Here is a 72,089-nt window from a genome sequence, read left to right on the forward strand (position 1 = left end):
GGGAAGACAATGGTCAAAGGGTACAGATATCTAGTTATAAGAGTAACAAGTTCTAGGGATCTAGTGTACATCATGGTGAGTATAGCAAATAATACTGTATTACATACTTGAAGACTGCTAAGAGAACAGATCTTAAATGTTCTCATCACAAAGAAAGAAATGATAATTATACAACAGGATGGAGGTGTTAGCTAATGCTGTGAGGGTAATCATTTTGAAATACCATTGATCCTCAAACAACAGAGGGATTAGGGCACTGACCCCCATGCCATAAAAAATATGCTTATAATTTTACAATCGGCTCTCGCCGCCTGTGATTTTGCATCCATGGATTCAATCAGTCTTGGATTGTGTAGTACTGTAGTATGCACTTATCGAAGAAAAGCTACATATAATTGGACCTGCGCAGTTCAAACTAGTGTTGTTCAAGCGTTCACTGTATATAAATGTAGCAAATCAACATATGGTTCACAATGAGTTTTGCCAATTATAGTTCAATAAAGCTGGGGGGGAAAAAAAAACTTTCCACACACTAATTTTCTGGATTAAGCCTCTAAAGGAGTTTACCCCTATTACTTCAACTGAGTCACAACTTATCCCATAACTAAGCCATGTGAAATAGCCATTTATCATGCTTAAAAGTTCTGTGAGTCATGAATTTAGATAAGGCACAGCAGTGATAGTTTGTCTTTCATCCATGATATCTGGAGCTTCAACTACATGACATGAAAATTATGTGCTGGGATCAGATGAATTCTTGTGCCCTCACAGGTCTGCTGGTTGATGATGGCCATAAGCTGAGAGTCTTAGGTACTCTACACATGGACTTTGCCATACAGTGTCTCCATGTTGTCTAGTCTGGGCTACTTCCTAGCATGATGACTGGGTTTCAAAGGTAGATGTCCCAAGAGAGAAAAGGATAACCAAGTGAAAATTGCATTGCCTTTGTTAAGCTAGCCTGAAATCACGCAGTTTAACTGTATTATCTTCATTGAACAGTCACAAGTCCTTCTCAGTTTCCAGGAGAGTGGAGATAGGCCCCATCTCTTAAAGGGGACTATCAATTTTCTCTCAGATGAGCCAGAAATATTGCTGTGACCTTTTTCAGAAAATATAATCTGCCACATTCTGCCCTCTAGGCACAACAATGAATTTTTTCCTACATGCACAATATTTTCACCTCTCCTCTCCAAAGTCACATCACATTAGGATATTTCAAGCATAGACTGGAGGTCGAGAATCTCAGCATATAGATTGGGACCACATATGAATAAGGCTCATTAAGTATAGTTTCTCTCCATGTGAAGACTTATGAACTAAAGGACAAGTTATCTGACCTCATATATCCAATATTTAATGGTGGATCAGATATAGAATATCCACTACAGTTGCTCTATAAATTGAAAAAAGTGTGAAATACATACGAGTTACTAGTTCATAACAGTTCTGAAATATAGCTAAATATATGTTGGCAGTTTCTTCTTTTTTTTTTTTTTTTTTTTGCGGTACGCGGGCCTCTCACCTCTGTGGCCTCTCCAGCTGCGGAGCACAGCCTCCAGACGCGCAAGCCCAGAGGCCATGGCCCAGGGGCCCAGTCGCTCTGCAGCACGCGGGATCCTCCCAGACCGGGGCACGAACCTGCGTCCCCTGCATCGGCAGGCGGACTCTCAACCACTGCGCCACCAGGGAAGCCCTGTTGGCAGTTTCTTGACCAATAAGTCCTCCTGTCTGCAAATGACTCACAGTAGCTCTTGGCTGCATCCTTTGGACTCCTGTCTATCACCTGAGTCACTTTCTTTTCCATAAGAAAGTAAGTCAGTTTTGCAACTAAGTTGTTTTCCCAGCTTGTTACTTGTCTTTTGAAGTTTCCGGGCTCAAATGCCTGTTTCAGTGCACTTGAAGATTTTTCTTAATTTGGAAACATTTAAGAGACCAAGAAGGAGAAACATTTTGTTTTCAAACCTATCATTTCTTGGCTCCTTTATATCTAGCAGATCTTTAACTTATCGAATCCCTCTCATACTATCCAGTAAGTAGCAAGAAGCAGCCAGACAGCAGTTTCAACCTTCTGACTGTTCTTGTTGGTTAGATCATTAGGTTCACTTGACTCATTTTCTATTTTCCATGTTACCACAGTCAACAGTATTGTTAAACTTTTAACCACCACATGCAAGGAACACTTTTATATAATTTCCAAGAATATTTTCTTCACTTTTATTTAAGTCCTCACTGACAGTTTCCTCCTCCAGGGTTATCATGATTCATTTAATGATCTCTTCAGGACCATGTTCTCAAAGCCCTGGACATTTTTAGTTTTTGGTTATGGCACTGTCCACTCTCACCACCAATATCTATTTCAGTTTCTCTGACTGTGTAACACATTACCATATCACCTGAAACTTAGTAGTATTAAATAACTTTTTTCGGTTTCAGTGACTCTATGAATCAGGAATTAACACAAGAAACAGCAGGAATGGCTTTTTGGCTCATGATATATGAGCTTCAGAAAGAATTGAAACCTGGGGGCTAAATTCAACTGTCATCTTATTTGCTTATATATGGTAGTAGATGCTGAGTGTAAGCTAGTCATCTCAGTTCCTCTCTAGTGGAACTCTGTATAGACTAGGTTGGCTTCCTTATAGAATGGTGACTGGGTTCCAAGAATAAGATTCCAGAAATAAAGTGCCTACCAGGTAGAAGCCATACTCCTTTTCCTGACCTAGCCTCAAAGTCACATAATGCCATTTTCATTGCATTCTACTAATCAAGGAAGTCCCAAAGTCTTGTTCTTTTTCAAATGAAAGGGAAATAAATTCCACTACTTCTTGGGGAGTGGAGATGTTTGGGACCAGAAATATATCTGTGGTTGTTCTTTGGAAGAGACAATCTGCCACGGGATGAGATAACACAGTACAACATTTAAAAACGATCTGTTATCATTTACAAATAGTTTGTGGACATAAACATTTTACTGGTATATTGCAATAAATTGAATAAAAATAGAGATATAACTGGAAATTTTATCTAAAACCATGATATGAGTTTTAGCTCTGCCAAAACAGCTTAAATTCTCAATGAATGATGTTAAATAATCTTTGTATTATGTTTTAACTCATAACTGTATAGAGTACAATAGTGCCTTTTTATACATGTGTAGTTAATAAGATGCTATTTCAAATAAAAAGGATTCTTCTGCTAAAATATCTGACAACCACTGTTATATCAGAGAAAAAGGGTTCAAATAATTGTATGTACAAAAATAAAACTTTCAGTTTGACTCAATATATTTTGTGTTAACCACTGTCAAGAAAATGGCTTAGCAGTAATGTTAAAGGGCTAGGAAATTTAACATTCTAAGCATATGTCAAAATAGGAAAGAGAATATGTTGTTATGCTTGGAAGGTATATTTTGAAATAAAACTTTGTTATCATAATAAAATACATAAATTATTATGGCTTTAGGGATAATTATAAGGGACCAACATACAAAGAAAGACCTCAGGAAATTATCTTATGAATTTAAGGGTTCATCCTGAAGACAAATGGAATGGATGAGAAGGAGTCACAAGCATTGGTGACAGAAGACGCTCTAGAATCATAGCTTCAGAAGTCCCCAGTATTATATTATCATATCAGACATTAGAAAAATAATGCCAACAGTGTAGGAGCACTGTTTTCCAGAAGAACAACAGGTACAATTTCTATTCTTTGCCTCCCAACATATGGGGAAACAGTGAAAAGTTTATTGGTCATTAGAGTAAAAGTAATTCTTTGATAGCAGATAATTTTTAAAAGAACTAGGCATAAGGGGAGAATTTTAATAAATCAGACTTTAAAAATTCAGAATTTGTACTAACTCGATATTGTTAACTTGGCCTTTGCATTTAACCATTTGTAAAAAATATTTTATTGAGTAACTAAGGAACATAAATGTAATTATTAAAATTAAGCTTCTCTATTAACTAATTCATGACTACATGAAACAATTTCTTGTTCTGTATTCTAGGCATTCATCTGGTACTTGGGATATAACTGTGAATAATACAGCAATGATCTATGCCTTGGAATGACTGGATTGGAATGAACACTCAAGTGAAACACGGAAAGAATTTTAACACCCATTACTTTGCCCATAAGTAATCACTATAGCAAATACAACAAACATATATCCATGCTTACTATTGCATAATTTGAAACATTTGACTCTTAAATAAAGTCTCCTAACACATGTTAAACTCCCACAAAAACACATTCTCAATGTGATGTGAACTATTTTTTTTTACTACATCTTCTCAAGAAATTGCTTTCATATCCGACAGAAGAGCAAAGTAAAAAGATGTTTTTCTACAGTAGGGTTTATTAGCCTAGGCTTTATCCACATTTTGGACTTGATAATTCTCTGTGTGGATAGCTGCCCTGTATTGTAGGATATTTAGTGGTATCTATAGCCTCTACCCATGAATAACATCACCTCCAAATTGTGACAACCAAAAATGATTCCAGACATTGCCAAATTTCCCTGGATGGTAAAGTCACTCCCAGTTGAGAACTACTGTCTATAGTAAATAAAGGTACTTTAAAGAAAAATATGTGTTCCTTTCTGTGTTTACTGAAGTCAGACTTAGAAATTCAAGAAGACATATATTCTTCCATCAAATGCCCCATTCATTAAAGTTAACTAAGGCAGTTATATGTTTTATGAATATATAATTAACTGAGTTCATATTGCATTGTGCAGCATTAGACTGTGAGCATAATATAAGCAATATTAATCTAGATTAATATTCAGATTCATTGGAATGATTTTCTGTAGTTATAAGACAGATTGACAGAATTGAAACAAATATTTTATAATTAAATATATTATCATCAAAACCCTATAGATAACAACAACAAAAAAATGAGATGATAAAATTGGTTGGCTCAAATTTTACTTCTCTGTTTAAAAATTCCATAGTGCTTAAGTAAGAGATGGGTAACCTAAGAAGAGGGAAAATGAAAGAGGAAGATCTTGAGTGCCTACTGTAAGTCAAATCCTACACTGTAATTCAGGTACATTTTATCCTCAGAACAAATCATCTTTCAGTTAGATTATTTTTGGTGAATTTCATTTTATTTTTTATACAGCAGGTTCTTATTAGTTATCTATTTTATACATATCCCAATCTCCCAATTCATCCCACACCATCATCCCCCCACACACACACACACTTTCCCCCCTTGGTGTCCATACGTTTGTTCTCCACATCTGTGTCTCTATTTCTGCCTTGCAAAGGGGTTCACCTGTACCATTTTTCTAGATTCCACATATATGCATTAATATACGATACTTGTTTTTCTCTTTCTGACTTACTTCACTCTGTATGACAGTCTCTAGGTCAATCCATGTCTCCACAAATGACCCAATTTCATTCTTTTTTATGACTAATATTCCACTGTATAAATGTACCACATCTTCTTTATCCATTCATTTGTCAATGGGCATTTAGGTTGCTTACACGACCTGGCTATTGTAAATAGTGCTGCAGTGAATATTGGGGTGCATGTGTCTTTTTGAATTATGGTTTTCTCTGGGTATATGTCCAGTAGTGGGATTGTGGGTCATATGGTAATCCTATTTTTAGTTTTTTAAGGAACCTCCATACTGTTCTCCATAGTGGCTGTATCAATTTACATTCCCACCAACGGTGCAGGAGGGTTCCCTTTTCTCCACATCCTCTCCAGCATTTGCTGTTTGTAGATTTTCTGATGATTTCAGTTAGATTTTTATATATACATTATAAAATAAAGAAAATGAGGGTTGTGGATTTTCAGTAACTTTTTCATGAGCACATATAAGAAACTGGCAATTTATTATTTAAATCCAAATCTCTGTTGCCCTTCCACCATACTACATTGTTTCCTTTCTTTCTAACTAAAGAAAGTGGGAAAATAACCAAATGCAACTATCCTGGGACCCAAGAGGGTCAGATACAGAAGATGTGGCATAGTCTACCGTTTGTCCCCATTGTTCATTTTCTCCTTCTTTATTACTAGAATTCTTTGACTTTTAACCAGGCATATGGCTTCCCCACAAAAGACTATACTTCTCATATTTTATTGGAGCCAGGTGTTATCACATAACTCAGTTCAGAGCCAAAGGCATTTGTGAAAGTGATATGGGCAAATTTAAAGTACACTCTGAAAGACAAAGTTGTTTATTTTATTATTCCTTTGTTGGCTTGAAATGACTGGAAGAATATTGGAAGCCATGACTTAAGGAGAGTATTATTTCCCATTAGCCATGCGCTGCCTATGTTTGTAGACTGCTAATGTGAGAGTGAAATATATAATTTACTGTACATTGAGTTTTTTTGTTACAGCAGCTTAGCCAGTTTTAACTTGAATAAATAGAGGGGGGCATTTATGAAGAAGAAATGTAATGCAGAGGTTTTATGAACAAACATTAAATACAAAGTTTAATTCATTAATCCCAACATTAGCAGATCTGCATATTATATCTATTTTTCTCATGGCACACCCTTATTATTTTGAATTTCATTCCTATTTCAAAAATAAATGGCAATACCTTACTTTACATAATTCAAAAATAGTATGAAAGACTTTCACTAGTCTCTATGATGGAGTACTTGGTACCAGACTTATCTTTTCTCTTAACACACCTACAAAACTTGGAAAAATAGATGAGAAAATACTTTTCAAGAACTGAACAACATAGTACAGGACTGTGGTCATTGAGGTAAGTCATCAAATAATTCTACAATTGCCTTTTCTTTCTTCTTGGGATGAATCTTCCTATAAAGCAGGGAGGCAGAAACTAAGCAAAGAGTGGGTCTTCAGAGAGGAGAGAGGAGAGAGAAACACAGAGAGAGACACACACACACAGAGGGAGAGAGACAGAGAGATGGATCAGAATTGCAAGCTACTTAAAAGGCTAATATGTGTGGACCAAGTTAACTAAGAAGTGAGACCTGGGCATAAGGCTTCCCCAAAAGTCTGTTTGGTTGTCCACTGTATATCTTGGCACATGCAAAGGCCAAGATGTCAGAGAGGGCTTCATAGAATCTGTGAGGGTAAGAGATGAACATTGACAAAGTCTTGCAGTGATGGAATATGTTAAATTCAATCCCAGACAGAGTTGAGAGCCTCACTGAGTACCTTATGCATTCAACTGAAACTACATATAGACAATGGATTAGAGTTAAGAACAATGCTCTAGAATAAAGTATATCCTCTAGGTCTAAATTAAAAACTGAAATAGACTTGTCAAACAAAGAATAAAAGTAAGTCTAAAGGGCCAGAGGTAGCTAATTTAACTGTCAGAAAAGATAATCAATACTGTTTAAAGGAAAAAATATAATCCACACTTCCTATGCTTATTCCTAGTATATATCAATATAAGATATGAAAAGAAAAAAAGGGAAATGGAAAAGAATGACCCACAGTCAAGAAAAAAGGAGGCAACAGAAACTGATCCCAAGAGGAACCAGATACTCTAACAAATAGGGTTCTATAGTAGTCTTTGTAAATATTTCTCAAAGATATTAAAGACAATATGATCATCATGTATGAACAAAGAATATCTGCAAAGACCAAATGGAACTTTCAAAAGAAAACTAACATCTCAGAAATGAAAAATGTACTGGGTGGGCTTAATGAGTTTATAGATAGTATAAAAATTGTATGTTAATTGAAGATATAAATTATTCAAGCAAAAATTCAAATAAACAAAAAGTAATTTAAAAGAAGTGAAAGAACATTAATATCATGTTAGACCAATTTAATATGGTCTAACATGCACATACTTGGAGTTTAAGACTGAAAAGAGAGAGAAAGATTATAAAGTACTTGACAAAATGATTAATTTATTATCAAGTTTTAAGAAAAAGCATAAACTCAAAGATTTTAAGAAGATCAGAGAATCAGAAGCAAAATAATACAAAGAAAACCACACTATGCATTCCATAGTTGAAATGCTGAAAATAAAAAATAAAGAGCACCATGAAAATATACATACAGGACAAAAAAAATATGTCTAGTCTGATTTCTCATCAGAAACAATGGAGGATAGAATACAATGGAACAACATCACTGAAGTGCTAAAAAATAAAATAATAATAATTAATGATGATGTTATCCTATAATACTTAAAAATATAAAACAATAATTGAAAGGAAGTAAAATAAAAATATTTGCAAATGAAAAATAAGACAATTTGTAGATAGCAGACTTACAAGTCAAGAATTGTTTAAGTGGGTTAAACTAATCTGTGGTATAAAAAAGTTATCTTTGAGGAAGAGAGTGCAGTCAATAACTGGGAAGACCTACAGAGGGCTTCTGAGGTGCTATTAATATTCTACTTCTTAATCTGGGTGATGTTCACTTTCTGATGATTCACTGAGACATTTATAATGTTTGCAATTTTTTGTATGTATATTATATGCCAATCTAAAAGTTATTTCTATAAATTGTTTAAGGAAGTTATTTAAGCTGAAAGACAATGATGTCAGATGAATATTAGATCTATAGTCTCAAGAGGAGAACACCAGATGTAGTAAATATTGGGTAAATATAAAATCTAATGCATTTTTTATTTTTATCTCTTAACATCTTAAAATATATGATAGGTAAAAAGAAAAATTTAACCATTTATTGTGGGTTTTTAATCTAGGTAGATTCAATATGTGTATAATAACAGCACAAAGTTCAGGGGGATGAAACCATATTATTGCAAGGTTCTTAGATTCTAAGTGATATAATAAAACATTGAATGGAAGTAGAATATGATGGTTAAGGATGTGTATTGTAATTCTTAAAGTGACTAAAAAAGTAATGCAAAAGCAGTATAGCAGAAAAGGCAATATAAGAATTAAAATGGGAGTAGAAAAAAATTAATCCCCCAAAGGCTGGAAATAAGGAACAGGAGGTAAAACCAACGAAACAAAAAGAAAGCATTTAGCAAAATGATTGATATACTCAATGTCAGTAACTGCATTAAATGTAAATGAAACAAATCAGTTAAAATACAGTAATTCTCTGACTCAATAAAATAAAAAACCAAACCCTAATAACTGTCTCCTAGTAGCATACTTTAAATAAAGAAACACATACAAGTATAAAGTAAGGGAATGGAAATAGAAATACCAGGTGATCATCAAGAATAAGAGTGTACTGTATAGCACAGGGAACTCTACTCAATATTCTGTAACAACCTATATGGGAAAGGAATCTGAAAAAGAATGAATATATGTATATGTATAACTGAATCACTTTGCTGTATACCTGAAACTAACACAACATTGTAAATGAACTATACACCAATATAAAATAAAAATTAAACTAAAAAAAATAAAAAAAGAGTTCCTGAATGACTATATTAAGAACAGGCAAAATATCTTTGAGGACAAGGAGTATATCAGAGTTAAAGATTAGTATTTTATAATGATAGAAAGGTAATTCATCAGAGAGACATAGCAGTTGTAAATACATATGTACCTAATAACAGAGTTAAAAATATATTAAGCAAAAATTAACAGAAATAATGGGTGAAGTAGAAAATTCAATAATCTTGTTTGGAACCTTCTAATATTATTCTCTCATAAGATGATAGACAAACCAGAAAATAACTTGTAAGAATGTGGAAAATCTGAACAACACTATCAAATATCAAGATTATGTTACTATAGAATTCCATAATCTTACTTTTCTTTCAAATGAACATAGACTCTTCATCAGGTTAGTACATTAGTTTACCCATACAATAAGTCTCAACAAGTATCAAATAATTGAAATCATACAGAATATTACTCTAATGTTTGACAAATTTTGGCACCAAAATAAATACTGATAGTAAGAGATACAATAGCCGAAAAAATAAAATAAAGATCCATAAATTCTATACCAAATGTATGAAGGAGATGGAGGGGAAGCTCCTTATTACACTATTATGCCAATTTGTATTACATTGAAGATAGAAAATTATCAGTGGATACTAAAACTAGTGTAAGAGACTTTCATGAAGAACAGGATATTAAGACCGTGGAGTCTCAAACTATATCCCCCCCATGTTACCTACTAATTATAAGGAGAAAAAAAAATAAGTTTATGTGAAAAGTCCTAGCATATACTACTTTATGCAAAATGATCATTTAATGCTACCAATATTGGGATAATCTCACCAATGTATACTTACTTACATGATGCACTAAGAAATTTTGTAACATTCCTGCCAAAAATGTAACACCTCAAATCTAACCATGAAGAAACATCAGACAAAGCCAAACTGAAGGACAATTCCACAAAAAAACTGGTTATAGTCTTTGTAAGACTCATGGAACATAGTCTTTAAAATACATGAAAGAAAAACGTTCCAAATTAAAGGAGAAAAAAGACAAATAATCACTAAACATAATATTTTGTCCTAGAGTGAATTTGGGGCAAGAATTTTAAAAATGTAAAAATGTTTTTGTCACAGTTGATAATTGATAGCTCATCTGAATTAGTATTAATAGATACCAGAAATCTATAAATGTTACATTTTAATATTTTAACATGGTTATATATGAAAATCTGCTTGTGAAATGTGCATGAGGTTTTTAGTGGCTAAGAAAAATAATACTTTTAATGCTCAAGTAGTTCATAATTGATTTCTGTATGTTAAAATTATAACAAAATAAAGTGTTACAAAATAGTATAGGGATCATGAAATATGTTACTGAATTACTTTCAGCCCTTAAGTTAAAGATTTATACTTATATATCCAGAACATACTTGATCTTAGTGAAGTCTACAAACAAATGAAAATACATTAACATTCATTTCTACTGACTTAAAGTGTTAACAATTTATTTTTTTTGGTATTTTTTGAATCAGGTCAAGTTATATGTGTCAATCTTTCTCTTATTTGAATCTCTATGTTAACAATCCAGAAACAGTATGTTTTTAAAGCCAGAAGAATCTAATCTATCATATTTAAAGTTTTTCATTTAATTGCTTAGAGCACTTAAAATTAATTAATTTCATTTTTAATTCAGTGGTATAGGTCTTCTATTTTTAGATTCTTCTATATTTTTCCCCTATGTTTTACTAGCTGTCTGGCTTTGGATTGCTCCTTGTCCTCTCACTGTGTCAGTTTCATTGGTACAGTAATAGTTTCAGTATTATATGTATATTGTGATTAGCCAGAACATAATCAAGCACATAATAAGTCATTGCCAATTGTTATTAAACTGAGGCAGTACATTTGGTTTCCCAGAGACTAAAGCCATACTGCCTAAGTTCAAGGCCAGCTTTGTTACTTCTTACTGAGTAACTTAATTTTTCTTTCCAGTAGTTTCCCTACCTGTAAAATGCAAATAGTAATAATATCAACTTCCTGGGTTTACTATGTAAATAAAATCAATTAATGTTTATAAAATACTTAGAGCATTACACGGAAAATAGTATGCAGTTCTTGCATTAAATAATAATTATTATCATTATTATTATCCTTATTATTATTATTAATCTATCACAGTCTAATATATGTTACTTTTGTATTTCTTTCCTTACCTTTGGCTACCTCAGCTAGCTGTATTAAGTACCTCATCAGAACCCATATTACTTTAGAGTAATCTCTCTAAGTGTAGTCCTTTTAAATTCACATAAAACACAAGTAAAGTCCCTTGATGCTATTGAAATCTGTATTGCTACGGTTTCACAACCCAAGAAAAAGAACGACTTCATTTGATCTCTTTACTAGAGACAGTTTCTTACTTTAAACAACTCTTTACAACTGCTAATACATTAATTTGCTGAAAAGCTCCTGTACTGAATTTATATTGGGTGTAAATTTCACCCAATGTATTTACTTTCATTTCAATAACTGTCTCAATAATAAAGCAGCATTATTTTAATGTCTATGAAGGATATACAAACGAAGTCTGAAAGAAAATTGACAAATTTAATATGTACTATTGTAGACAGCTTTCAGAGATGGCCCTCAGTGATCCCCATTTCTTGACATTCACCAACTTGGGTAATCCCCTCTCCTTGAGAGTTACTTCTAACCAATAGACTACCAGTGTGGTTATAAGCCATAACTTCTATGATTAGGTTAAGAAAGACCACGAGTTTTATCTCCTGATGACAGACTCACTTTATTGCCTTCTTGGCTTGCATACTTTAATGATAAGTTGCCATGTTGGAGAGGCCCACCTGGCAGAGAACTGAGGATAGAATCAGTCCAACAAACGTCTAGAAACTGATTTCTGCTAAAAATCCTGTCCAGTTAAGCACTGAAATGACTTTGGCCCAGCAGACACTTTGCAGACTATGAGATACCCTGAAGTAGAGAACCCAGTTGTCCAGAAATACAATATTACACATGCATGGTAAGACACTAAATTTGGGGGCAATTCATTATGCAGAAGTAGAAAATGACTAGTGTTTTAACCATAAAGCAACTGAAGAGCCATGGTAGGCTGCATTTGACTATTTTAGGATAAAATATCTTTCAAAGATTAATTAATATGTATGTTTGTTTTTGCTAGGAGAAATGATTTCTCAAAAAGAGATATCCTTAATACAATACAGCAACTCCTAGGTAATTTTAAATCAGTTTGACTTCTATGTCATTAGATAATCTCCTCTCAGAGAGTCCAAAGTAAAAGAACAAAAATTTAGTTTTATACTGACATTTTTATACTCCATATAAGAAAAATCTTAGCTGAAGAACTCAATTAGTTTTTAATCGTAATCTGTATTTTTCAAGACTATAAATAGAGTTTTCTAAATGTATAAGCTAACACCTAAAATAAGTAACTTGGTCTTTCTAAAGAATTAAAAGCCCTTTGAAGCTGGATCAGTTTTGAACCTGAAACTGCCTTTGGAAGTTGCTGGACCACTGAGTACTAGTGTATTTGTACTTTTTGGGCAATCAAAATTATAGTGTATTACTAGATAAATCCTGGTTATATAACTATATAACATTGCTTTTAATGTCATTTCACATTAACCAGATCTATACTGAGTATTAACAAAATTATTCCAAAAAGTGAAGTATGAAAATGTAGAGCCCACATTGGGTATATATTATTCCTAATTTCCTAAATTGTTCTTACACATTTTTCACTCTTGTTTCCCTTATACTGCTGCCATTGAGAAGGGCAATTCATTTTGTAAAGGTTGTTTTGTTTACCTCTTAATGAATTGCTTTCATGTCTACTATATTTCCTGCAAGTCATCCCAACTAAGTCAACCACACAGCTAAACATATTTAATTCATGCATTATTTTGGAAGAACATTTCTTCCTTGATGCTGAAATACTTATTTTAATGTAAAAATTAAATTTCCCTAATTATTTGTAAATGGGACTTTAAGTTATATTTACAGGTTAAATTAAATGGCATTATGCCTTTGATGCTGTATTTCAATGTGAGTTTCAGAGAGAAACTATATTTTGAATTTCTCCTTTAAAGATCTTAATATGAGGAGAAGCTGAGTTATAAGTACATATAAACTATAAAGAAATTGAGAATATCATTTTATATTTTAATATGCATTCTGACATTTAACTTTGAGCCGAATCTTTGTTCAGTTATAACATAAAATTATTGTATGCAAGTGTGTGTGTGCATGTTTAATGATCTAAGTTAGTTCTTTTATTAGTTCTCTGGTGTAAATAAATAATCAGTAAACACTTGGAGGAGTCATTGTTCTAATGTGAGATAGCAAGTGAGTTCTTAATTGAATACATGACTGTCTTAATTATTACTCCATATAACCCTTTTTCTTAGTTTGCTCGGCCTACCATAAAAAAATACCATAGACTTGTGGCTTAAACAACAGAAATCTCACAGTTCTGAAGGCTAGAAGTCAGATATCAGGTGCCATCACGGTGTACTTTAATCCCCAAATCTCATATATTAGTAAATGCTACTTGGGAAACACTTAAAATGGTTATTCTTGATCTAGATTTAGGTAGGCAGCATACAACCCTTAATGTTTCTCTGAGCTCTTCAGTATGATTCAATGTATTTCATTTTAATGACCTCTTCAAGTATATTCTAAGAATAGAAAGTTGCTACTGACACTTTTCTAGGTAAATGGAGGTATACCAAAGACTGTTCTGCCCTAACTTAAGATGGCTTCTCTACAAGAATGTGATTAAGGGAGAAATTGATTATGGAATACAAAGATAATAATAAAATTATCAACAGCGAAAAAGAGCTGCCCTGCTCTTCATTCCAGGAAAATTGTGTTTGAAAGTACTACCTTCATGTAATGCAATATTTTAGAACCAATTAATGTGGATTTTTTAATTGAAATATAGTACTGTGGTAGACAGCATGTAAATACTTAAATTACTGATTTTAATAGTAGTTAATTTAACAGTACTAAATATAGATGTGAAATTACTTTTGTGAAATTATTTATGTTTTTAATAAAAATTGTATTCTTATAAGTTTTCAACTAATATTATAGTAAGGAAATATATTGCTAACTCTGTTACTGTGCCATGTATTATCATATATCTGAAAATTTATAAGATTAATAAGTAGAATATTTATCTTTTGCTGTACGTGTACATGTATGTACATGTCTATTAATTTGTTTTTGTTATAATAAAAATTAAAATAAACAAAAAAGAACATGCTTCCATTAAAAAATATAAAGGTTATACAAAAGTTAGATTAATTTTCTAATTAAAAATATCTCCAGAGCATATGTAGTTTTAAATTATTTATATGTATTTGTTTATATATGTTTATATATATTTATATATGTATATGTATACTATATCATATTGTTTGATATAGATCAAATACTATTTTCACAAAATTAATACTTCACATTTTATTTTCATAAAAAGTGCTGAATCATAGGCATTAAACAATCTTTATGAAAACTTTCATTATTCTGGGTGTCACTAGTCCAGTTTTCAACACAGTTGCAATTTTTCCCCTGTTTTGGTATGCTCAGTGTTAAATAAAAGGTATTGAATACAATATATCCTTTTATACATGAAAGGTGGATGTTGAATAATGTTAGTAGACACCAACAAGATTGTTAATGATATTGCAAAATGATATTGTTATCATTGCAAAATGATATTGTTAATTATCGCAAATTGCAGACAGAAGGAAAAGAAAGGAACTAATTGTATGTAGCATGACGTGTACCAATGAAAAATAAAAATCCAGTTAAAATATTTTCTGTTAGAGTTTAATATGTATTGGTTATTGTTTTACAAGGGAATCTAACCACTAAAATAAATTATTTATTTAAAAAAATAAGTATTCTTCATATGGAAGCACTGCAACTAATACTCTTGAGAGAGTATTACTATCTATTCATTCTATAATGGATTTTTGCCTTTAAGGTTTCAAAGAATTAATACCATCCTTCAATAAAGAGCAGGGAGAGTTTCAGCATCATCAACTTTATCAGAGTATAGTCTGACATTAAATTATTTTTCTTGTTCTTTTGCTGTTATTTGTTTTATTACTGAGCTGCAGGGTCACAACATTTTCTTCTGAATCAGAGTACAGCTCCATTTATAGTGAATGAGCAATCAATAACAACTCTTTGAACTGGTACAAACTCAAACAGTTTCACATCTTGCATTTTTTTCTGAATGTATACACTTTAAAAAATCTTTATTTAAATTAGATGAAATCACCCTTTAAAAAATAAAAAAAAAATTATTAAAGCCATTCTCACACTGTTTCCAAATTCCAATACAGAATTCCACTTTTAGATGTTAGCCCTCTCATGTTCTACACCCCTATACTTTGTGGAAGTAGTTTGCAAACTGTGCTCTGGCTGTTCCAAAGACCTAGCTCCCCCAGTGTTCCTCCTCGTAGAAAGAGTGTAAGGGAGGGACCAACGAGACATTGGATCACACCATCTTTTTGAATGTGAGCAGCTCTGTTTTCATCTGTGTTAAATATTAGTTTACAAAGTAACTTTTCTTTAAATAAAGCAGTCTCTGATTAAAATATTTTAAAAGAGTTGGAAAATAACTCCATTCTGACATATTTTTAAACTTATACGAAAAGTGGCTTTTGTCTTATTGTACAATTACTTGATAGTTTCAAGAATTCTCTTAAAATCACAAATCTCTTAAAATCACGAAAGTACAATGTCTTAGATGTTGGGAAATTAGGTTTTGGCCTATAGTTTTATGGTATCACACACACACACACCAGCTGAGAAAAGAAGTCCGATCATAGAGACACAGTATGAATCTTCCCTGAGAAGGTCAAGGAATCTTTTAACTTCCTTTACAATTTCATTCCCTCAGAGAGCTTATAACTGATACTATCTCCCTTACATAAAAAACTATATTAATATAAACACTGTCTTTTTAATATAAATTCAAACATCTCTGCTACATAGCTTAATTTTTCTACAATCTTATTCTTAGAAAATTATCTGGGTAATTTTTCTGATTGCCCACTTACTTTATTTGCACAGGCTCTTCGACATACTTTTATGACTAAATAATTTGTGACATGAGGAAAAAAGAAAAGGAAAATAAAACTGATTAAGCACTAGGGTGAGCTACATATATCTATTTCATCAAATCCATCAATTGAAAGACACATTATTCTTTTATGTATCCCTAAGAAAGAAAAATAAATACCACCAATTAAACTATGACACGCTATCTATGTAGGACTGATTCCAATTTTATAAATGTCATAATGTTAAATATATGTACTTAGAAGAAATGAAATGCAGAAATCATTCATTTGATTTTTTTTTATAAAAACATCACATAGGATGGATTATTAGCCCTGTTTCTAAGATGAAGAAAATTAGTATCAAACTATAAGTAACAAATACAAGAGTACAAAATAATATATAGCACAGTCAGAATTCAGAATCAAAGTTGTCTGTACAGACCATCTTCTCCCTAGAGATTTCTACTCCTTATGCATTCACTGTTGATGTTCCACTGCAGTTTGACTTCTGGAAATGCCTCTCTTGACTCCTATTTAATAGTCTCATATGCTATAATCTATGAAGAGACCATGTGTAACCAAGGTGTAACCAATGGCATAACCAAACAATAGATTTCAATATATCCTTAAGTCTTGATCACTAAGAAAAAAATATTGCTTCTCTACTCTAAAATCTCAATAAGTGTTTTTGAAAAGTTCCATTTTATGATATTTATGCCAAATATAGTGAATTGTACTTAATAGGCTTACGATGCTTTGACCATTTGGACAAACTGTCAAAGGAACTATGGGGCTGAACAACCAAAGCTTTTTTAACCAATAAACCACATAACCCACATGTAATGGGTGTGAATTACTTATTTTTTCCTTTTGCAATAAGAAATAAATTGAACATGGAATCCCTTTTATGAATTTTAACATTAAGCCATAATAAAATATAATTAATACCTTATATACTTAAATACATAATAATGTGTGCAAATAATTATCAAATGCTTATTGTGAACCAAGAACTAAGGTATGTAACCTAAGGATTCAACAAATAACACCTTAGAACAGTTAAAACTGGAATGCAGGATTTATACCAGTCCCACACCAGAGGCTTTTAACCCATCTACATGTTTTCCTTCCAAGGAAGAAAGAGAAATGGGTTGGAACTCTAGAGACCACCATTAAAGTTTAGGTTACAAAGTAAGTGAGTCCTGGAGCCTAAACAAATGACTTTGCTTGACTCAAAGTGACTCTGTAAAATATTTGCCTTTCCCAGTTTATTCCAAGTTCTCCTATGCCTTAACATGGGTTTTCCTTTCTTTTGTCCAGTTTAACCCAGTTGGCTTAACTCACCCTACTGACTCTGCATGAACATGCTTCTTTCGCTCCCAACTCTCCAAATCCCATTCTTCATATAGAGGGTGCTCTTTCTTCTCTGCTTCCAGAGCACCCGGTGCATGCATCTACTGGTGCATTTAATTCACAATACTCCTCAAAGTCTCTGAACTTGTTTAAAGCAGAAATGGTATCTCATTCTCCATGTGTAAACAGAGGGCCTAGCTCACATGATGCATTTAGTAAATAAATATTAGATGAAAGAAGGAAGAAATAAGTGAGTGGACATCAATTTACTCCTTTTATTATAAGGAACTGGGTCTAGATGAAAGCTAAGACTCTCCCTAGCTCTGAAAACCAGTCACTTCGGTCTCTATTGACATACTAGAGCACTTAATAAACAACATTAATCTTTTCAACCTCAATCTTCATTACACATTTTTGTTGCTTTCTTACTTGCCAAAACTAGAAACTATGGCAGTGATGATTATTGAAACTTAGTACATGCTCCTTTCCATTAGCCAGCTTCTGTTGCAAATAATTAGGTTCTGTGACTAATATCTTGCCAAGAGAATGTTGGAAAAAACATTGTATTACCTCTAGGCCTGGCATCCCAAAGATCCTGAAGAGTCTAATGTGTTTCTTCGGCTCTTCAGTCACCCTGATGGAGGGTATCCTCCAGGATATGCCGTGGAGCCCCTAGGGGACAATGGAACAAACAAATGAAAGACCTCTAGGTCGGTGAGTCATTGTGTACATGACAGTGACCCAGAGAAGTCACATGACCTGTGTCAGCTATATAAGACTATGTATGCGTAAGCCACTGAATTTTTTTTAATGGAAATGAACTTTAATACAGAAGAAAAAAAATCTTCAATTCCAAGACGACTAATTTTATTTATTTATTTTTGTTTTAGCCTGAAAATAACAAAGAATCTAGAATAAATTAACAGAATCATCATCTGAGTTTTCTTATCAGACTTTCTGAGTCTGAGTTATAAATTTGTTTAGTCTTTCATACATGGAGCCATTATTAATGGCAGAGTAGAAACAGTCAATAAAGTTTCAAACTGACAATAAATCCTTTAATAATCAATGCCCAAATATATGGTAGCCATTTTGTAGACATATCAAATAAGCAAAAACTTTAGAATTTAGGATGTTTATCTCTTGGTGAGTGGTATATAAGTGTATATCCAAATGTGTTTCTTCTCTCCCTGCTGCTTCAGTTTTGCTTTGTTAAGAATAGGTGATGTAAAACCAAGAATATAGAATATGTGGGAAGAATATCACACTATAAGAACTTCATTTATGATAATTTATTACTTCCAAGATCAAATATTCTACAAAGCTTGAAATACCTTATCATCTTGTAGCTTAACGTTTAACCTTGTGAAATCTAATAAGAGATATCTTATACATAGAGAAAAAATATATGGTTGATTATTATAATTCCTCAAAAGTCTAAAACCAGGGTTACTTTAGGTCAATTATTTTTTAAATTGTTCGCTAAAGTACGTAACGTTGACTCTCAAGTATTTAAAATATTACATTGAATAGCTTTACAGGAATGTTTCTTTCAAATGGAACTTATGACAAAGAAGTTATCCCATATTATAATCTCAATAAGTAATGATATTAAAATCGAATTTCTGGTCTTAAACATTTTTATTCCCTTTTCTGCCTTCTTACATTTCAGAGGCCTCTTGATTGTCCATTATAATGTATACAGATGGTCCTCAAGTTAGTGATTTGATTTATGAAGTTTTAACTTCGTGACGGTGTGAAAGTGATATTTATTCAGTAGAATCTGTGCTTCAAATGTTATATGTTGATCTTTTCCCAGGCTAGCAATACACAGTACAATACTCTCTCCCTATGATGCTGGACAGCAACAGTGAGCTTCAGCTCTCAGTCAGCCACACGATAACAAGCATAAACAACAGATATACTCACAGTCATTCTGTACCAATACACCGATTCTGCTTTTCATTTTCAGTATAGTATTCAATATATTACATGAGATATTCAACATTTTATTATAAAATTGGTTTTGTGTTAAGATGATTTTCCCCAGCTGTAGGCTAATCTAAGTGTTCTGAGCATGTTCAAGGTAGGCTAGGCTAAGCCATGATGTTCGGTAGTTTAGGTGTATTAAATGCATTTTCAACTGATATTTTCAGCTTACAATGGATTTATTGGGACTTAATCCCATTTTAAGTTGAGGAAGATTATGTAGAGACAGAGAGAAGAAAGACAAGAAAGAGAGAGGAAGGGAGAGAAGGAGGGAAGGAAAAGAAAGAGTAAAGAGAAAGAGAGAGAGAAACAAGAGTGGGAGGGAGTGAGAGAAAGGGGGTGAGAGGAAGGTAGGAAAGAAGAATGGAGGAAGGGAGAGAAAATCTATTATTTTTGTGATGTGTGTATGGAAAAGATCTGGAAACTCAAGTTTTCCATTCAGAAAAAGAATGAGCGAGAAAAACCCATAGGTTTCATGAGTGGTTAAATTTGAAAATATGCCAAATCTTGGGAAAAAAATTCAGAATGACAGAGAGTTAGGTATATGTTGTATGATGAGACATTTTTGGTCAGCCCTAGAGATCACCGTCTGAGTACAAACTGATTCAGTTACACATTTAAAACATTAGATTCAGAAAATGGATAATAAATGAGACAGTTCAAAGAGGAAAAAAAAACTTTATTACTTTAGGGAAAAAGGGAAAAACCTGAAACAACACTATTTTACTTTGTGTTTATTTCTTTTATTTAAAAAATTGCAACCACGGGCTTCCCTGGTGGCGCAGTGGTTGAGAATCTGCCTGCTAATGCAGGGGACACGGGTTCAAGCCCTGGTCTGGGAAAATCCCACATGCTGCGGAGCAACTAAGCCCGTGAGCCACAACTACTGAGCCTGCGCGTCTGGAGCCTGTGGTCCGCAACAAAAGAGGCCGCGACAGTGAGAGGCCCGCGCACCGCGATGAAGAGTGCCCCCACTTGCCACAACTAGAGAAAGCTCTCGCACAGAAACGAAGACCCAACACAGCAAAAATAAATAAAATAAATTAACAAACTCCTACCCCCAACATCTTCTTTAAAAAAAAATTGCAACCACTAATTTTATTGTTCAGAAATCTTTGGAAACTAGGAAAAAGTACATTAATAATCTTTGAAAACAATTACCAGTGGTGTAAACAGCCTGTCTCAAAGGAGACATTTAGGTAATTCCCTAATATTAAGACATTTTTTCCAGTATATAATACACAAAACTGTCTGTGCTCTAATAAGAAAGCACCTCCTCCAAATTTTCTATATCAGTTTTAATGGCATTCATTTATACTTTAGAAAAATCTGATTACATGAATCAGCACAAATCTGCTAATTAGTGATAGAATTTTGACTAAAACATAATTCTCAATCCCAATCTCAACACCATCATGGCTCTTCACTGCTCTGATACTTAGGATATATATCTTTGTCTTAATCTCAGCTTGTTTACTATTAAACAAAAAGGATCAACCTTTTAAATTTTGTGACATATTGGGAGGGGGAATGGGAAGGGTTGAGTTGAGAGTTTGGGACTAGCAGATGCAAACTATTATGTATAGAATGGATAAACAATGTCTTACTGTATAGTACAGGGAACTATATTCACTATCCTGTAATCAACCATAATGGAAAAGAAACTCAACCAGAAACTATCACAATATTGTAAATCAAATATATGTCAATAAAAAATAAAAATAAAATAAAAACAATTATAAACGAATGTATAAATAAATGAATAAGTAAATAATTAAATTTCCCGACATCTTAAAACCATTTTGTTACATCCTTTCATGGAATGAATTGTGTCCCCCCTCCATATTGATGTGTTGAGTGAAATCCTAACCCCCAATACCTCCGAATGTAATTATATTTAGAAATAAGGTCTTTAAAGAGGTGATTAAGTTCAAATGAAGTTTTTGTTCATTTTAGGGTGGACTCCAATCCAATATGACTGGTATCTTTATAAAAAGAGGCAGTTTGGACACACACACACAGACACCAGTAACATGTACACTCAGAGAGATAACCATCTGCAAGCCAAAGAGAGAGGCCTCGGAAGAAACCAACTCTGCCAACTCTTTAATCTTGGACTTACAGCCTCTAGAACTGTAAGAAAACAAATCTTTTTTGTTTAAGCCACCAAGTCTATTGTATTTTGTCATGGCAGCCTGAGCAGACTAAAAAAGATCCTAAGTTTTCTTTCCTAATATTTATTAAATATTATAAAGAAAAAGTATACAGCTTTATCTCACTTCCTGGAAGGACTGATGTAAACATTTATGAGATAATGACTGTAAAATTTAGGGATTCATAAAGATTCAAGTAATAGTATTAGTTACGCACACTTATTTTTTAAATGTTCAAAATTTTATGGATCTATTATATAGTTTTCAAATTAAGAGAGTATAGTAGATTAGAACATTGTTCAAAGATATTCACTGCCCTCCTTAGCTTCATAAAAGTGTAGTTCCCTGCCCCCTTATATTGGGCTTGTCAACATGCTTGCTTTAGCCAGTGGGATATTAACAAATGTGATACAAACAGAAGTTTGAGATGTGTTTGTGCAGTGAGGCACTTGTGACTGTTTGGCCCCTTTCGTCTTGGGCCACAGAATATATTCACATTGAGCAGACATAAGACCAACTTACAGTGAAGAGCCATGGCCAGTTGACCCCCAGCATAAAGCAGGGCTGCCCAGATGAATCCAAGCAAGATGAGCTGACACACAGGTGAACAGCAGATGTGTGAGAGAGAATAAATGACAGCTGTTTTAAGTCACTCAATTTTGAGGAGTTATGTTGTGCAGCATTATTGAGGCCACAGTTGATAACAGACAGCAGGGTTACAATCAATAAAATAAAGAAGATTGATTACAATGTAGGTAGAACTTTTCAGTAATTTCCAACAGAATATTTAGGAAATTAGTATTCTTGTTGAAAATTTAAAGTATTGTCATATATTTTCAATACCAGAAATGACAGAAGCTAACGCTGAAATCTACTATTTCTTGAGTACTTATGTTCTGTGCACAGTGATAACCTCTGATCATTTTGTTTCATCTCAACGGAAACTCCAAGGTTAAATATAATGATTATCACATTTTACAGATATTTGGTGATTTTCACAGGATTAAAAAGTTAATATGTTGTGGAGCTGGAATTTAAACTAAGGCAATCTGGCTCCTATGTCTGGGTTCTTAATTTTAAAGCACATTCAAATATCACAGATTATATATACTTTTTAAATTAATTTATTTATTTATATTTGGCTGTGTTGGGTTTTCGTTTCTGTGCAAGGGCTTTCTCCAGTTGTGGCAAGCGGGGGCCACTCTTCATCGCGGTGCACGGGCCTCTCACGGTCGCGGCCTCTCTTGTTGCAGAGCACAGGCTCCAGACGCGCAGGCTCAGTAGCTGGGGCTCACGGGCCCAGTTGCTCAGCGGCATGTGGGATCTTTCCAGACCAGGGCTCAAACCCGTGTCCCCTGCATTGGCAGGCAGATTCTCAACCACTGCGTCACCAGGGAAGCCTGATTATATATTTTTTGAAGGTGATTTTATAAATTTAATTTCCACTCTAATAGATGTTTTGTATATAAAGACGTCTTCTCCACACTATACACACTAAAGATTATCATTTAATGTATATTCTATCATATGCAGAATCTTACCTATTTAAAAAATCTCATTTTATGCCTAAGTAGAAAAAATATTATAAATATACTCCCAGACTGTTATCCTTAAACATATTCCTTGCACCTTAACATAATAGGAAACAGAACTAATAGGGAATTGCCAGGATAAACAGCTGTACTAAAACCAATTGGATTACCAGAGTTTTGCTTTAATGCTAATATCAAACTGATGAAATTTGAGTAAAAATATTATTCTCTGTAACTTCCATATCTCTCAGGTGGCCTATTAAGAGGTATTACTGGACAAAGAAAGATGTGAGGCATTCATTTTAATGGGAATTATCAGAGCACTGAAGTTACTTTCAGAAAAACTGGGTGCTTAAAGAATATTTAAAACATTTGAGAAGGTCTTTGTAAATGGTCTAAAAGAATTCTGAATCCTCTCAGATCATCAGAAAGCATTCTAGGAAGCCCTGAAATAGAATAGTCCTTTTGGTCTCTAAAAATTCCTCCTAACATCCTATCCCTACTTCCCGCCACCTCTAAGTGTCCAGGTCCAGGTCAACAAAATACAGTTTCTAGAGAATTTGCAGGGTGAACCATGACATACATAGAGACCTGAAAACATGAACATGAGAAAGAAGTTCTCATACAGAATGCTAACCAAACATTAGCCAATCCCAAGGCAGGTCTGAAGTCAAAGTTGATGCTAAAAGCACCCAAATCAAATTAGCTACCCTAACAGACCAGACGTGTATATTCAAAATGAAATAATTTTGTTTATTTTTATTGATCAGGAGTATGCACTGGAATCTGGAAATCACATATTGGTTTGGTGTGAATATTAAGGCACCATCGAGTTGAGGGAGTTGAATAATTTTCATTTCACTCTATCATTTAACTTGCATTATACAAATTCATGTTATCTTTATGATACTGCTCAAAGGAATATAATTTTTTTACAGTTGTATTTTTTCAACTATGTAACATTAAGGCCTCTCAGCAGTAATTGATTTCTAGAAGTATTCAGATAAACTGGATGGTTTGAGGCTGTCTCCAAAACTCCTTACAAAACGTGTCCATACAAATATCGAGTCTAGTCATTTACTTTCATATTGGTCAGCTGGCGGTCTTCCCAGATCATTTAGAATTCCTATACTATTAATTTTAAATGACTATTGATTTCTAACGCCTATAGACAAGATGACTTTTCAACTCAGTGACACTAAAGAAGTGTCAGTACACATAGTAGGTATATAAGTAAGGAACTGCCTAAGGCTAAAAATAATATGCAACATTAAACAGGATTCATTGATATTAAAATTGATAAGGTTTTGTATTTGATTTTAATGGAGTAAACAGCAAACACCTTATATGATAAGTGTACAGTTATTACCACATTATGGAACAATCTACCTTTTTACTTTCTAATTTGACTCTCTTGAAATAATTACATATTAAACTCCTTAACACTATAGCATTTACGATTATGTAAAAGAAAAAAGAAACAACGTGCATTATTTTTCCACATTAAAGGAATAGATATACTACTTGGATGCTTGGAATTTCTCCAAAACATATAGCTTAACATTAGAAGCAGCAATAGTTAAAGCACATCTAAAAGGTGCATTTTCTGCTGATCATTTGACATCCTCTCAAGCTGGCACAAACTGCCCCTGTGGATCTTGAGTCAACAGCTACCCCTGTGTGTCAGAGTTCAACAGGCCACTCTTTCCTTCTTTTCATATGAACTCCAGCACATACGTGCATATTCATTGGCTCTAACGCACTTCTCATTCTTTTTACCATTCCTGGTGTCTGGGATTTTTTTTTTTAATATCTAAAAGGAATAGCATGACCCCATCTTAAAAACTGAAATATTCACTGATCTATGGTTATTCCTGTAATATCACTAGTGTTGGTGAATAATTCAAATTAAATAGTTTCCTATATATTCCATTTTAAAGGAACTTCATTTACTTTCTTTCAATGGTTTCCTCCTGCGCTGTTCTCACCCTGCATTATTCATATGCAACCTCACAAATTGCTTTGAGTTCCAGCGGTACTGATATAAATCATAGGGCTATTTTCTCTGGAGGACTTTAGCCCTAAGCTCTACAACTTGTTTTAAAATGAAAACTGTGTTCAATTAAAGTGATTTGTTTGCTCAAAAATTAACTATCTTATATTCCCATTTGCAGGGAGAGAAGACTAAAGTTACATTCCAGGCTGTTGAATAATTTTAGAAGTAATTTACTTTCACACTTTCTGGCTGTATCCTTGCATTTGGCTTATCCTGTGCATTTATTTGTGCCTAGGTCATATTCCTCAAAATATAAATATAGCTCTCCAAGATTTCTTTCCCAATTGTTTTACATTTTGACTTTTGAATAGTTCCTTTGTAAATGAACTAAAATAATGTGTTATTTGCTTTCCAGACCCATAACTGAATGAAAGAAACAGAGAGAAAGAGAGGGAGGGAGAGGGAGAGAGAGGGGAGACAAATCAGTGGAAATCAAGCAAACTGAGAACTTAGATTCATATTGAGAACTGCTATAAAAGTAGCATTTTAAGAGTGATGTCACTGAAAAGAGCAGAGGAGCAAATCCCACTCCTCCCTCCCCAAATGCAACTAATGAGATGAAAAGGCAACTTTTGAAGGGATAAAATATTTGCAAATCATATATCTGATGAAGGGTTAATAGCCAAGATATAAGGAACTCATACAATTCAATAACCAAAATAAATATATAAATAAACTGATTAAAAATGGGCTGCAGACCTGAATAGACATTTTTCCAAAGAAGACATACATACAGATGGCTAATAGATATGTAGCGGTGCTCAACATCACTAACCATCAGGAATATGCAAACCAAAACCACAATGAGATATCACACATGTTATAGAATGACTATCATCAAAAAGGCAAGAGATAACAAGTGTTGGCAAAGATGTAGAGAAAAGGGAACTCTTATGTACTGTTGGTAAATTGGTAAGGCCACTATGGAAAACAATATGGAGGTTCCTCAAAACTTAAACATCAGCAGCTGCACTTCTAATGCAGATTTGGTAGAACCAGAGAAAGCAGTATGAACCTTATTCTCAAAGGACTGTTGTTGTGGGTCTCCATACATCTGGCATCTCCCTCAAGGACAAATACATAGCATTTGTTTCACCTGACTTGAATCACTCCCTGGGCTGGGATGACTTCCCCTGTGGCTTTTGTCAGAAGCATTTAAACTTAACAGATATTAATTACAGCAGTCTTAGGCAAGGAATAACACTTGGAACAAGCTTGGGATACACTTGGGTTCACCTTAAACAACCAATGGGTCAAAGAAAAAATTACAAGGAAGATTAGAAAATACATTAGTACAAATAAAATAAAAACGCAACACACTAAAACTTTTGGGATGCAGTGAAAGCAGAGTTCATTTGGAATTTAGAGCTATAAGTGCTTATATTCCAAAAAAACCTAGGAGGAGCTTCAAGATGGCGGAAGAGTAAGACGCGGAGATCACCTTCCTCCCCACAAATACATCAGAAATACATCTACATGTGGAACAACTCCTACAGGACACCTACTGAACGCTGGCAGAAGACCTCAGACCTCCCAAAAGGCAAGAAAACCCCCACTTACCTGGGTAGGGTAAAAGAAAAAAGAAAACACAGAGACAAAGAACAGGGACGGGACCCGCACCAGTGGGAGGGAGCTGTGAAGGAGGAAAGGTGTCCACACACTAGGAAGAGCAGAGACTGGGGGTGGCAGAGGGGGGAAGCTTCAGAGCCACGGAGGAGAGTGCAGCAACAGGGGTGCAGAGGGAAAAGCGGAGAGATTCCCGCACAGAGGATCGGTGCCGAATGCACTCACCAGCCCAAGAGGCTTGTCTGCTCACCTGCCAGGACGGGTGGGGGCTGGGAGCTGAGGCTCGGGCTTCAGTCGGATCCCAGGGAGAGGCCTGGTGGCGTGAACACAGCCTGAAGGGGCTAGTGCGCAACAGCCAGCCGGGAGGGAGTCCGGGAAAAGGTCTGGAGCTGCTGAAGAGGCAAGAGACCTTTTTCTTGCCTCTTTGTTTCCTGGTGCGTGAAGAGAAGGGATTAAGAGTGCTGCTTAAAGGAGCTCCAGAGACGGGAGCGAGCCTCGGCTAAAAGCGCGGACCCCAGAGACGGGCAGGAGACGCTAAGGCTGCTGCTGCCGCCACCAAGAAGCCTGTGTGCGAGCACAAGGCACTATCCACACCCCCCTTCCGGGGAGCCTGTGCAGCCCGCCACGGCCAGGGTCCCGGGATCCGGGAGAACGCACGGGGCGCCTCAGGCTCGTGCAACGTCACGCCGGCCTCTGGCGCTGCAGGCCCGCCCCGCACTCCGTGCCCCGCCCTCCCCCCTGGCCTGAGTGAGCCAGAGCCTCCAAATCGGCGGCTCCTTTAACCCCGTCCTGTCTGAGCGAAGAACAGACGCCCTCAGGCGACCTACACGCAGAGGCGAGTCCAAATTCAAAGCTGAACCCCGGGAGCTGTGCGAACAAAGACGAGAAAGGGAAATCTCTCCCAGCAGCCTCTGGAGCAGCAGATTAAATCTCCATAATCAACATGATGTACCCTGCATCTGTGGAATACCTGAATAGGCAACGAATCATCCCAAATTGAGGAGGTGGACTTTGGGAGCAATGATATATACATTTTTTCCCCCTTTTTCTCTTTTTGTGAGTGTGTATGTGTATGCTTCTGTGTGTGATTTTGTCTGTATAGCTTTGCTTTTACCATTTGTCCTAGGGTTCTGTCTGTCTGTTTTTTTTTTGTTTGTTTTTTGGGGGTTTCTTACTTTAAAAAATTTTGCTGAATACTTATTTTTTATTTCAGTAACTTTTTATTTTATTTTATCTTCTTCTTTCTTTCCTTCTTTTTTTCTCCCTTTTATTCTGAGCCCTGTGGATGACAGGCTCTTGATGCTCCAGCAAGGCATCAGGGCTGTGCCTCTGAGGTGGCAGAGTGAAGTTCAGGACACTGCTCCACAAGAGACCACACAGCTCCACATAATATCAAACAGTGAAAATCTCCCAGAGATCTCCATCTCAACACCAAGAACCAGCTCCACTCAACGAACAGCAAGCTACAGTGCTGGACACCCTTTGCCAAACAACAAGCAAGACAGGAACACAACCCCATCCATTAGCACAGAGGCTGCCTAAAATCATAATAAGTTCACAGACCCCAAAACACACCACCAGACGTGGACCTGCCCACCAGAAAGACAACGTCCAGCCTCATCCAGCAGAACACTGGCACTAGTCCCCTCCACCAGGAAGCCTACACAACCCACTGAACCAACCTTAGCCACAGACACCAAAAACAACGGAAACTATGAACCTGCAGCCTGCAAAAAGGAGACCCCAAACACAGTAAGTTAAGCAAAATGAGAAGACAGAGAAACACACAGCAGATGAAGGAGCAAGGTAAAAACCCACCAGACCTAACAAATGAAGAGGAAATAGGCAGTCTACCGGAAAAAGAATTCAGAATAATGATAGTAAAGATGATCCAAAATCTTGGCAAAAGAATGGAGAAAATACAAGAAACGTTTAACAAAGACCTAGAAGAATGAAAGAGCAAACAAACAGTGATGAACAACACAATAAATGCAATTAAAAATTCTCGAGAGGGATCAATAGCAGAATAATTGAGACAGAAGAATGGATAAGTGACCTGGAAGATAAAAAGTTGGAAATAACTGCTGCAGAGCAGAATAAAGAGAAAAGAGTGAAAAGAAATGAGGACAGTCTCAGAGACCTCTGGGACAACATTAAACGCACCAACATTCGAATTATAGGGGTCCCAGAAGAAGAAGAGAAAAAGAAAGGGACTGAGAAAATATTTGAAGAGATTATAGTTGAACACTTCCCCAGTATGGGAAAGGAAATAGTTAATCAAGTCCAGGAAGCACAGACAGTTCCATACAGCATAAACCCAAGGAGAAACACGCCAAGACACATATTAATCAAACTATCAGAAATTAAATACAAAGAAAAAATATTAAAAGCAGCAAGGGAAAAACAACAAATAACACACAAGGGAATCCCCATCTTTCAGCAGAAACTCTGCAAGGCAGAAGGGAGTACAGGACATATTTAAAGTGATGAAGGAGAAAAACCTACAGCCAAGATTACTCTACTCAGCTAGGATCTCATTCAGATTTGATGGAGAAATTAAAACCTTTACAGACAAGCAAAAGCTAAGAGAATTCAGCAGCACCAAACCAGCTTTACAATAAATGCTAAAGGAACTTCTCTAGGCAGGAAGCACAAGAGAAGGAAAAGACCTACAATAACAAACCCAAAACAATTAAGAAAATGGTAATAGGAACAGGCATATCAATAATTACCTTAAATGTAAATAGATTAAATGCTCCAACAAAAGAGATAGGTTGGCTGCGTGGATACTAAAACAAGACCCCTATATATGCTGTCTACAAGAGACCCACTTCACACCTGGGGACATATACAAACTGAAAGTGAGGGGATGGAAAAAGATATTCCATGCAAATGGAAATCAAAAGAATGCTGGAATAGCAATTCTCATATCAGAAAAAAGTAGACCTTAAAATAAAGTCTATTACAAGAGACAAAGAAGGAAACTACATAATGATCAAGGGATCAAGGGATCAAACTACATAATGATCAAATTGATCAAAGACATAAATGTGAGAACTAAAAAACTATAAAGCCCTTAATGGAAAGTTGTATCTTCATGATCTAGAATTTAGCAAAATATTCTTAGACATGACACCAAAGTGCACACAGCAAGAGAAAAAATAGACAAATTGGACTTCATAAAAATGGAAAGTAAAGTTGTGTTTTAAATGACACTATTAAGAAAGTAAAAAGACAACCAAAAGAATGAAAATATCAGCAAGTCACAAATCTGATAATTAATACACAAAATGTATAAAGAACTCTTATCACAGCAAAACAAACAACCCAGTAAAAATCAGGCATAGGACTTGAATAGACAGCACCCCAAAGAAGATGTATAAGTTGCAAACGAGCACATGAAAGACGTTAAACACCATTAGCGGTTAGGAAAATGCAACCAAAACCTCACTAACATTCCATTTCACACTGGCTAGGATGGCTATAATTTAAAAACAAAACAAAAATGGAAAATAAATATTAGGATGTAGAGAAATTGGAACATTTGTACACTGCTCTTGGGTATATAAAATGGTGTAATTACAGTAGAAAACATTTTGGCAGCTTTTCAAAATGTTAAACATAAAATTACCATAGGAGTCAACAATTCTACTCCTAAGTTTATATCCAAGGGTATTGAAAACACTTATTCAAACAAATATCGTACACAAGTGTTTATAGCAGCACTATTTACAATAGCCAAAAGGTGGAAAAAAACATAAATGTCCATCAACAGATGAATGGATAAACAAAATGTTGTATATCCATGCAATGGAATATTATTCAGCCATAAAATAGACTTAAATACAGACATATACTGCAATCTCAACAAACCCTGAAAACCTTAAAGTCAGTGAAAGATGTCAGGCACAAAAGTTCACATATTGTATGGTTTTATTTATATAAAATATCTAGAATAGGTAAATTGACGGAGATAGAAAGCCAACTAGTGGTTACCAGAGGCTGGGGGGAGAGAACAATGTCAATGGCTGCCCAACAGATACAGGGTTTCCTCATGGAGTGATAAAAATATCTTGGAGCTATAAAAAGGTAGTGGTTACAAACATTGTGACTGTACTAAACAACACTGAAACATACACTTTAAAATGCTTAGTGATTAATTTTGTTATATTAATTTTACTCAGTAAAAGATAAATAAGTAAAAGCTGCATTTTATCAATACCAAGCTAAACATTTGTCCTGGAAGGTGGATGCACTAGATGTTTGGTGAGTTCAAATTATGTTTGGGTTGAGGAAATTTGTACACTCTTTACCAATTTATTATGATAAGGCTAGATGCAGAAAAAGGCAATAAAGTTAGATGTGAAGAGAAGGCTCATTGTTCCAGTAGGCAAGGGAGAATTTTAAGGAGAATGCTTAGGATATGTTGACTTGGATTCTGGAAATAAAATGAATAAGATAATAAAATTGATCTAAACTCTAACAGAAAATTGAAAGTAAAATCAAATAGCCTCACACACTTGTTTGACTGAATCAGTAAAGAGAGAGCCAGCTTGAGAGAGTGAAGCTTTATATTTTTCAAGCAATTTAATAGGTGGTAGTTATAACAGAATCACTATTAAGAATCCAATCTTGTAAACTTACAGTTAAGTAAATTACATTAAAAACAAATATTACTCAAAACTTCTCATTTCCATATTTTATTAATATTTATGTTCCTGAGATTATTTACATCTATTGTAATAGTGTGCTTTAAATGTTATACAATGCTGTGTAACCACTCATACCTTCCCAGTTCTGCATTGAAGGCTGTCTCTTTGGCCATGGCTGGGTGTATTTAAACCATGTAAATAAGCAAATATTACAAATTTTAAATTTCAACTTACTATTTTGTTAATTGTTTAGACTAAGAAATGATAGAAAATGTTAATAATGTAGAATAAACCTAAACTTATGCTATCTGCAGTTATTATTAATAGCCCTCCAAAAAGAAAAGAGAGATACTTCCAGTATTCAAAAACAATTATCTAATTAATCAAAACACTCAATGGAAAATGCAATGGAAAATGAGAGAAGTTCCAACGTATGTATGCTTTTTAGTTTCACTTTTGTCATTTTTGTTAATGTAAACAAAAATATCAACAAACAAAAAATATCAGAACTATACTTATTCATCAAATGCAACCATAGATTGGCTATGGATAGAAGAATATTTCAAAAATCAACAAAAGCATCCTATGATATCCTTCTATATACATCCATTGGCTATATGGAATTTACAATGAAGAGTGTTGCATATTTTAGCTTTATTTGTAAATTTTATTTTACATAGTACTGATACTAATAAAATTTATGATAAACTTGTACAATTCTTTTCCTTTGAGGAGCCATTTGTAAAGCATTTACCGGGAAAATACTGGAATGATCTTTCTTTCTTAAATTTGGAATGTTCTGACTTTCATATTAGGACTGGTCTCTGGGGAATTAGAAGCTTAGAGCTTTCAGTGATCCCTGAAGGTTTCCTCTCTTAAGTCAGAAATTGGAACTTGTTCTTATGTGGCAGTTCTTAGGAAACTTCTTGTCTAAATTTGCTTCTGTACCTGGTACCCCACTCAATTCTCTTAAGGAGATGAAACTTCATAGCGAAGTCATATTATCCAACTTGAGGGCAGAATAGCCACATAAGTTTTTTGGAATTTTCCTGCGTGAGAGATTTGTTTATTTTGCCCTATTTATGTTTTAAATTATTCAATAATTTATATCAGGGAACTCTGTTCAATACTCTGTAATAAACTAAATGGAAAAATAATTTGAAAAATAATAGATAAAAGTAAAAAAATAAAAATTTTTTAAAAATTAAATAAAATGATTAGACAGTTGTCACCTTCTTCCAAACTGGGATATCCCCAAATCCTAATTTATTAATTTTAAAATTTCTATACATTAAGGTTCACTTTTTATGGTCTAAAGTTGTATAACTTTTGACAATAAATAGTGCCACTTGACCATTAATCAGTACCATTAATTTTGTTGCCCTAAAAACTCTCCTGTGTTTCACATATTTAAACCTTACCTCTTTCCACTGGCAACCAGTAATCTTTTTACCAACTCTCTAGCTTTGCCATTACCAGAATGTCATGTAAATGGGATTTTTTTATCCATTCACTTATTGAAGGACTTATTGGTTGCTTCCAGTTTTGGGTAATTATGAATAAAGCTGATATTGATATTCATGTATAGATTTTCATGTGTACAGAAATTTTCAAATGGTTGAAATAAATATATACAAGTGTGATTACTGAATCATGTAGTAAGACTGTTTAGTTTTATAAGAAACCATTAATGTATTTCAAAAGTGGCTTTACAATTTAGAATTACCACTAATGAATGAAAGTTTCTGTTACTCTGCATTCTCACCAGCAATTGGTATTATCAGTTTGTTTGATATTAGCCATCATATTGGTATGTCATGTTGCTTTAATTTGTGATTCTCTAATTATAAATAATGTTGAGTAGGTTTTTATATATTTACCACCTGCATATCTTCTTTGGTTATATGTCTGTTCAGAATTTTTCCAATTTTTAAATTGTGTCATCTGTTTTTGTATTGTTGAGCTTTAAGAGTTCTCTGTATACTGTGGAGACAAGTATTAAATGTATGTTTTCAAATACTTTCTTCCATTCTATGTCTTGTCTTGTAATTCTTTTAACAGTATTGCACACAATAGAATTTTTAAATTTTAATAAGTACAACTTTTCATTTTTTCTTTTCAGATAGTGCTTTGGTGTTGTATCTGAAAGTGCATTGCAAAACACAAGGTCACCTACAGATGAACAAAAATAAGAATTATAGACTTCTCATCACAAACCACGCAAGCAAGAAGAAAATGGAGTGAAATACTGAAAGTGTTGAAAAAACTGTTGACCTAGAATCCTATTTACAATAGGATTTTTCTTCAACGCTGAAGGAGAAATAAAGACTTTCTCAGAAAAACAAAAGCTGAGGTATTCTTCATAGGCAGATCTTCCCTACAATCAATGATCAAAGATGTTTTAAAGGAGAAGGAAATCATATCACCAGAAATTTTGATTTTCATTAAGAAAGGAATAGTATCAGAGAAGGAACAACTGAAGGTAAAATAAAGTCTATTTGATTTATTAATTGATCTAAAACATAGTGGTTCATTCAAAGTAATAATAACTTTGTTGTCAGTTACCTGTACTCAAGTGAAGCAGTATAGTGTTATTTGAAGGTGAAATTAGATTACTTTAAATATATATTTTAAACTCCAGAGCAACCACTAAAATATTTTTGAAGAATAATTTCTATCTATATAGGGAAGAAAATATACATATTTTTGTTATGGGCTGAATTTTGACCCCCCAAATGCATATATTGAAGTCCAAATCCCAACAACTCAGAATGTGACTGTATTTAGAGGTAGGGCATTTAAAGAGATGATTAAGTTAAAATGACACTGTTAGGATAGGTCCTCTTCCAATCTGACTGCTGTCCTTATAAGAAGAGAAAATTTGGACACAGAAAAAGACACCAGGGAAGCCAGTGCACAGAGGAAAGACCATGTGAGGACAACACCATGAAGGTGGCCATCTGCAGACCAAGGACAGAGACCTCAGGAGAAACCAACCATGCCCACATCTTAATCTTGGTACTTCTAGCCTCCAGAACTGTGAGAAAATAAATTTCTGTAGTTTAAGCCACACAGTCTTTGGTATTTTATTATAGTAGCCCTAGCAAACTAACATAATGCTCAAGTAAAACCAGAAAGGGGAGAAAAACAAGAGAAGAAAAAAATGGTACACATATACAAAGAAAGACAGATTGTCATAGTGGATTTAAAAAAATAAGAAAACTGAATGTTGTCTACAAGAAATCCAGTTTAATTATTAAGATTCAGATATTTTAAAAGTAAAGGGATACAGGAAACTAACAATCAAAAATAACCTAGAGTAGTTATATTAGTTTTAGATAAAGTAGACTTAAGAGCAAGAAAAATTTTCAGGGATAAAAAGGGGGATTACAAAATGATAAAGACATCAATTCTCCAAAAAGAATAACAATCCTAAACGTGTATGCACCTAACACCAGAGTGTTAAAATATGTGAGACAAAACTTAAAAAATCTTCAAGGAGAAATAAATGAATCCATTATTATAGATGGAAACTTCAACACCCTTCTTTCAGTTATTGACAGATGAAGTAGGAAGAATATCAATAAGGATATATTTGACCTAAACAGCACTATAAATCACCATGACTATTTATTCTAAATTTCTTCCCAAAGTTTTGATTTCCTTCTCAAAATATACATTTTAATATATCAGAAGACTCACATACCCTAATTCCCTTAATGTATTACTTATTTGTACTTCCAGATTGTTGTTCATTAAGCTCATGAGATATTTATAATTTCTTCTGAAATCATTCTTCAAAAAGCTCCCTGATATACTGTTCTAATTTCATTTTATTGCTTTCTATGTCCTGTATTTCTAATTTACTATTCTTTGCATATTTTACAAGATATGTCTGATTAACTTAAATTTGAAAAAAAAATGGAAAATGCTTTTAGGTAAAGCTGGCAAGTCTGAAATTTTATTTTTCTTCATTCTTAAAAAAAAGTGAGACTGGCTCTATATTCTAGGTTCAAATCATTCAACAGAACTTGATAAACATTGCTTTATGGTCTTTTAGCATCTAGTGTTGATGATTTCTGATTCATATTAGTTTCCTTTTTTACCTCTATTCATTTTTAGGATTTTCTTTTGATTTTTATAACATTAAGATTTTATTTGATTTTCTACAACTGTCATTACTTAGTATTTCACAAAGTCTTTCAAAGTAAAGTACAAAACCTTTATCCAAGCCAGAAGATTGTTTTCTATTATTGTTTTGATTTTATCTTATTTCCCATGATCTCAGTCGAGTCCTTTTTGAACTCCTGTTAATATCTATTGGACCTTGCTCATCTTATCCTTGCTTGTATTAAAGGCTGAAAGTTTGAAATGTTTTGTTTTCTTCTACAGTAGTGCAGGCTTGTTTCCCCTCTAGATATCTTTCCTGGATTTTGCTATTCAGAAAATTAGAAGGACATGTCAACACATAGTCTTCCCTCTAAAAAGAGCTCTAAGGCAATGAGGCAGGGTTGGCCAACATAGTGGTAAAGGTAGCTATCAGTTTCTGAGTGAAACCAAGTATTCCCTTTTCTCTCCTTCTCCTTCTCCTTCACTCCCCCTGCACCACCTCCCCTTCTACCTTCTTTTTTTTTCTCCATATTTATTCTCTTAATATCTTCTTTGCTTTCACTGTTATTTTTCAAGAGGGCCATTAAACATGTGCTCCAATGCCTATCTTGAATCAGAAGTCCTTACCATATTATATATATTTTTTAACATCTTTATTGGGGTATAATTGCTTTACAATGGTGTATTAGTTTCTGCTTTATAACATAGTGAATCAGTTATACATATGTTCCCATATCTCTTCCCTCTTGCGTCTCCCTCCCTCTCACCCTCCCTATCCCACCCCTCCAGGTGGTCACAAAGCACGGAGCTGATCTCCCTGTGCTATGCAGCTGCTTCCCACTAGCTATCTACCTTACGTTTGGTAGTGTATATATGTCCATGCCTCTCTCTTGCTTTGTCACAGCTCACCCTTCCCCCTCCCCATATCCTCAAGTCCATTCTCTAGTAGGTCTGTGTCTTTATTCCTGTCTTACCCTATGTTATTTTAAGGAGTGTATTTGAGGACCTCATGAGAGAATTTGAAGGTATTTTGCACATCTAATTCACATTTTCACTGAGGAAGTTCTCCTGGGCCAGCCCCCTAGATTCCAGGAATGAATCAACGTGTTCTAGGATAATGTCTTGCACTTGACTGATTATGGTAATATATAACCAGCAATTGAACTGGACACAATATGGAAGGTCTCATAATCTTAGTACCATAACATGCCAACTATAACTTTTAGGGTAGTGGTTGTTTTTGCCAATTATGGTCACACATCTTGCTTTTGATGTTATTCACTGGGATTAGTCTTCATAATCTCTATTTCATACTATAAAAATTCATATTTTATCCAATTTAATTCATTAACAATGACAGGCAATAATATTTTTATTCTGGAGAAGGTAAATAAGAAAACTGATCTACTAAACATGAGTCCAAACTTCATATATTACCAATACAGCACTCTATTCACCCTTCATATTTGAGTCATTACAATGAAGCCAAAATACATTCAAGACCACTGGTGGAAGGGGTTAATGGGTTAACCTAATAAAATATTACAGTTTTTATATTTTTTTAATAACTAAAGAAATAACCATGACATTACTTCTCAAATATCTGTGCAAAAGTCATCTAGTTTTATTGAGTGAAATTTCAAGATATTTAGAAAAGCATCCAAAAAGTTGGTACAAAAGGAAGCTACTTTAATCTAAAGAAAAAAAAACAGAAAAGAAAGATAGAGCTGGTCCCTGAACAATGTAGAGATTAAGGGCACTGACTCCCACACAGTCAAGAATCCAGTCATAATTTAATAATCGACACTCCCTATCCATGGTTCCTACATCTGCAATTCAACGAACCTCAGATTGTGTAGTACTATAGAATGTATTGATCAAAAATAATTCACATATGCGTGGACCCTCCCAGTTCAAATTAGTGTTGTTCAAGGGCCAACGGTTTTATTTGTCAGGTAAGACCTACTTACTTGAGGCAATTCCACCTAGCCCTTCTCCTATAAGGCTACCAGGAAGTAACTCACAAGGTAAATATTCCCTACAGCTGTGTAGTATAAAGAATATTTATGAGAAGTTGGACTCATCCATCCAGCATGCATGTGTATACCAGCAACATGCCTAAAGGGAAAGAAGCACAGGGAAAGCAAAGAGCACAGAAGTTGTAGTAAGAAGAAAAAGGTAATAGTTCCATTTCTGGTTGGAAATCAAAACCCTAAAATTAGTAACATATGCTATGTTTAAATGGATCCACAGCTTAAATCTCTTTATAACACATATACTGGCTCTACAACCCAAATGGTAATTTTAGGGATGAATGTTAAGAGTGCCTTAACTTCTTAATTAAATAAAACATAACTGGAATGACACTGGAATAGATTGATATTTTAAAAAAGAGAAAGAATCACATATCATTAAAGCACACTATTTTAGCATTTGACATTTGGTATTATTTACAAGTGTTAATATAGATAAAACTACTCAAAAATTATTTAGGTAGAAGGAAAAAAAGCTTCTCTTTATGTTCTCACTGTGTGTGTGTGTGTGTGTGTGTGTTTGATGAATTGTAAAACCTCTTCTCTTCTTTCACAGAATAGACATAGGTTTAAATTGTAATGCTTTCTTCCCTCTCATTACCCAATTGTGAAAATATGTGTTTGTTTGTCTTATCCATATAATGTAGCAGGGGAAACTTTGTTTAATATATAGTAATTATATAGTAAAACATTCTGCCTCTACCTAAACAAAAGAGTAAAGTTGCCAAGTCATTTCCCAAAGACGACCAGTCATTAAATTAGAAACAGCTGGGGCAGACATATAATCATCATATGCCACTACTAGAAAAGTAGGATACAAATGAGGAGATTAGTTTGGAAAAGTGGTTGATCCAAAACAGAAAGTAAATTCCAGAAAAGATAGTTTACTTTTAAATATAGAAAGGACAGTTGTTAATGAAAACAAGAAAGCATGGGACCAAGTGCATTTCAAGTTCCTTTCTTATTCCTAGGCAATAATGAAGCTGTTTCAACAAAGGAATTTGTATTACTTTTTTTCTAAAACAGATGCTATAATAGATATTTTAAGCTTACAAAAATCTGAAAAAAACTAAAAATATGTACTAAAATATATATACTAAAAAAGTAACATGTTTAGTACATGTAAGACTTTACACTTATTTTGATTATTTGCCTTGTTTTATATTAAGGAATTTATAAAAAATTAAAAGTGAATTTGTTACTATTTTAGTTATAGTAAATATAAGGTTATATTTCCTTACATAATTGCTAGCGAAACATAATGTGGTATATCCTTTGGGTGTTAATTTTCCATGTTCCAAGGAGTTATGGTTTAAACCAAATTATACCATCTGTTATATCACAACCTAACACTACTATCAAATACTTCATAACAGAAACTAGCTGGCAAGTGATTTGTATACAAAATATTCTTTGAGATGCACTTTAGGACCTCAGTCTTTGAAAGGAACATCACATTTCCATCATCTCTTTGAGATGCACTTTAGGACCTCAGTCTTTGAAAGGAACATCACATTTCCATCATCTCTTTGAGATTATTCTAACTCTGAACAATTGCAGATTTCTTCAAGTTAATCTATATTCTTTGCTTCCTCAAATATTTATTACATACTTAAGGATGTGCCAGGTACTATGTTCTATCTGTATTTCTCATTTCTCTTGAACTGTAACAGTTCATGAAGAGAGGCTGGCGATATCCAATAGGAAATGTGAGAGCTCTGGTGAATATATTAAGGTACATTAATACAAGAGGATAATAGCAATAGCTAACATTTTTGTTAAGTGCTTACTATGTCCCCAGCATGATTATAAGTACTTAACATACTTAATATCTATTAACGTATTTAATTCTTATAATAGCTATATTAGTTAACTGAAACATAGAGAGGTTACATAACTTGTCCACTTATCTAGAAAGTGGCAGAACTGGGATACAAAAGCAGTCAGTTTGTCTTCAGATGTTGAGATCATAAACTATGCTGTATTCTATTCATTCCTCAGAAATCAGTCAAAAGCCTTGGTCTACTATTTTGAAGTTAACACCAATCCACTGCAGTGAACCTATAGCTGAACCCACACAAAAAAATAAAGAACTGGCCAAAGCTTAAGTCACAACCTTGAAGATATAGTTCAGTACTAAAAAAATTAAGGATCTGGTTTACTGTATAAAATCTTAGAAAAAAAAAATTGGGAGGGATGGAGTTAGTTAAGAATGTGACTTCTATCAAGTATATAAATTAGCTGTATTCCATGGTTTCTATCACATTTCTGATGTCAAAGAATAAAAAGAGAGCACAGGAAAAAATACAAAGCCAAGTTTATTAACTCACCTCTAGTGAAGTAATTCATTTAGTAGTCCATTTATAGGAAAAGGTAAGATTTTTTTTTTTCTTAAGTGTTAGAAAGGGCCATGGTAGTGAAGGTGGTAATGCTAATTAAGGATTGGAAACTAGCATTCGAACAGGACAAAATGGATGCACAGATCTGTATACAGCTGATAAAAACTAATCCTATTGTTTGTTGATCAGGAAAATGTCTCCAGACATGCCCAGTAACAGTCGGGTGTATTGAGATAATTCATAGTTTAGTTCTGTAACAGCTTCAATTGGTTAGATTCAGGTATAATGAAACAGTATTCATTTTTTATATCACTTAGGCAAATTCTGTTGTAATCATAAAATTTCCTTGTATGCTCTCACGGTGTTACAGAGAACTGACATAAGCTTAATTTGAGGTAAATGTCTTTCCTTGCTGGAACGTTTTAAAGACAGATGTTCATTTATACAAGCAAATCATTTCTACTTCTATGTTCTTCTGAGGACCAGGACTGCTGGTATTTCCTCAGATTGTGTCATTGAGTATTTACCTCTAATCTTATTAATTTAATAGACATTCAGCTTTTCTTTTATTCAATACTTGAAAAACATGGTGTTAAGAACTAGTGGAACTTACTATGCATGATCTTGTTTTTTCCTTTTAATTTCATTATTTTAGTCAACCTTCTTTCATCTAATATTTAAAGAGCAGGGTATTAAGACCTGTAAAGAAAAAGGCATATGACATACCACCCTGCCTCCAGGGAATGTATCTCTTAGGAAGTGAGACAGAGGAAAATTATCATTCAGAGGCTACTGTTATATTATAACATAGATAGGATGAGGATAAAATGGAATATAGAGGAAGAGTACTAAATGAGGCTTGGATGAGAAGTCAGAGGAAGCTTCCTTGAAGAGATAACAGCTTAGTATTCTCTTCCACGAGGAGTTATATGAAGAGAGGGAGGCAAAGAGTATGTAAAAAGACAAAACCCACTAAATAATGGAAATAACTTAGTATGTGTCCTATTATTCTTGAAGCTGCTGAGTTTTTTTTAACAAAAGAATTTTATCTAATAAATGCATAAGGAATAATAGAATTAGAAGTCGACCATTTTGCAATCACTAATGGAATAATGGATCTGGCATTAATGGCTGCACAAATCATTAGGTGAAAGACTGTAAGAGAGCAATCAAGGTGACTATACTCAAACATATTGGTCAAAACGAACATCAGTAAGAAAGAGACAACCAGACATTTTATGCCTCCTAATATGTTGCAAAAAAGAAAAAAAAAAAAAAGGATAGAGCATCATCTATGGGAACTTCTTTTTTAAAAAAAGATGAAGGGAGGACTTCATCCAGTCCAGCTCACAGTCTCTATATTTTATTGCCATTTTATAAGAAATATAGGGACTCTGATGCCCAACCTAAATTTGAATCCTGACTCTACTACTTTTACGCATGTGCTTGAAAAAAAATGACTTTTCTTTTTGTACTTTGGTCTTCTGACATGTAATATGGAATAATAATTAGCAATTGAAGTGTACAGCATCATCTAGGGTTGTCATGAAAAGGTCAATGAGATAATTCAAATATGGGTCTTACCGAAACTGTTGTCCAAAAGTAAATGATATAATCAATGATTATCTATTATTACTAATGCTTTTTTGTTATTAAAAGTCAAATAACCTTACAGAATTTAGGATCTAATTGGAGAAGGAGGAGTACGCTGGCAATTTTAATAGAATAGGAAAGCTCCATTGAGAACAATAAAAGAATAAAAAAGTAAATATACAGTGTATTCCCATTACCTATTCATTCTCTGAATCCCCATAGTTATGAGGTTGAAAAGATAAATAAAATTTGCTATAGGGCAAAAATAATCACTAAGGAACTGACAGTTTATAAAATTATTCTTTAGTAAAATATTTCCCTCTCCATTTTCAGCCACTTAACATTACTGAATATCCCTGCTCCTCTCCTCAAGTTCTTTATCAATAACTCTGTTCACTAACGATAGTGTCCTGTAAACATTAGTCAATGAACTGCAAATATAATGCAAATTAATTAGAAAGTGAAAGTGTGTATCTTGCAAGAATCTCATTTTCAATATGTCAATAAAATAATGTTCATGGACTATTCCAGTCACATACAAAGCCACTGCCAAATGAATACCTTAAGAGGTTTAACAACAAATGAAGAAGAAAATATTGATAAAAGTTATGTCAATTATTTTTTAAAAAATAATGTTTTAGAAATCAAGATTTAAGGTAGTCTTTTGGGGAAACTAATAAGAACATATATTTTAATAAACATGACATTCTTTATGATCCTTTTTTTTTTTTTTCGGTATGCGGGCCTCTCACTGTTGTGGCCTCTCCCGTTGCGGAGCACAGGCTCCAGACGTGCAGGCTCAACGGCCATGGCTCACAGCCTCAGAAGCTCCGCGGCATGTGGGATCTTCCCAGACAGGGGCATGAACCCGTGTCCCCTGCATTGGCAGGCGGACTCTCAACCACTGCGCCACCAGGGAAGCCCTCTTTATGATCCTTTTGTAAAACCCAAACTGTGATAAAGAATCTAATTTCACAATATTACAAAATATCAGAAAAATTCCATGCAGAGAAGTAACACTTTGACAATATATTTGAGAATGAGAATATAGTGTCTCTATATGTTAAAACTTGTTGAAATATAATAGAAAATAAGCTATGTTTTTATTTCTTACTTTCATTGTAATTCTTCTATTAGCCATGCCCCCATCCCAGTCCATTACTGCCTCTGCCACTATTTTCTATGAAATTTTGACTCCAGTTTTAAATAGATCTATTTTAAGTGTCTTTTTCCTGTACTAATCATTCTTTGATAATGAGGAGCTCCCATGTACGTCTATTTCAGAGACTGTAGTAAGCACAGAATCACTTAAAAAGAAATTTGATTCAGATTTGGAGGGATATATACAGCTTCCCAGAGAATTCTTGTGTGGTAAGGATCTTAAATTTTTTGAAGCCATGCAGATTTTTAAGCATGGACACTGCATACTCGGATTCATTTCATGGAATGAGCACTTAACCCAATAACTTACATGAGCACTTACTGTTTGCATCTGCTGCTCAACTCACCTCCAGCTATTGCTGCAGTAAACAGCTTTGCACAAGTATACTGGACAGTACCTTGCTCAGTTTCACTACAGCACTTGCTTTCTACCCCAGGGTCTTTCTGAAGCCAGGCCTCTGGACACCTGAAAAACTACTCAGTACTCATGCACACATAAACCTGGGAGTTCTAAAGATTATACACTCCATGGACTACCATTTGACCAAAGAGAACAGAAACCAGTGGATAACTGCTCTCCTTTTCTATCTTTCCAGCAGACAATTCTGAGGCCCTCGGGCTGGTGGTGACCAGTTGGATAACTCACTGGTGCCTTGGGTTTTCTTCCTTTCCCTTTTCATTCTTTTCACTAGAGATCATGTTGCCAAATTAGCTGAACATAGAATGGGGGGATTAACAAGGAAGTTCCCCTCCAATGAAATTCTCACACACACCAAAAAATGGTGCAGAAAAATGGAGAGAGTTTACAAAACTAAGACATTTGGATTCATATCATAGATGATCTGAATAAGTCCACCTGAAAAAATATAGTTTTGTTTTGTGAGCAAATCATATTTGGACATTTTACAAAAGATATATTGTTATATTAAATTTTGTCAGGAATACTGATTGGTGAAATACTTTATTTGATAATACTGTCATAAGTCATGATAGTATATTGTCTTATTGATATGAGTTTATTATACAGTTGGGTCATTTTGGTGGGGTTTAAAAGGGCTTAATAAGAATAAAGGTGAATTATGTAGTTATGACCATGAGAAAGCCACAGGATAATTATAATCATCAGTGAAACCAACCTTCATCAGTGGCATGTTTGATTTCCATTTGTAATGCACTAGAACAAGTATTTTAATTAATCTTGAAGCAATACAATGGAAAAACCACCCTTGCTATTAGGTTGTTCTATAAGAAAATTATCATTACAAAAGGAGTTTTGAAATTGGACTATATAATTTTATTTTAATCTCTATAACTGCTTGAGCATACCTTTTAAATTATAATTCTGCATTGTTTTATGATTCTAAACTTATTATGCATAATTATTGAATATTTTGATAGCTCCAACGGGGGAAAAGTATTATTGAGGTATAGAAAGAAGAGAAAAATAAGTAAAGGTTTTAATCATGACATATTGCCTTTTTCTGAGTAATTTGTTTTTGTCTGATATCAAAAATGAGTCAAAGCTTTTATGGTAATCTACCTCTTCTTTTTAATTTGATATTTAATACTAGTACTAACAGACTAATTGCTGAAATCCATTTTGTGGTTTTACATCTTTAAGCTTCATAGTTTGGGTCATAGTCAGGAACATATAATTCATCTGCAAAAATAAACCTTTTTTTTAATTCAGAGTTTTTAATATTAAATAACCACCAGGTGATATCCCTACTATGGAAAAATGTGAAGTTAAACACTCAAATTTGTGTCACTTCTGTATATAATACTAAGAAACACTACTTACTTAAAAATACAGCTCAACTGTTATATCTAGCATGTTCTAACAAGTTTCAAATTTATTCTTTATACTCAACTTCATCAATAATACCTAAAATATTACTATTCAATGTTTTATATTTTATGAAGTTAAAGTCCCTTGTTTCTATTTATCATGAACTTTCAACAGTCTCATAAAATAAAATATGAATATGTTTTGAAAACTTGAAGACTAAAGTTTCCTTACTTCATAGAAAAAAAATAAATGAGTCTTATCCATCTCTATATTCAGAGCCATGCTTTGAACATAGCAAATGACTTGCAATTTTTCTACTGAATATATGAAGAAAACTCTGAATTAAAAGAAATCAGATTGTGTAACAGGGCTAAGTAAGCACCAACACTATATATTCAATGAAAAATATGCATACAACCTGTTATAAACATATTTTCCAAACTTAGTTGACACTGACTGTAAATTTGTTCCTTATGTGTGTGAGGTCAACAATGGAAAATTTCATAAAACACTATAATAGGCTTTTAGCTCCTTTCCATTTTCTGAATTTCTGTCCAAATGATTTGCTCCAGGGAGCTCATGATGACTGCAGCTTCTGGCGTGTCACTAAAGGATACCTTCATGGAAGGTAGCCCTTCTCTGGGTTGTCCTCTGCCTCTAGAGTAAAAACTGCCTTATTTTAAGTTGATTTTACTTAGGAATTTGAACTTTCTCAATAAGGTTAATCTTATAAACTAATATATTCTAAAAGTAATTGCAATCTTCTTCTCTACCCAGGAACAGATGTTTTAACAGGTGCTTTCTAGAGGCAATATCTTAATCCAAGAAGTATTTCTGATGGTGCTAATATTTAGGATTCATGTTATAATAATGGGGGAATCTCCTGAAAAGGAATTGCCTAAGTAACATATCATGGCTATCTTTAAATATTAAAAGAATCTTCATTAGAAGAATATAAATATATTTGTTTTAAATTGCTATAAAGATATAATTATTGGCTATATTTATGTGGAAAAAGTATCAAGAGTTTTCTTTCAATTAGAGCTCTCCACAAATGGTGTGATTGCCTTAAATGAAGGCTGTCTCTTTAATGTTACTTTGTTTCTCAAGATCTCATTCATGATCTTTTCTTATACATGAATTCTCCAAGGAAGATGACTTGTCTAATAAGTCATTAAACAATCTATATTTTACTGCAGAATTCTTTGTTTTGTTTTTCAGATGTATATATTGACTTTCCTATCATTTACATCTCATTGAATGTTCTGAAGACTTCTCAAACTCAACAAATCTTAAACTGAAGTATCTTCTCATTTCCATTTCTTTAAAAAAACATTTTTTACTCTAATAAATGACACTTTCACTTACCTCAATGCCCAGCCAAAATTCTAGAATAGGTTTGCAGCATAAAAGAGAGGTAAAGGGGCCAACATTTGAGGGCAGACTACCTGAATTTGAAGATTTACTGATTGGGTGACTTGGACAAGTTAGTGAAGCACTCTGAGTCTTTCCCCCCATGTACAAAATTAGAATAATGGTGCTTGTACAGATATTTTAAGGATTAAAGGAGATAATCCACATAAAGCACTTAGCATATATTATTACCATTTAAACAATTTATCATATCCATTCTTTTAGTCATCTCTTTTATCTAATCAGCTATATTTTACGGAATTTTTAAAATGATGATTCTGTCTTTCACTGTATTATCCTTTGCTATCTAGCCTCTGCCTAAATTTTTATTTGTTCTTCTTCTCCTGGTTGTCCAACATATCTTTTGTGAGTCATCACACCAAATCACTTGTACTTACTTGAATGTGCTTTTTCACATCTCTGTAGTTTGCACATACTATTCCCTTTTAATGGTATTCTCCTTGCCTTATTTCTTCTAAAAAAAAAAGAAAAAGAAAAACTCAAAACAAACAAAACCTGTAAACTTCCAAAAACTCTTCTCTTGTCTCTAAGCTGGATAAGATCCCTTTTCTCTATGTTCTCATAACTTTGTGGGGAATATCTTATATTGTATTTATAGTGCCCTGGTATTGTTATTTATAATGTGTTATTATGTGTTATAATGTGTTGTTATTTGGTGGTTCCTCCATACAACTGGGAAGACCATAAGGGCAAACACTGGGTGTTCTAAGTGTCCATCACAGTGCCTAGCACTTCGTAATGGTGCAATAAATATTTGTTGAGGGGATTTTGTATTGGGTGGGCCAAAAAGTGCCTTCTGTTTTTTAAGTAAAAATAAAAGACACGTTTTTCACTTTCACAAAGAACTTTATTGAACAACGTATTTACCCTTTTGTTTCACTACCTTCTGCCATTTTTCAGGCAACTTCATAATTCCATCTTCCCAAAACTTTTTATTTTTTTGAGCAAAGAACTGTTCCAGGTGCCTATTACAGTCTTCCAGGGAATTGAAATTTTTTCCAATAAGAGAAATTTGTAAAGACCAGAATAAATGGAAATATGAAGGTGCAATGTCTGCTGCATATGGCGGATGAATCAGAACTTTCCAGCCAAGCTATAACAGTTTTTACCTGGTCATCAAAGAAACATGTGGTCTTGCATTAACCTGATGGAAGATTATGCGTTTTCTGTTGACTAACTCTGGATGCTTTTCATCAAATGGCATTTTCAGTTGGTCTAATTGGGAGCAGTACTTGTGGGAATTAATCGTTTGGTTTCCCGGAAGGAGTTCATAATAGAGGACTCCCTTCCAATCCCACCATATACACAACATCACCTTCTTTGGATGAAGACCAGCCTTTGGTGTGGTTAGTGGTGGTTCATTTCCCTTGCCCCATGATATTTTCTGTTCCACATTGTTGTACAGTATCCACTTTTCATCGCCCGTCACAATTTGTTTTAAATATGGAATGTTCTCATTAAGTTTCAGTAGAGAATTGCATGTGGAAATATGGTCAAGAAGGTTTTTTGGGGGACTTCCCTGGTGGTGAAGTGGTTAAGAATCCGCCTGACAATGCAGGGAACACAGGTTCGAGCCCTGGTCCGGGAAGATCCCACATGCCGCAGAACAACGAAGTCCGTGCGCCACAACCACTGAGCCTGCACTCTAGAGCCCGTGAGCCACAACTACTGAGCCTGCATGCCACAACTACTGAAGCCCATGTGCCTAGAACCCATGCTCTGCAACGAGAAGCCACCGCAATGAGAAGCACACGCACTGCAACAAATTAGCGCCTGCTCACTGCAACTAGAGAAAGCTCTCGCACAGCAACAAAGACCCAACACAGCCAAAAATAAATAAATAATTTTTTTTAAAAAAAGGTTTTTTTCATTTAATTTATGTGGAACCCAAACATCAAAGTGATTCACATAACCAAGCTGGTGCAAATGATTTTCAACACTTGACTTGGATATTTTGAGTATGTTGGCTAACTCCTGCATGATATAACATTGACTGTTCTCAATTAATGTCTTGATTTGATCGCTGTCAACTTCAACTGGTCTACCCGACTGTGGAACATCGTCCAGTGAGAAATCTCCAGCACGAAACTTCACAAACCACTTTTGACACGTTCAGTCAGTCACAGCACCTTCTCCATACAGTGCACAAATCTTTTTGTGCGTTTCAGTTGCATTTTTACCTTTCTTGAAATAATAAAGCATAATATGAAAAAAATGTTCCCTTTTTTCCTTCTGTCATCAATATTAAAATGGCTACACAAAAATCACCAATTTTGATGTCTTTTTTTTAAATGCACACTGATATGACAGCTGTCACATACAATCTAACGAAATTGTTTTGAATGAAGTTAAAGACAACTAAGTGCTACTAGAGTCATCTTATGGAAGAAACTGAATGAAGCTTTGGGTTACCCAATATTTATTCTTTCTACTTATTCAGCCCAGCATTACTGAGTTATAAAGAAAGATACTTCACTGCTGGACTGTTTTCTGAGATGCACAAAACTGTTATTTTTCACTCTGCTGTACCCTTTGATGTTTAGTTCACTGGTGATACTGTGATAAAACTGTTAAAAAGAAACTGACTGTAAAGACCAATCTTTTTCTCACCTCATGTGGACATCACAGGGTCTCTGCTGACCCCCCAAAAGATATTCCAGATAGACGGATCTGTTATCAATATCTCTGTCACCATCTCTTAACAGTACATTTCAGAAGCTGCAGATATCATATAGCTTTCATCTCTTTTTAGATTTTCACAGATGAGACTGCTACGTGTCTGTAATATTCTTCAGCTATATATATATTTTTTTTTTTTTCTTTTCCTGAAGTGTGATAAAATGCCTAGTGGCCCATAATTCATTGAATTGGTCTTGTGAGTAGATATAGAACATCGTAAGTAGAAATATATGCATTTATTCTCTCATTTCCAAATCAAGAAATTTAAAACTTTGCTCTGTAAATCTGTTCTATTGATATATCCAATAGAAAAATTTAGACTGTAAATCTGGTATAAAATCTGAAGAACAATTAAAGTTTCAAACTCAAAGGAGATATTTATTCTCAGAATTTTCCTAAACAACATTAGGATGATAATCTGATCTATTAAAAAATAACTGTTAATGTGGTATCTACATTTATTCAAAAAGATAAAATTATTTTAAATAATTAGTTTAAATCTGATTAATTTAAATTTAAAAAACCTTATTAAAATTTATTCTTTTTTAAAAATTTTATTGGAGTATAGTTGATTTACAATGTTGTGTTAGTTTCAGGTGTAAAACAATGTGATTTAATTATACATACATATATATATATATTCATTTTTTCAGACTCTTTTTCCATATAGGTTATTACAGAATATTGAGGAGAGGTCCCTGTGTATACAGTAGATCCTTTTTGGTTATCTATTTATATATAGTAGTGTGTGTATGTTAATCCCAACCTCCTAATTTATCACTCTCCCCCACGTTTCCCCTTTGGTAACCAGAAGTTTGTTTTCAAAATCTGTGAGTCTCTTTCTGTTTTAAGCACATTAAAAATGCTAAACATAACTAATTATCAGAGAAATGCAAATCAAAACTGCAGTGAGGTACCACCTCACACCAGTCAGAATGGCCACCATCAAAAATTCTACAAACAATAAATGCTGGAGAGTGTGTTGAGAGAAGGGAATCCTCCTACACTGTTGCTGGGAATGTAAATTGGTACAACCACTATAGAGAACAGTACAGAGGTTCCTTAAAAAACTAAAAATAAAACTACCATATGATACAGCAATCCCACACCTGGGCATATATCTGGAGAAAACCATGGTTCAAAAGGACACAAACACCCCAATGTTCATTGCAGCACTGTTTACAATAGCCAAGACATGGAAGCAACCTAAATGTCCATCGACAGATGAATGGATAAGGAAGATGTGGTACATATATACAATGGAATATAACTCAGCCATAAAAAAGAATGAAATAATGCCATTTGCAGCAACATGGATGGACCTAGAGGTTATCATACTAAGTGAAGTAAGCCAGCAGAGAAAGACAAATATCATATGATATCACTCATATGTAGAATCTAATTTTACAAAATTATATAAATGAACTAAAATGAGCTTAAATTTATATAACTATAACATTTCTTTACATATTTGGAATCAGTATGGTAAAGGCTTTGGTTATTTTCAAAATTATTTTTTATAATTTCAGATTTTTTCACTCTATGGGAAAAAATTATTATTTCTGCTTTTCCTTTTTCAAATAATTTCTACTTCTCAGATTAGAACATCTAACAGCTGAGAGATAGTCTACTTAGTTTTTAAGTGTCAAATTGTTTTGACCTCTTTCATTTCTAAGGAGATACTGGGACTGTCTGAATATCTTTTTATAACTGAAAATACTTCCAATTAAAGGATAGGAAGGTTCTATAACAATGAATAGATAGAATCATTTTAAATGAATGTCTTTCTATCTTGGTATAGAATATGAGAAATAGGCCATAAACAAAATGAACTGAAAATAATGTAAGGATAAAAGAAACAACACTTGAATTAAGATATTATAATCCCTAATTAGAATACATTAGTGATGAGCTGTTTTTCTTTTATATAATCACAACAATTGATTCTAGCCATACTTTTCATGGTAAAAAACATCACTGTGCTAATATATGGGCCTTGTAAAGCTTAAAGTATAATCTTATTATCTGATTTTTAAAATATTTGTTCCTTTATATTTTTATTTACTCTAAATATAATTTACTCTAAATAAATCTCCATTTACTCTAAATTTACTCTATTCAAATTAACCATTCCTGCCTTCCAAATAAAATGGTATCTTTGCTCAGTTTATTCATCCATTCAACAAATAAGGACTATCATACCTACCATGTATTTGACACATTAGAAAAGTCCTAAGGATAGTAAATCAGACATGTTTCTGCTGTCATAGAGTTTAGAGTTTAACAAAAAGAAATAAATGATTATATTAAAACACACACACTAAAGTAAAACACTAATGTAAAAAACACCAATATATATAAAATTCCAACTCAAAAGAATTGTAAAAAGAGGGTTTGATGCAATACTATGAAAGTCAGGCCATGTGAGTTACTCATAGAAAGTAGTCTTCCTCCAGGAAAGTTAGGAGCTTAATTGATATCTGAATAATAATTAGGGAGAACAATAAGTCATGGTGACAATTTCTATAAAACAATATAAAAAAAAGGAAAACTAATATGAAGAATAACATCAAATAATTAGATGAATTATTTAGCAAATATTTTTGGATTAAATATAAATTTTAAAAAATAATTAGAAAGGTAAAAAAACTACAAAAGGTAAAAATAAAATTCAACTATATAAAAGTTATACAGATTTCTATTTTAATTAGAATATTTTCAAAAGTATGAGTGCTAAATACTCATATGGAATTTTTTTTTAAATTCAGTCTAATAAGGGTATATTGTTCTTTTGTCATTTTCAAATATATCTTTTCCTTGAATACTAGTTACATGTTTTCCTTTTGGCTGAAGTATAGATGCAACATATTGTATCAGGTGACCATATTAATATTTAATTTTGTTCTCAAATGATTTCTTTTCCCAAGATCTCTAACTATAAAAAAGGATTAGTAATTGCCACTTCTTTCTCCACTTCTACCTTTCAGTATGCAAAATAGCATTTGATTCTTTTATTATTTACTAATGTTTGTCATAAGAAATACATGTGGCTAAAAGAGAATTAAGAGATTGGGATTTCCTGCCAAGATTCATTGAGAAAGACAGAAAGAATGTTTCACAGTTAATCCAGTTATGCAAGCTTTGTAGCTGAGTTAGAAATTATATTTTTCTTAGTTCAGAAAGTAATTATGTTACTATGTGAAACATAAGAATTTTAATTAATAACATAAAAATACTCTAATTAAATTTTCATATGTACTTCTGTTATTCCAATACTTATTTTTCCCATCAAATTGTTGTATGGTCTGCCCCGCCTATCTGCAGATACAGAGGGCCGAGTGTACAAAGTTTTGTTTCACACTTATTGGCTGTGAAAAAGTTGAATATGCAGAATCCTCTACAATTCTTAGAGAATTCATAAATTAAATTATATCCATACTTGCCAATGTGCTTAAATGGGTGGATAAGTTAGGCATGGTTCACAACAAATATTTATCACTAAAACATTGATGGTGTGTCCCCCCCTTAGATATATGTCTAGACATAATTTTAATGAACTCCTATATAGTCAATATTATTCTATTGGCTTAACCTTATTCTAATAACAATAAAATCCAGTTATTAACAATTGGACTTTGAATTTATTTTTTCCAAGTAACATGGTCTTTACTTAGGTCAGGTAAATAAAATACTTCTAATTTAAATGATCTCCTTAATACATAAGTTCTTTGTGTGTCCTCACTCAGGCTGCTGTAACAAAATATCATAAACTTGGTAGCTTAAACAACAGACATTTGCTTTCTATCAGCTCTGGAGTTTGGAAATCCTGAGAGATCAGGGTTGCAGCAGGGTAGAGTTTTGGTGAGGAGCCTTTTCCTGGCTTGTTTTCATATGGTAGAGAGAAAGAGAGCAAGCTCTCTGGTGTCATTTTAAGGGGCACTAACCCCATAATGAGGGTCCCACCCTAATGTACTCATCTAAATCTAAATCCCTAAGGCCCCCGTCTCCATCACATTGGGATATTCAACATAGGAATTTTAGGGGGACACAATTCAGTCCATAAGACATGGTATTATTCCTTTGTTCATTAAACAATTTTTTAAATTGAAGTATAATTGATATACAATGTTATACTAGTTTCAGGTATAAATTCAGTGATTTTAATCTAGTATCTATGTTCTAAGCACTCTTCTATGCTTAATTTAAGCCAACTCTTTTCTCTGAAACATCCCTATTTTGAAGCACTCAAGATCTTGTTATACTTGACTAAATTGCAGCTGAGCACAGTGTTAAGCAAATAGAAACTTCAAATTTCTTCTTCACATTAAAAAATAGAAAACATGATATGTGTGGTTGTCCACACTTATTTAGTATATATTATAAGTGGTGCATTATACTAGAAATTTGAAAATCTGTACATACTTGCATTTGTATAACTGACTAAAAAATGTTGATTTGAATATATTCAACTCAACTATGAAGAATTATTGAACTTGTATATGAATATGATCGTATGTAAGCTATGCTAGGACTGAAAATGTAATTATTCTTATTTGTACTGAAGTATGATTAGTATACCTAAAATTGAAAAAAAAATTCTTTGAGTAAAACAAAATGTCCATAAATATACTATACATATTCTATAATTTCTTTTATTATAAATTTTATTTGCCAAAAATGAACTTACAAATTAGAGTTTAGAATTTAATTAGCCACTATTTTTAACTTCTTTGAAGTAAAACTGTTTACTTGATATTTGAATGTGTTATTTCACTATAATTAATGATAATTTAATAACTATGCAGGAAAGGCTGGGTTATGTTTTTCTCTTGATTTTTTTTCTCGTAGTATAATAAGCATTAAGTTATCAGCATAGTAGTTACAAGCATAGGATATTTTGGAATTCAGACAATCTGGGTTTATACTCTGGCTCTAATATTTACAATATGACCTTTGGAATGTTACTTAAGTCTCTTTTGCTCATTTTCTTCATCTTTCAAATGGAATTATAAAAAATAATACTTACTATGTCCTGTATTTGTTTCCTATTTCTGTGGCAAGAAATTACTACTAATATGGTGGCTCGGAACAAGAGAAATTTATCTTAAAATTCTACAGGCCAGAAATGTGAGTCTTACTGGACTAAAATCAAGCTGTCAGCAGAGCTGTGTTCCCTTTGGAAAGTCTAGAAGGGAATCCCTTTTCCCAGTTTCTATGGGCTCCAGGTATTCTTTGGCCTATTGTTTCCTTCCACCTTTTCCAGGAATATCAGTTTGAGTCTTTACATCTCCTCACTCCAAATTTGCTTCCCTTCAGCTTCCTCTGACTCTCTGCCTCCAACTTACATGTTTAAAGAACACTTGTGATTACATTGGGTTCACCTGGGTAATCTAGGATAAACGATTTATTATTTGATTAACAACTTTAATTCCATCTGCAACCTAATCCTCCCTGGCCATGTAACATTAAATATTTGCAAGTTTCTGGAGGATTAGGATGTACACATCCTTGTGGGGGGTGGGAGGCATTATTTTGCCTACCACATGTACATTCTATATGCCAGGCACTATGTTACTTTTTTTTAATGAATTAAAATTCATTAAATTATTAAATAATATTATGAAATAAATTCATATAATTAAAATTATGGACTTTATCTTCACAAGAACCTGTATTCTTGGTACGTCTCCACTTGACAGATCATTCAACTGATTGTAATAGTAATAAAAACTGTCTCAAAATTTACCATTTACAGATGCTGTCAGAATAAAATGACATATGCAAAAATTTTAAAGTGTTTAGCACCTCTTTAATTATTTTAATTAAATATTTTCATTATTATATAATACTATCCTGATTTTTATCATTTTTATTCCATGTTCCTAGAAACACTCTTCTCAAATGGGAATACTCTACAGAAGTAAATCATTGTGTCCTCCATTTAAATAGTCCTCTATTTATGACTTCTCCCTCCTGAAACCATTCTGAATGTCAAATGGATAAAAAGAGCATAAGCACATAAAGTACACAAGAATAAAGAAAATAGACAGAGCCTGACAGCAACATTTTTACAACTGGAAATCAAAAAAGTCCTAAGTGACTTGGAAAAGCAAAGAGAATTAAGACCATAAGCCAGTAATGGGGAAGTTTTACATGTAAGATGGATCACACCACAGAATCCTAAAAAGACTGAGAAATTGGAGGCACTGGATTCTTGACAAAGTATAGCTGCATTTCAATACACATTGGTACAAAAAAGTAAGATTTTTAGTTTAAAATATGATATAATTTAATCCTAGAACAGTCCTTACCTACCCAGTTTACTCCCTGCAGATGTTGAACCAGAAAGAGTTTGGACCCTAGGACATATTCACGTGGGAATCCAACCAGCCAGATCCGTTTCCTTAGTAGAGTTTTCATCACACAAGGGCAGTGCCCTATGCCTATGCGCTTTTCTACAGAATTTCTCTTTGGTTGACCAGAGATGCCTGGGAGTTATATTATTACCATGACCAACACCAAAAAGAAGGAAGGCAAAGTATTACTGGTACACAGGTACAGAAGGATCATATGGTGATATTTATGTCCCAGGTCACTCCCATATCTCATGGATTAGGCCAAGGCTGTAATTTAAGACCATAGTTATTTCTCTTCTTTATTCAGTTTCCCTCACACCATTCAGGTTTCTGCCAAAGAGACCCTCCTTTAATAAGTCCTAAGCATCTACATCTCTGTCTTAGTTTCTGCTCCTGTAGTACTTAATCCAAGACTACGGGTCACCCTACTCAACATCCAAGTATGGAATAAAATTTCAGAAGCTGAACACTGAGACCCTATGCCTATCCTCCCACTCAGCTCTAAGAACACTTGTGATTAGATTTCAACACATAATTTAGGAGATTGAAAATTTTCTTTTAGAGAAACACCAATCCAAGAGAAAAGACCTATAGATATTGAGAGTTGAGACCATCTAAACAAAAGGGCAAAATCAGATCAGCTTATAGTGAAGGCTACTAGTTAAAATATACTACTCTTCCATACACAGATTCCAATAAAATTTTTATTACTTTTCTTCTTAGCCACCAGGAATTATCAGATTTCTGCAGAAAACCTCCTGCATTAAAATATGTATATAAATATATATGTATAATATATATAAAGTAAGAAATGAAATCCCAAAGAAATAAAGATAATACAGGGAGAAACAAACCAATGAAAAATATACTAAGTATGGTAGAGTCACTTTAGAAGATATTTTGCCAGTTCTTTACAGAACTAAACCTACTCATATCATATAATCCAACAATTGCCATTCCTTGGTATTTGCCCAAACTTGGAAGCAACCAAGATGTTCTTCAGTAGGTGAATAAATAAACTGCTGTACATCTAGACAATGGAATATTATCCAGCATTAAAACGAAATGAGTTATAAAGTGATGAAAGAGAAGTCTTAAATTCATATTGATAAGCAAAATAATCCAACCTGAAAGGCGGCATACTGTATGATTCGAGCTACATGACTTTCTGGAAAAGGCAAAACTAAGAAGACAGTAAAAAGATCAGGGGTTGGGGAGTGGGGAATGAATAGGCATAACAGAAAATTTTTAGGGCCGTGAAAATACTCTGTGTGATACCATAATGATAAATACATGTCATTATACATTTCTCCAAACCCATAGAATATAGTGAACTGTGACTTAAATTATGAACTTTGAATGATTATGATGTGTCAATGTGTTAATGTAGGTTCATCAGTTGTAATAAACATACCACTCTGGTGGGGCAGTTGATATGGGGGAAACTATGCAATGAGTGGGGGAGAGAGTACCTGGGAAATCTCTATATCTTAATGTCTATTTTGCTTATGTATAAAACTTCTCAAAAAATAAAATCTGAATTAAAAGATACACACTAATTAATAGCCTTAGAGAGAGAAAAAGATAGTTTGTTTTCCTTACACAAGAAAAGGAGCCTTGAAAGTGAAAATTTCAGAGTAAATCTGGTAGCCAAAAAGGAAATTTTAATTGAAGGTGTATTCCTTAAGGTAAAGGTGGCTAATGTCATACAGTTATAAATGTTTAATGATGGAAACATGATAGATACTTATTCCTCACTCTAATGTTTAAAAAAATGTCCTCAAGAGATATTTAGATTTATTTCCTGAATTAAATTAACAATTAGGTAAAATGTCATAAAGAGTTAAGTGCTATGAAGAAGCTAATTCATATCTCAAAAGGTTTGTCAGTAAAATTCTTTATGAAGAGCTAACATTTGAGCAATGATAAATTGAAGAATTATTTAATAAAGATACAAGTAAAAATGCTTTTGAATAAATTTAAAAAGTAGAATATATATATATATATATACACACACACACATATGCTTTTTAAAAATGTTAAATGATTAACCCATATGATAAAGGAAACAACACATCAAATAAATACTTAATTAAAAATCAATATAGATACAGAGGAAATTAAAGGAACCATAAGTTCCTCCACAAAAATGAATTTAGAAATATGGAACAAGAGGATAATTTTCTAAGAAAATGAAATTTGCTGATTTTGAAATAATTGGAAAACTTACATAATTATGATGAGCTAGGGCCTGAAAATTATCAAAGTACTACCCATCAAAAATGTAACAGTTCAGTTCAATCAAATATTGGGGGGGAAATAGCATTTGAATTTTATTAACAATATTCCATAGGAAAAAAATAATTCTAATTCCACTAACAATATTCCAGAGGATATTAGAAGAAAGTGTTTATGAAGAATACCTACGATTCACAAATCCAAATAAACAAACAAAAATTAAGATCAGTTTCATGTTTGAAGATCACTGCAAATATCCTAAATATAATCTTAACAAATCAAATTCAGTAGCACATTAATGAATAATATATTAATGCACCATGAATGATAGCAGGATAAATCAGTACCAGGAAATTAATATGATTTATCTTATCAATATATTTAAGAAAAGTACATTAACATTTCCATTGAAAATAAAAAGACCAACTGATAAAAGAAAACCAAGAGCCATTAAAAAAAAATCTCTGAAGGTGTATAAGGATCAGTTTATTGGATTTCACATGGATTGTCAGGAAGATGTTTCTTTTCAAAAACCATGTTGGCTTTGCCTTATCACATAATGAGAAGTATAAAACTTTTCATGATTTCCTTATTACCTTTGCTGTCAAGAAATTAAATTTAGCTTTCAATTGGATAACTGAAGCATATTTAGTTAGCATGTTAGACAATAATAAAATCATTTATATATATCACTATATATATTTTTCAGATTATTTTCCATTATAGGTTATTTCAAGACATTGAATAGAGTTTCCTATGCTATACAGTAAATCCTCATTGCTTATCTATTTTATGTACAGTAGTTTGTATCTATTAATCTCACACTGCTAATGTATCCCTTCTCCCCCTCTCCCCTTTGGTAACCATAAGTTTGTCTTCTATGTCTGTGAATGTATCTCTGTTTTGTAAATAAAGTTCATTTGTATCATTTTTTAAGATTCCACATATAAGTGATATCATATGATATTTGTCTTTCTCTGTCTGACTTACTTCACATAGTATGATATTCTCTACTTCCATCCATGTTGCTGCAAATGGCAATATTTCATTTTTCTTTATAGTTGAGTAATACTCTAGTGTATATATATACTATACCACATCTTCTTAAACCAACTGTCTCTTGATGGGCACTTGGGTTGTTTTCACTTCTTGGCTATTGTAAATACTGCTGCTGTAAACATTGGGGTGCATATATCATTTTGAATCAGTGTTTTTGTTTTTCTGGATATATACCTCTGAATGGAATTCCTGGATCATATAGTAGCTCTATTTTTAGGGGTTTTTTAAATTTACTTTTTTAAATTTTTGACTGCACTGTGCAGATTGTGGGATCTTAGTTCCCCGACCAGGGATTGAACCTGGACCCACTGCAGTGGAAGCACGGAGTTCTAACCACTAAACTACTAGGGAATCCCCTATTTTTAGTTTTTTAAGGAAAACTCCATACTGTTTTCCATACTGGCTGCACCAATTTACATTCCCACCAACAGTGTAAGAGTGTTCCCTTTTCTCCAAACCCTCTCTAGCATTTTTTATTTGTAGACTTTCTGATGGCCATTCTGACTGGTGTGCGGTAATACCTCATTGTGGATTTGATTTGCAAGATGTTGAGCATTTTCTCATGTGCCTGATGGCCATCTGCATGTCTTCTTTGGAGAAATGTCTATTTAGGTCTTCTGCCCATTTTTTAATTGGGTTGCTTGTTTTTTTGATATTGAGCTGTATAAGCTATTTGTATATTTTAGAAATTAAATCTTTGTAAGTCACATTGTTTGCAAATATTTTCTCCCAGTCTATAGGTTGTCTTTTCATTTTGTTGATGGTTTCCTTTGCTGTGCAAAAGCTTTTAAGTTATTCTTAATTGTGAAGCTACAGACATTTCCATTAATTTTAAAAATATGTAGTATTTTTAATATTGTTCTAAAAATGTTAGCCAAGAAAATAATTTTTGAAAATGATAAATTATTAAAAATAATAAAACAATAATTTTTAAACAAATGTTTCACTTTTCCTCATAGGAAACATGAGAATAAATTCAAATGTCAAAGGAATACATAATACCATGGTAAACTAATTCATAATTAGCAAAATGAAAAAAAATGGTATTGTTTCTAGAATACCAAATAGGAGAATATTTATAAAAATAATCTGTTGACATGTGTATAGAAATCTGAACATTCTCAAACAGCGTTGGTGCAGATAAAAATATTTTGAGAGATTTATATATCAAAAACTTGAATGTATAAAAGTTTTGGGGCCAAGTTTCTTTTGTTTGTTTTTTGCTTTTATTTTAACCAGAGTTAACAGGGTAAGATGTATACAGGATACTCTGTGTGTGCACATATGTGGGCGTTTGTTATGTGTTTGTATGAAGTACATATCATTCACTATATGCTGGGCAATGTTCTACATGTTATATAAATATACATGTATTAAATTCTTGTAACAAGCTCATGAAAAGACATTATTATTATCAACTCCATTTTACCTAGTAGAAATCTCTATTAGCTGAGATATGATAAATAATTTAACCAAGATCATCCAGCTGGTCATTTGGTATATCCTGAATTAGAATCCAGGTTGCCAAGTTCCAAATATCTGTGTTATTGATCACTATGATAAGCTGTCACAATTTAGTATCAGGGTTTTTATTTTAGCATTATTTGTAATAGTAAAAAAAAAAATCTACCCAAAGATATGATTATCCATTAGATCAAATTTTAAAAATATAACTGTATAAACCTACAACTATATAGTGAATACTATGCAATTATTATATAGAAATAAATATATGAAAAGTATTAAGTAAAAAATAGATTAAATATTATATACATTTATCCTAAATTTTAAATCAGTATCACTATAGACATAGGTAAAAGAGTGCAAAAAAATGAGCCAAAGTGTAATCAGCATTTAATTTTGAGCAGTAAAATTTGAGATTATATTTGTTCCTTATATATCTTTATTTTCCAGATTATTTCAAAAGATGAGCATTACATTTTTTAGTCAAATAATTAAAAATACTTTATAAGTCAGTTCATATAAATTAATTCACCTACTGAAGGAACTGTCTGCATTCTGCATTTTAAAAATGAACATACTTATCCAAGTCCATACTGCTAACACAAAACCAAGTTATTTAAGCACGGGTACTCCAAAACAGAACCTGCGTTTCCCCAGAGCTGGAATTCCAGGCTTGGGATTTCTTCCCTCCGCTGTCACTGAGCTTCCCTGGAGCCAAATGGGAGGATGACCTCTCGGAGGCTGCTGGCTCTGGAGAGACCCTACCAGATGAAGCCTGACCATCCTTGGGACTGCAGGCCAGTTGTTTCAACAAGTAACTTAAAGACAAAATGGAAAAACAAAGAGAAATGCGCCTGAGATCATATTGATGCAAAACCAGGGATGGCCACCTTGGACCAGGACTTTTCCTGAAGTCAGAACCAGTTCCAGGGTGGTTGACCACTGTATATCTCTCCAAGTACAGCTGCAAAGCATCTCTGCCAAACATCAGTTTATAGATGAGGAAACAGACACGGAGGCACAGGGAGGTTAAGTGGCTTGGTCAAAGTCACATAGACGCCGTGTGGCTGACAGGGTCTTGGTACTCTGACCAGGTGTCAGACCTGAACCTCTTAGGTGGGAGAGCCAAGTTCAGGACATCAGACCACCAGAGACCTCCCAGCCCCATGAAATATCAAGTGGTGAGAGCTCTCCAAGAGATATCCATCTCAGTGCTAAGACCCAATTCCACTCAATGACAAGCAAGCTCCAATGCTGGACACCCCATGCCAAACAACTAGCAAGAAAGGAACACAGCCCCCCACCCATTAGCAGAGAGGCTGCCTAAAATCATAATAAGGTCACAGACACCCCAAAACACACCACTGGAGGTGGTCCTGCTCACCAGAAAGACAATATCCAGCCTTATCCACCAGAACACAGGAAACAGTCCCACTGGGAGAAGACACCAAAAAAACAAGAACTATGAACCTGCAACCTGCAAAAAGGAGACCCAAACACAGTAAGTTAAGCAAAATGAGAAGACAGAGAAATACGCAGCAGATGAAGTAGCAAAGTAAAAACCCACCAGACAAACCAAAAGAAAGTTTACCTGAAAAAGAATTCAGAGTGATTATAGTAAAGATGATCCAAAATCTTGGAAATAGAAGAGAGAAAATACAAGAAATGTTTAACAAGGACCTAGAAGAACTAAAGAGCAAACAAAAATGAAAAACAAAATAAAACAAGTTAAAATTTTTCTAGAAGGAATCAATAGCAGAATAACTGACACAGGAGAATGAATAAGTGACCTGGAAGATAAAATAGTGGAAATAACTACCGCAGAACAGAATAAAGAAAAAAGAATGAAAAGAATTGAGGAGAGTCTCAGAGACTTCTGGGACAACATTAAATGCACCAACATTCAAATTCTAGGGGTCCCAGAAGAAGAATAGAAAAAGAAAGGGACTGAGAAAATATTTGAAGACATTATAGTTGAAAACTTCCCTAATATGGGAAAGGAAATAGTCAATCAAGTCCAGGAAGTTCAGAGAGACTCATACAGGATATGACCAAGAAGAAACACACCAAGCCATATATTAATCAAACTATCAAAAATTAAACACAAAGAAAAAATATTAAAAGCAGTAAGGGAAAAACAACAAATAACATACAAGGGAATCCCCATAAGATTAACAACTAAACTTTCAGCATAAACTCTGCAAGCAAGAAGGGAGCGGCAGGACATATTTAAAGTGATGAAGGGGAAAAAACTACAACCAAGATTACTCTACCCAGCAAGGATCTCATTCAGATTTGATGGAGAAATTAAAACCTTTACAGACAAGCAAAAGCTGAGAGAGATCAGCACCACCAAACCAGCTTTACAACAAATGCTAAAGGAACTTCACTAGGCAGAAAACACAAGAGAAGGAAAAGACCTACAATAACAAGCCCAAAACAATTAAGAAAATGGTAATAGGAACATACATATTGACAATTACCATAGACATAAATGGATTAAATACTCCAACCAAAAGACACAGACTGGCTGAATGGATACAAAAACAGGACCTGTATATATAATGTCTACAAGAGACCCACTACAGACACAGGGACACATACAGACTGAAAGTGAGAGGATGGAAAAAGATATTCCATGAAAATGGAAATCAAAAGAAAGCTGGAGTAGCAATTCTCATATCAAACAAGGTAGACTTTAAAATAAAGACTATTACAAGAGACAAAGAAGGACACTACATAATGATCAAGGGATCAATCAAAGAAGAAGATACAATACTTCGAGATATTTATGCACCCACCATAGGAGCACCTCAGTACGTAAAGCAAATGCTAACAGCCATAAAAGGGGAAATTGACAGTAACACAGTCATAGTAGGGGACTTTAACACCCCACTTTCACCAAAGTACAGATCTTCCAAAATGAAAATAAATAAGGAAACACAAGCTTTAAATGACACATTAAACAAGATGGACTTAATTGATATATATAGGATATTCCATCCCAAAACAACAGAATACACTTTCTTCTCAAGTGCTTATGGAACTTTCACCAGGATAGATAATATCTTGGGTCACAAATCAAGCCTTGGTAAATTTAGGAAAATTGAAATGATATCAAGTATCTCTTCTGACCACAACACTATGAGACTAGATATCAATTACAGGAAAAAAACTGTAAAAAATACAAACTCATGGAGGCTAAGTAATACACTACTAAATAACCAAGAGATCACTGAAGAAATAAAAGAGAAAAATGAAGAAATACCTGGAAATAAATGACAATGAAAAGAGGATGATCCAAAATGTATGGGATGCAGCAAAACAGTTCTAAGAGGGAAGTTTATAGCAATATAATCCTACCTCAAGAAACAAGAAACATCTCAAATAAACAACCTAAACTTACACCTAAAGCAATTAGAGAAAGAAGAACAGGAAAACCCCAAAGTTAGCAGAGGGAAAGGAATCATAAAGATCAGATCAGAAACAAAAGGAAAAGAAATGAAGGAAACAATAGCAAAGATCAATAAAACTAAAAGCTGGTTCTTTGAGAAGATAAACAACATTGATAAACCATTAGCCAGACTCATCAAGAAAAAAAATGGAGAAGACTCAAATCAATAGAATTAGAAATGAAAAAGGAGAATTAACAACTAACACTGCAGAAATACAAAGGATCATGAGAGATTACTACAAGCAACTATATGCCGATAAAATGGACAACGTGGAAGAAATGGACAAATTCTCAGAAAAGCACAAGCTTCCGAGACTGAACCAGTAAGAAGTAGAAAATATAAACAGACCAATCATAAGCACTGAAATTGAAACTGTGATTAAAAATCTTCCGACATACAAAAGTCCAGGCCCAGATGGCATCACAGGCGAATTCTATCAAACATTTAGAGAATACCTAACACTATGTTTCTCAAACTCTTCCACAATGTAGCAGAGGGAGGAACACTCCCAAACTCATTCTATGAGGCCACCATCAACCTGACACCAAAACCAGTCAAATATAGCACAAAAAAAGAAAACTACAGGACTATACCATTGATAAACATATATGCAAAAAACCTCAACAAAATACTAGCAAAGAGAATCCAACAGCACATTAAAAGGATGATACACCATGATCAAGTGGGGTTTATCTCAGGAATGCAAGGATTCTTCAATATATGCAAATCAATCTATGTGATACACCACAATAATTAATTGAAGGATAAAAACCATATGATAATCTCAATAGATGCAGATAAAGCTTTTTAAAAAATTCAACACCCATTTTTGATAAAAACCCTCCAGAAAGTAGGCATAGAGGGAACCTACCTCAACATAATTACAGCCATATATGACAAACACACAGCTAACATCACAGTTTCAATGGTGAAAAATTGAAAACATTTCCACTAAGATCAGGAACAACAGAAGGTTGCCCACTCTCACTACTATTATTCAAAATAGTTTTTGAAGTTTTAGCCACAGAAGTCAGAGAAGGAAAAGAAATAAAAGGAATCCAAATCAGAAAAGAAGAAGTAATGTTGTCACTGTTTGCAGATGACATGATATTATACATAGAGAAACCTAAAGATGCTACCAGAAAACTACCAGAGCTAATCAATGAATCTGGTAACATAGCAGAATACAAAATTAATGCACAGAAATCTCTTGCATTCCTATACACTAATGATGAGAAATCTGAAAGAGAAATTAAGGAAACACTCCCAAATACCACTGCAAAGAAAAGAATAAAATACCTAGGAATAAACCTACCTAAGGAGACAAAAGACCTGTATGAAGAAAACTCTAAGACACTGATGAAAGGAATCAAAGATGACACAAATAGATGTAGAGATATACCAGGTTCTTGGACTGGAAGACTCAACACTGTGAAAATGACTATATGACCCAAAGCAATCTACAGATTGAATGCAATCCCTGTCAAACTACCAATGACGTTTTTCACAGAACTAGAACAAACAATTTCACAGTTTGTATGGAAACACAAAAGTCCCCGCATAGCCAAAAGAATCTTGGGAGAGAAAAATGGAGCTGGAGGAATCAGGATCCTGGACTTCAGACTATGCTACAAAGCTCCAGTAATCAAGACAGTATGGTACTGGCACAAAAACAGAAATATAGATCAATGGAACAGGATAGAAAGCCCAGAGATAAACCCACCCACATATGGTCACCTTATCTTTGATAAAGGAGGCAAGAATATACAATGGAGAAAAGACAGGCTCTTCAATAAGTGGTGCTGGGAAAACCTGACAGCTACATGTAAAAGAATAAAATTAGAACACTTCCTAACAACATACACAAAAATAAACTCAAAATGGATTAAAGACCTAAATGTAAGGCCAGACACTATCAAAATCTTAGAGGAAAACATAGGCAGAACACTCTATGAAGTAAATCACAGCAAGATCCTTTTTGACCCACCTCCTAGAAGAATGGAAATAAAATCAAAAATAAACAAATGGGACTTAATGAAACTTAAAAGCTTTTGCACAGCAAAGAAAACCATAAACAAGACAAAAGACAACCCTCAGAATGGGAGAAAATATTTGCAAACCAAGCAACTGACAAAGAATTAATCTCCAAAACATACAAGCAGCACATGCAGCTCAATATCAAAAAATCAAACAACCCAATCCAAAAATGGGTGGAAGACCTAAATAGATATTTCTCCAAAGAAGACGTATGGATTGCCAACAAATACATGAAAAGATCCTCAATGTCACTTATCATTAGAGAAATGCAAATCAAAACCACAATGAGGTATCACCTCACACCAATGGCCATCATCAAATAATCTACAAACAATAAATGCTGGAGAGGGTGTGGAGAAAATGGAACCCTCTTGCAGTGTTTGTGAGAATGTAAATTGATACTGCCAGTATGGAGAACAGTATGGAGGTTCCTTAAAGAACTAAAAATAGAACTACCATATGACTGAGCAATCCCACTACTGGGCATATAACCTGAGAAAACCATAATTCAAAAAGAATCATGTACCACAATATTCATTGCAACTCTATTTACAATAGCCAGGACATGGAAGCAACCTAAGTGTCTATCAACAGATGAATGGATAAAGAAGGTATGGCACATATATACAATGGAATATTACTCAACCATAAAAAAATGGAATTTAGTTATTTGTAGTGAAGTGGAGTACCTAGAGTCTGTCATACAGAGTGAAGTAAGTCAGAAAGAGAAAAACAAATACTGTATGTTAACACATAAACATGGGACCTAAAAAAAAAAGTTTCTGAAGGACCTAGGGGCAGGACAGGAATAAAGATGCACATATAGAGAATGGACTTGAGGACATGGGCAGGGGGAATGGTAAGCAGGGATGAAGTGAGAGAGTGGTGTTGACATATATACAGTACCAAATGTAAAATATATAGCTATATATAGGATCTGCATCACACAGTGAGATCAGCTCAGTGCTTTGTGACCACCTAGATGGGTGGGATAGGCAGGGTTGGAGGGAGACGCAAGAGGTAGGGGAATTGGGCATATATGTATATGTATAGCTGCTTCACTTTGTTATACAGCAGAAACTAACACAACATTGTAAAGCAATTATACTCCAATAAAGATGTTAAAAAAATCCCCACATATCCTACAAAATGCAAATATATTTCTTATATTGTTTCATACAATCTGTATTTCAGCTATATTTCATTAAAATTTCAGTTTTTACCGTGTGGAGATATAGGTGCAGTTTAAGGAAGCAAATAAATATTTCCCAGAAATCTGCACATTTAATCAAATAACCAACACTACATCTCTCCAGCTAAATAAAGAAAAACAAAGAAACAAACAAAAAACCCTAGCAAAAGGAACGACTGTTTATATGAGGAAAAAAGGGATTATCTAAACTCCAAAATCTAATTCATAATTCAGTTGACTTTTGAACAACACTGGCTTGAACTCTGTGGGCCCACTTACATGCAGAATTTTTTCAATACGTAGACTATAGGACTACACGATCTGCTCAAATTCATGGATGCAGAACTGCGGATACGAAGGGCCGACTATAAAATTAAATGTGTATTGTGGACTGTTTGGGGTCAGCCCCCTAAGCCCCCAGTTGTTCAAGGGCCAACTGTGGTTCCTTCTGCTACTTTTCTATAGACCCCGCCTTTTATGTCTCTATGCTATAAATAGCAGTATCACTTTTTCTTGAAAATTAATTTTCCTTTGTATTATAATATCTTACATTTAAAAAGTAATATTTGTTAGTCTCATTAGAACTTTGCAAAACGGCTTTTCATTATATCAGCTTAGTTTGGTGATCTTGGCCTAATTTTGGAATTTCAATTAAGATCAGAAAAATCAAGACCCGGTATTTATTTTCTGTAGAACATTTCATTAATTCTGTTTATTAATACTTTGTGACCTGTTTCTTGCTTAGTAAGGATGCTTATTTTGCAAATTTTAATTCTGTTTGCAGTGTGTATTACCCTCCTGTAGAGCATTTAATAGATTATCAATGAGAACAATTTTGTGTCATTGTAGTGGTTCACTGTTGCTCCCTTCTACAAGCTATTTAACATAATATATTAGTCATATATTATGCTATGCAAGTCATATATATGCAAGTCATATATTATGCTATGTAAGCTAAAGTTAGCACAGGCTTTTCATTTCCATGACATAACCAAATAAAGGAAAATAAGAATCAATAGCAAAAATTTCCCTCTCTAAAAAACAAGGAACCACAAGTAAATGATAAAATCTGCAAGAAAAAAAATAACTTCCTATTAGTTAATTATACATTAGAAATCATCATTGATATTTACGCAGCATTATTATATGGTTAGAGGTACAAAAAACAAAGAAAATGATTTGTTAATTTTCTTATTTGATTTTGGTTTTAGAAAAGTTTCCGTCCCCTAGGATTTTCTGTTTGCAAAGTTTATCTTTTTGAGATGTGGTATAAGACAAAACATCCTGAAATGCCTAACCATATTGAATCATCTCTCAAAGTACTCTTTTTTTTTAATCTGCTCTATCAAAAACAGTAATTTTTGAGGATCAAACTGCATAATGTCTATAAAAGTGCTGTCTAAATTTTACCATTTGATATTTATATGCTGTTAATCTCCGTTTAGTTGCTAAATAAATTTAGAAAGTTTAAAAATTTCAAATACAAAACCACTGAAGTGCAATAAAATTCTATCTGTCTCCCTAAATATATTAAACCCTTTATTGTTGTTACTTACAGAGGAAGTTCTCTGGGACGAGGATCTATTAACCTTCTTGACCCTAACTTCTTCGATAAAGTTTTGTTTTGTTTTGCTTTTTACCTTCAGTGGCACTCGCTGAATACCACCCCTACCACGCTGGTCAAAAAGAGACAGCCTTCATGTTCATTCTTTTCTGAGCATGAAGGGAAACTCTAAAGGAATAAATAAATGGAAGATGATTCCCTGTAACATACTGGAGCTGATCTACATCTGAGTCATGCAAAATGTTTTCTGGTGAAAGGTTGATGTTAAGAAAGTGAAGTAGTCCCTGACACTGATATAAATTCAGCAAGTCAGACTTTTACATTATACTTTAGTAATTTGTATTATTCATCCATGATGGAAATAACCCCCATCCTGACTCCAGAATGGCTTCAAGGCTCCTTGCATGAGGGGCACACTATTATGACACCCCTAACTAAGGAAACTCTGTTTTAGCAATTACTCAAATTCAAATCTTGGCATGAGGAGGAATAGGAAGGCGGGGGAGGGAAGAGAGAGAGAGAATGAGAGAGAGACTTTTCCTGCTTGAGACAAGTTCCATCCACAAAGTGCAAGCCTATTGTCTGAGGATGAGCCTGTATCTATGGCGAATTCTAGCTTTAACTTAGCCTGTACTTATACTCCATTCCCTGCATGGCTACGGCCCTATTCTTCTGGAACCTTTTGTAAACTACTTCTTTGAACTCACTCTAATACATTGAAGTCTGAATCATTTTTCCTAGGCTATTCATGCAGCTCAAATGAATTAGACCACCTCTTGAATAAGAAATTTTTAAGAAGTAAAAGATCTCAAATAATTGGATTTTTAAAAATAAAAAAAATTTGAAGTGGTACCCCTCACCTGGCCCACCTTTCACTAACAACCTAAAATGAGAACAAAATATTCATATTGCTCTAGCTCAAAGTCTTTATTCATGCCACTCAGCTTGCCCTGTAAAATTGATATGAAGTTGTGAGTCTCAGATATTTAGGATTTACCCCTAAATGATGTAGTAAAACCAATAATAGACTATAAGGTTGAAATTAGACTCTTTATCCTGATGTGATCCAGTTCTGAAACATAAAAGCCGCTTCTGTGGAACGAAGTAGAAAATCAGGTCAGTCTTCATAATTTATTCAATATCAGAACTGTTGGCTTTCCACCATGCCTAAACTGTTCAACTCTTTTTCTCTTTAAACACAAGAACTAGTTAACTAGATAGAGCTTTTGAACTTCATTTAATTGTTAACGCTATTTGGATTTAAATCCCTAACCTTTTTCTCTTAGGTTTTCTCTATAAGACAACCTTCTCTCAATAATAAACTTTGTAAACACTCTACTTTGTCCCCAGATGTCATGTACTCTGGGTCTTTTTGGCAATCCTTTTCAGGTTTGACTAGAATTGGCCATATTGGTCAAAGATGAACCTTTTCAGAATTGCATCAAGTATAACAACTTCCAAAAATTCTTACTTAGAGACTCCCAATTCATAAGTTTGTTCCAAATTTCCCCACTTTGATCCAGGTATTTTTCCCAAGATTAAACATCTATATCTGTATCCATACTAAATACAGAATATTTGCAAGTATATTCAGCTTTCTCTTGTCCATGTGAACAATTTTATTAGATTCCATATTAAGATGGTGGTACAAGTTAATCTTTTCAAATTCATAAGGACTTGTTTTGGATTATAAGTATTTCAACGTTATCAATTACCTTGTTTGAACAAAGGTAAATTAAATTAAGCTTAAAACAAAATCACTTACAGTCTTTCTCAAACAAATCGTATATTTGTAAAGCTTTCTCTATAGGTATCAAGGGTGTTAGTGCCTCTTTTAAAAATTATTTTTAATGTTTATGTATTCATGAATTTTGTTATTTGAGAAGATATACTTTCTTGCTGGGGGTTGATTACTCAATTCAAGAAAGATAAATGTATAAACAGAGGAAGAATAGAGAGAGATTTGCTCATTTCACTGAATTTCTGTAAAATATTAGTGAAAAAAATGATGCTTCTAAGGATTTTTATTTATGTAAAAATAGAGTGAGTTCCCAAGTATATATTTCTGTGGACATGTAGAAAAAAATGGGAAGGCATTGGAAATATGTATAATTTGCCCCATTTCATTGCTTTTCTATGAAGAAAAGTATATCTTTCACTTATTCTCTGTTTACTGGCATTTACATTTGGCTGAAACACTGCCTTATGGCCATAGAGACACCACTTGCCACTAGACACTGTCTTAGGATTTTTCTCTTTAATGTCTGCTATTTTCAAAATTCTCATAGCAGCTAGAAAATGATGATCTCTTTCCAAGTCTAATGGACTTATTTTTCCACTGTTGGATATCTGTGTCACTTTTGTTCGCTTGGTTGTGATTTTGTTAAACAGGAGATCCGGTGTCTTGGACAATGTGTGAGTGATTGTTAAAAAAAGAAATCTAAGGTGATTAATGAATTCTATTCCAGGCTATGGATTTACTTACTGATATCTTGAGAAACTGTAGGCCTCTTTATGGGGGGGAAAGAAAAAAAAAATTGATCACAGAGTGACATGAGTGTAGGTTGATTTACTTTGGCTTTTAAAAATAAAAATATAGTTTAAAATGTGTGTTTATATATTTTGGTCAAAGTAAGGATGGATTTGTGTCTTTTCTCAGCGATCAGTAATAGTGCTGTAGAGATTCCATTATTTAATGTCACCTGAGGTATGTGAATATTTTCTGAATAGGAATAGCTTTACTTGTCAAGAAGAAACAACAGAGTTTTGAAAAATTAAATACATGCCAGTTCAAGTTATAATGTTTTCATGGTAGGTCAAAGTATTAAAGCAAACCAGCAAAAGGAATCACTTTTAAGATTAATTCTACTTGGAAGAATGGATGTCACCTCAGAGATGGCAGTGGGGAAAGAAGGCAGTCTCCTTACTAAAGACAGATCTCAACTGGGAGTGTTAAGAGTCCTGCAATGACTCAACCATCCTGGGCATATTTAAATAAAGTATTCATCAAATCTCAATCCTAAAGGAACTCAGTTCCAATCAAAGTACTGTGATCATATCATCAAGCACTTTTCATTTTCCCAGTTTTATTTACTCAGACATAACTTTCTAATGATATAAAATATAATTCATAGATTTAAAGCTATTTACTAAACCAAATGAGTGATTGCTTCTCTGTTTATTGATATAGCAATTACCTAAAAAAATGTATCACAGGTAAAATAAGACATTTTGAGGATTTGGGACAAATACCTAACATCTTTTCATATCTTAAAATAATCTAGTAAGAAAATAGTTTTGTACTTCCCCTCCAGATATTAAGACAAGGTTGTTGCTGTTTGCCTGCACTGGGTTGGTAGGTGGGGGAGTTACATTGTACATGAAGAGAAAGCATACTTTTCAATGATTTATATAAATAAAATTCACCAATAATGATTTTAATGAAATTCATATCCAGCTAAATAACAGTAGCAATGAAGTGAACTCAGCCTTTCCTAAACTTTGTCAGTTTAATGAGGTGTTAATATTATGGTCAATGGGAGCACAGCCATATTAGATGCAAGCAACTTTTTTCTTTAGTTCTGCTTTTTGAAATAGTAACATTCAGCGATGCATTTACCTGTAAAGCCTTTCATGTCAAATTTTAATTTAATGAAATCAGCACTTTTCTGCAGTCACAGGATGCAATGTAATTGCCATTGGGAAGAAGGTGAGAAGATAGTTCTGACTATAATGGAAACAAATGTTTCCGTTTTCTCCCTTGCATCAGGCTTTTCAAAATTTTACTTTTCATTTCACATCCAACCTGAGAGAATTTAGCTCCAAGTGATTTCAAA

The sequence above is a fragment of the Globicephala melas genome, chromosome 5 (assembly GCF_963455315.2).
Source record: "Globicephala melas chromosome 5, mGloMel1.2, whole genome shotgun sequence".
Classification (NCBI taxonomy): Eukaryota; Metazoa; Chordata; class Mammalia; order Artiodactyla; family Delphinidae; genus Globicephala; species Globicephala melas.